This window comes from Hakea prostrata, chromosome 2, assembly GCF_041222555.1.
Source record: "Hakea prostrata isolate BN-2017 chromosome 2, UWA_Hpros_2, whole genome shotgun sequence".
Taxonomy (NCBI): domain Eukaryota; kingdom Viridiplantae; phylum Streptophyta; class Magnoliopsida; order Proteales; family Proteaceae; genus Hakea; species Hakea prostrata.
The window spans coordinates 40648479-40720567 of record NC_142601.1 but is presented as its reverse complement, the minus strand read 5'-3'; the positions used below and the strand labels follow the sequence as shown (position 1 = coordinate 40720567).

At 39.3% G+C, this 72089-nt stretch overlaps 1 protein-coding gene across 1 annotated transcript; it reads left to right on the top strand.

Annotated features, from left to right (window-relative positions):
• Positions 1 to 36009: 36009 nt before the first annotated feature.
• Positions 36010 to 53439, top strand: LOC149024361 (uncharacterized). The gene is made up of 3 exons (XM_089144636.1): positions 36010 to 36338; positions 52319 to 52580; positions 52929 to 53439. Exons 1-3 carry the CDS (start codon positions 36189 to 36191, stop codon positions 52994 to 52996), a joined length of 480 nt encoding a protein of 159 aa, XP_089000762.1. The 5' UTR covers positions 36010 to 36188; the 3' UTR covers positions 52997 to 53439.
• Positions 53440 to 72089: the final 18650 nt, after the last annotated feature.

Genomic DNA, 72089 nt, shown 5'->3' with positions numbered 1-72089 from the left:
ATATCTACATGAAGTCCGGATACATCCCCTATGGCACCAACTAACTAGGTTCAATATCCTTCGCAACCTAGGAGAGAGAATCCTCACGGACTGGCTACCGCTGTTGAACTCCGCTCCTTAACCCTATGGTCATTCACATATTATTGGGGCGGATGCTCTCATGATTCCTCACGACACCCGGTTCGATCCTTGGACATCCATGAGCCCAACCCTAACATATGCAACCCTACCATTTATATGACTAACAGTGGACCACAATGTCACATCACTGTCATCACTGTCATCATGGGTCACTCGGTTTCAATCCCCCTACCGAAAGGGTAGTAGCATGTGGGGTACCTAACCATGCAATTCTAGACTCTACCTAAATAATGCCATCAAATAGTAAAGATAGTGCTGGAGACATTCAGCAGGCATGTGTCCCATTCCACAACCTTCTGATATCCCTAGCTAAGATACCCCAAAATAGATACCTCATCCATCAGAACCATATACCACCTACCATCAACACATAACATTCATAATCTACACAATATGTATATAAGTAAGACAAACAGCAGTAAAGTAATATGATTTCTATATAAGACATATAAACAACAGCATATATAAAGAAATATGAATTCAAATATACACTAGATTAACATATTATACGTCTATTCAAGAGATAGGATGAATTGTCCTTACCTGCATATAAATAAGATTGTCCGTAAAATGAAATCCGATAATTATTATATGACTTTTCTTTCGAACAGTGATTACCTATACACAGGGTTACAGTAACATATAAGTTAAATGAATCAATTTGAATCAGAACCAAAAACCATTTGGTCTCTGTTTACCAGCCGGTCACTTGGGCCGGTCGCTTAGGTTGAGCGACCGCCACTAGTGACCGCCCCAAAAACAGTGAGTTTCAATCCAAAACTCAGGCCTCTGATTACTCGTTTTCAATCCGGATTTCGAGTAATCTTGACCTAAGTCTCGAATCTAATACTCCCTAAGCCAAAAGGGTGAGGGAAAAATAACCATTACCATCAATAGATTACCCAGAACTCTCCCCTTGACTGGATTAACCTTCTCACGAAAATAGGGTTTCGTTTACGGTTAATTCATCTCAAGTAGATTAAAAAAGAGAGTTAAAATGATCCAAGGGGGTAACCACAAAGATGAGGGGATGGGTTAACACTAATTTAACGGACAAAGAGAGTAAAGAACAAAGGATTAATTCATTACCTCACGCCAGAGAGTCAGAGAAGGAAAGGACTGATCTCCAAGTCACTGCCACAGCCTCCAGAGTCTCTTTCGGAACTTCCCCGCAGCCGTCTAACCTCCCAAATAAGCAACCACGAATAAAATATTCGTTACTTAGATGAAGGTTGCCTTTTATAGAAGTCAGGGGGCAAAATAGGGTAAAATTCCCAAAAACAGACCGGGCGGTCGCTCCAGGCAGTCGCTTGGTTTAATCAACCGCCACTAGCAACCGCCCCCATATAATTTGCCATACAAGGGTGTTTTTGCTAGGGGGTTGATACCCAAGACCAACCTAGCCCTAAAGAAGAGATGGGGGAGATCTTACCTTCATTCCGGACATCTCCGAACAACACTTGACTTCTAGAATTCCAAAATCCAAACATGGCAGGCTCTTCGGATAAAGGATCCAGATCCATGGGTTCAGGGTATGGATCATAGACTTCAATTTGGACACTCCACAAGTTCACCGACTAGACCTTTGGGTTCTCGAACTTGAAATACGGATCTCGGGTTAGAAATATGGGGGTTGTTACATTCCTCCCTCCTTAAAAGAAATTTCGTCCCCGAAATTACAACGTACCTGAAGGTCCAAAAAGGTGAGGATACTTGGACCGCATCTCATCTTCTTTCTCCCAAGATGCTTCCTCAAAAGAGTGATTCTTCCATCTGATCTTCACCAAAGGTATAGTCCGATTTCTCAACTGCTTGTCCTTCCGATCCAAAATCTCAGTCGGTTCTTCATCATACGTCAAATCCGCACTCAAACCTTCCGGTTCATGCTGGAGCAACTGCTCTGCACTTGTCATGCATTGCCTTAGCATAGATACATGGAATACATCATGCACACCAGCAAGAGACGGGGGCAGAGCCAACCGATAAGCTACTGGTCCAACCTTTTCAATAATGTCAAAGGGACCAATATACCTAGGGCTGAGCTTTCCTTTAACATTAAAACGCATGACTCCTTTCATCGGCAAAACTTTCAAAAACGCACGCTCACCAACTTGAAACTCAAGGTCAGACCTTCTTTTATCCGCATAAGACTTCTTGTCAAGACTGAGCAGTTTTGATCCTTTCTTTAATCATATCCACCATGGTGCCGGTGGTTTCGATTAGATCAGGGCCAAGAACACGCCTTTCCCCAACTTCATCCCAATACAAAGGAGTTCTACAAGTCTTTCTATACAGAGCTTTAAACGGGGCCATTTCAATAGTAGATTGATAACAATTATCATAAGCAAACTCCACCAAGGCTAGGTGGTCATCCCAGTTACCGCTCATATCTATGACACACGCTCTAAGCATATCTTCCAAAATTTGTATGGTCCTTTCCGATTGGCCATCGGTCTGAGGATGATGAGCAGTACTCAAATTTAGCTGAGTACCCAGAGCTTTCTGCAAACTATTCCAGAAACGCGAAGTAAACCTCGGGTCTCTATCTGACACAATGCTAACAGGAACACCATGCAGTCTCACCACATTATCAACATAGAGTCGGGCCAACTTATCCAAGAATAGGTGATCTTCATTGAAATGAAGTGTGCCGATTTGGTTAATCGGTCCACTACCACCCACATCGAGTCATTCCCTTTTCCAGATCGGGGTAGACCAGCGACAAAATCTATAGCAATGTCTTCCCACTCCCAACTAGGTACTGGAAGAGGTTGCAGAAGGCCAGACGAAGGCTTCCGGACAGCTTTCACACGTTGACAAGTTCCACACTTAGCAATGAAATCTTCCACATCATTCTTCATGCCAGACCACCAAAAATACCCTTTCATATCATGGTACATCTTCACACTTCCGGGATGAATAGTAAAGATGGACTGATGAGCATCAGTCAAGATTTCGCTTCTGAGGTCTTCAACAGTAGGAACACAGACTCTTTCTCTAAAAACAAGAGCACCATCAAAGGCTAGGGAGAAATCTTCCACGTCCTTAGTCTTTGAAGTGATCAGGTCAATCTTCTTCTTCAATTCCAGATCAGTCGACTGTAGAGCAACAATTCGGTCCCTCAAACTCGGTCAGACTGACACAGCTGCCAAAATAGCACCAGAACTTTCTGACAAAATCTCAAGTCCAAATCTAACAACGGAGAACAATAAGGGCTTACTGAGAGATGTCAAAACCACACTTCCTCGATTACTCTTTCTACTTAAGGCATCAGCAACCACATTAGCTTTTCCTGGATGATACTGAATATCACAATCATAGTCCTTCACCAGTTCTAGCCATCTTCTCTGTCTCATATTCAACTCCTTCTGAGTAAAGAAATACTTGAGACTCTTGTGGTCAGTGAAAATCAATATCTTTTTACCATAAAGATAGTGACGCCAAATCTTCAGAGCAAAAACTACAGCTGCCAATTCCAAGTCATGAGTAGGATAGTTATGCTCGAAGTTCTTTAACTGCGTAGAAGCATAAGCTACAACCTTCCCATGCTGCATCAAAACGCAACCCAAACCAACTTTAGAGGCATCGGTATACACTGTCAAACCTCCAGAGTCATCTGGTATCGTCAACACAGGAGCGTTAGTTAACCTTTTCTTGAGTTCTTGGAAACTCTCTTCACATGCTTCCTTCCACTCAAACTTGACTCCTTTTCTGGTAAGCTTCATCATAGGTGCTGAGATTCTAGAGAAATTCTCAATGACGTGCCTATAATATCCCACCATACCAAGAAAACTTCAAATCTCAGTGACTGACTTAGGTCGGTCCCAATCAGCAACAGCTTGAACCTTTGCAAGGTCAACCTTAATACCGTCAGCAGAAACAATGTGACCTAAGAACATAACTTTAGGTAACCAAAAGTCACATTTGTTGAACTTGGCAAACAACTTCTTCTCTCTCAAACGCTGTAGAGAAAAACTCAAATGCACAACATGTTCTTCTTCGCTCTTTGAATAAATCAAAATGTCATCAATAAATACAATGATAAACTTATCTAAGACATCTTGAAATACTCGGTTCATTAGATCCATGAATGCTGCCGGGGCATTAGTAAGACCAAATGGCATAACTCGGAATTCATAATGCCCATATCTAGTCCTAAATGCAGTCCTGCAGACATCACTGGACTTCACTCTTAACTGATGATACCCAGATCTCAAATCGATCTTTGAGAACACAGAGGCACCTTTCAACTGATCAAACAAATCGTCGATCCTAGGGAGAGGATATTTATTTTTAATCGTCAACTTGTTCAATTCCCGATAGTCTATGCACATTCACATACTACCGTCCTTCTTCTTCACGAACAACACCGGGGCTCCCCAAGGCGAAACACTGGGTTGGATAAACCCTTTGCTTGACAAATCATTTAGCTGAGTCTGAAGTTCCTTCAACTTAGTCGGAGCCATCCGATATGGAGCTTTCGACACAGGAGCTGCTCCAGGAATTAGATCAATTGAAAACTCTAACTCCCTCTCTGGAGGCAAACCAGACAAATCATCAGGGAAAACATCAGGAAAGTCCCTGACAACTTCAATATCAGACAACCGTTCCACACCTTCCGAGACATCCACAGAAGAGGAAAGAAGTCCAACATCCTTAGTGCACTGCCTGACTTTCACAGTCGCAGCCACTATCTTCTTGCTCAACTTCCCTTGACCACTTTGATACTCAAAAGGACTATCATCCTTAGGATGAAACAGTACCTTCCTTTCCGAACAAAGGATAACTGCGCCATACTTAGATAACCAATCCATTCCAAGTATCACATCAAAATCAGACATGTCCAACTTGATCAAACGGGCTTCAAGGATTCTACCAGCAATAACGACGGAACAAGATTCAACCACTTCATCTAATCTAACAACAGATCTGGTAGGAGTACTAATAACTAGTCCTCTTTCCAACTTCGCAAGTGTAATAGGAATATGACTCACAAAAGAAGATGCTATGAATGAATGCGATGCACCAGTGTCAAATAATACGAAAGCAGAGGTAGATGATACTGAAATAATACCTGTCACAACATCGTGATCTGTCTCAGATTCTGAATCAACAACACTGAACACTTTTCCAATGGGAACATTCGAAGCAGGCTTCAAAGCTGACACCTGAGAATTCGGCTTCTGAGTGCAGTTACGGGAATAATGACCCGGCTTTCCATAGTTAAAGCAGATCAAATCCCTACCACTCATAGGAGCTGCTGAAGAAGGATATGCAGGTCTCTGGTTATTAACCACTGGACGAGGGTTAGCATAGATCGGTCCAGTACCCTAACTACCTGCAACAGGAAGCACCAGTGCACCACTAGAACCATAGCTCGAAGTAGAGCTAAAACTGGAACTAGCTCCTCTAGGCTGAAACGAAGGGGCAGTATAAGGAGCAGGCCTAGAGAATCTCCGGTTACGGTCACCCAAGTGATTCCTGTTCGCAACAGAACACTAGAGCAGATAATTCTCTCTCTCATTATCTTCTACCTTCTTCGCATTCTGTACCATCTCAGCATAATCCACAATCGGATGAATTGCCAGGTAAGTCTTCAATGACGACCTCAAACCTTTGAAGAACTTCTTTGCCTTCTCACGATCACCTTTGAAAGCATCAGGGGCAAAGTAGAACAATTCTTCAAACTTCTTCTGGTACTTCAGAACAGTACTAGGTCCTTGCGTGAGTGCCATGAACTCAGCTTCTTTAGCATCTCTCACAGACTCAGGAAAGTAATTCTTGCAAAATGCTTCCTTGAAAATTTCCCAAGTAAGAACCAGGTGCGAAGCTTCCAAAATAGGTCTGGTAGCATTCCACCACGCATCAGCTTCATGCTGCAGTCTCTGTTTTGCATAAAGAATCTTCTGAGCTTCATTGCAATGGAGGTTGCGTAAAGCTTTTTCCATCTCTTGGATCCACTTGTTAGGGAACAATGTATCCGACGAAATACCAGTAAAAGCAGGGATCTGAAGCTTCAAGAAATGCTCCATCAACCTTGCATGCGGACCAGGGGAAAAACCGTGCACAAAAGTACCAGCTGCGAAGTACCAAGCGTCATTAGGATTAAGAGCTGACTGGGCATTTTGCTGAGTAGTCGCAAAACCTTGCATCAGAGTAGTAAACTGATTTTGTTGCTGATGCATAATGTTTCCCAGAATGTTCATCACATCCTGAATAGAGACTACTTGCAGTGCACGCGGAGGATTTTTGCCAGTAGAAGGAATTTCAACTCGGGGAGGCTCAGTTCCAGTGTTTACTATAGGTATCTCAACACGGTTCTGATTCTCACCACCTTCTTCTCCATCTTGACCATTAACAGCACGATTCCTTAATTGAACCATTCTGCATAAGAATTCCATAAATTAGTAACACTCAATGATCAAGTCCGGAAAAGATTTCACAAGTCAAAATAACTTCCACAAAATGGCCAACATTCACAAACAGAAGCAGCAACAAGCACAATTTCCAAAAATCAACAAAACAGAGCCAAAATCCCAAAAATCTGTGCAACAACAACTGGACCGGTCGCTCAAATCAATCGACCACCAGTAGCGACCACCCCAAAATACGCACAACATCAACGTTTCAAATACAGTTTTTGGGTCTCATTTCACTTCTACTTTGTTCCAAACACATTTTGGGCTCTGGGGATTTCGTGCTAAGGGAGGAAAGTATTTTGGAGACTCCGTTGGCTTCGAATCTACTTCCCACGCGACGCTTGCACACTACACAGGTAATCTTCTCACAAAACCCTTCATTTCTATGGTTTGCATGAAAGAACTATAATGTGCAACTATTTTTAGGTTTTCTTTTGTGCAAAAAATGTTTCATTTACTTCCCATAACATGTCTAGGCATAGATCTACTGTTCACTATGCATTTTTACACTAATAGGTAATTACTGGACATCTCATGGCTTCTCATTTTGCAACTTTTTCGCCTAAAAACAGATTTTCTCACTAGATGGCTGCCCGCGGAGGTAGGAGAGTACCCATTCGTGGCTGAGGTCGTGGTCGAGGTAGAGGTGACGTACATGACCCAGTCCATCCAGACTACTTTAGATCACTGGAGGCACAGGAGTTGCACTTTGGCCACTTTAGTCAGCGTCTGATTGAGCATGGTCGACCAGTAGTGACTTCAGAGGTAGCACAGTTTCAGATCGAGAGTAGATTTGCGGCTGTGGGCTGGCGAGGTACCTTGTTTTTGAACGAGGAGGCCTATCCGAAGCTAGTCAGGTTATTCTACAGCAACCTGACCTTCCACAGAGAGATGGATGGAGAGCACGACACTAGGCTAGTGATAGAGAGCCGGGTGAAGACTACAGACATACGCTTCACCACAGAGGAGCTGGCTCACATCCTAGACGTGTCATACATCCACAGCGACAGGAGATGGATGTCATTCACTGGGAGGAGAGAGCTCTCGTCTTCTCGAGCATTTGCCCACAGGAGTACAGCGGGGTAGAGTTAGTGACCGAGCTGCATCCCTCATGTAGGATCATCTCCCGGATCATAGCACGGAACTTGCTGCCTAAGGCAAGTCATCAGAGTGAGATTTCACTCATGCAGGCTATGATGATCTTCTCAGTGTACACCCACTACCAGATAGACTTGGCTTACATAATCCAAAATGCCATGATCTATCGAGTGACTCATCCAAGGGGAGCAAATCTTGGATACGGGCGACTTCTGATGCGGATCTTAGAGCATTTCGGGGTCGACCTAGAGGGAGAGGAGGCTGTCTCGGTTGGGCATGGCTGTACGATAGGTCACAGATTGGTCGCTCAGATGCACTTACTGGGCGGACCAAACTCGCTAGAGATGCCAGCCGAGCCGGAGGACATGGATGTAGAGGCTGATGATGAGGATCATGCAGACTCGCCACCACCTTCTCAATTCGAGACAGGAGGCACATCCGGGACTCAGGATACTTCGGAGGTCGCACCACCTTGGGCTAGAGGTCTATTCACTCGCATGGACCAGTTCGAGCAGGGGCAGGTAGAGATGAGGGGCCAGATAACAGAGTGCCTTGACATACTCCGCCAGATGAGACTAGCTCCACCACCACCACCACAGCAGTAGATAGGCTTAGGTTTTGATTCATTTTGATTCAGTACTGACTTTAGGGTTTAGATATGTTTATTGTAGTTTTTATTCAGCACATGTTCATTTCCTACCATTTTGTAAAGCGTAGAGTACACTCCAAATTATGTAAAGCTTTATCTTATTAATGAAATACAGTTATGTTTGTTGCACTTGTATTATTGTCTCTTATGCACTTTCTTGATAATTACAATATGAGAATGTATTCCACTTGACTTATAGTACATTATGCAAAAGATAATTCACTTACTTTCTCAGTTTGTTTCTAACGAAAGATGTTCTATTATTCACTCTAATTCTTTTGAGTCACTTCTGGATCTATGACTCAGATTGCTCATCTAACACTTGTATTAAATATTATTGACTTCGTAAAACCTGGCTCTGATACCACTCTGTCACACCCCACCCGCCGGTCTCGGTTACCCGCCCGACAACCCGTGGGTGCGATCCGTCACAAGATCCAAGGTTTTAGTCTATCAACAATATTTAAGACAAATAAAGATAATCAAGAGCAAAGACTATTCAATAACTGAATTAAATGAATTACAAGAGTCCAAATACTCCAATAATAATAATAAAGGAAAGAAATAATGAATAAAATGAATAAAGGTTTCAGCGGAAGTAAACAAAAAGTTATATCAATTTCTTCCCAGTTTCCTTTTCTAAATCTAAAAAGTGTTTTTCATGGATCTCCAGGTAAGGTGTTCTCCAATTCAACTCTATTCGCCGAGCAAACTTCCTGACCACCTTCCGCCTTTGATCATCAATAGGTGCGATAAGCGCACTCCATGCAGCTACAGGAGCTCCCGCACATGCTATTTCCATCTCCCACTGACGATGCCACATCTTCTTCATACAGGATGGTTCCTTCATAGGAAACCAGTCCATCCTCCTGTATAACTCCTTCGTGCCAGGCTAATAAACAATACAAAATAAAGATGTGAGTTCTAGAGAACTCAGTAAGAAACAATCACAATCCCATCAATTTTCCAACAATGCCAAGATACATAAATAATATGGATGAATGAAAAATATGAATGATACTATGATTTCTAACTATGCAGGTCTCTAATAGTTGACATGCTTTAGGTTATACATGCTTTAGGTTATACACCAGCCCTCCTCTAGGTAAGTCTCAACACTCTGATCCGGCAAGGACTGGCTACCTCTGTAGGGATCCTGGGAAAAGGGGAAAGTCCACACCTGGCTCTCAATTCCATGGCTGGGGGTTAAGTCAACACTCTCTTACCACGACCATTGGTAATGAGTACTGGCGCATGTCGGGGTTTCTAATCCAATGCAAGGTCATACTGGTTACATGTCTACATGAAGTCCAGACACATCCCCTATGGCACCAACCAACTCGGTCAGTATCCTTCGCAACCTAGGAGAGAGAATCCTCACGGACTGGCTACCGCTGTTGAACTCCACTCCTTAACCCTATGGTCATCCACATATTATTGGGGGGATGCTCTCATGATTCCTCACGACACCCGATCCGATCCTTGGACATCCATGAGCCCAACCATAACATATGCAACCCTACCATTTATATGACTAACAGTGGACCACAATGTCACATCACTGTCATCACTGTCATCACGGGTCACTCGGTTTCAATCCCCCTACCGAAAGGGTAGTAGCATGTGGGGTACCTAACCATGCAATTCTAGACTCTACCTAAATAATGCCATCAAATAGTAAAGACAGTTCTGGAGACATCAGCAGGCATGTGTCCCATTCCACAACCTTCTGATATCCCTAGCTAAGATATCCCAAAATAGATACCTCATCCATCAGAACCATATACCAACTACCATCAACACATAACATTCATAATCTACACAATATGTATATAAGTAAGACAAACAGCAGTAAAGTAATATGATTTCTATATAAGACATATAAACAGCAGCATATATAAACCCAGCCCTAACCTTGACCCGGAAACTTTGTTATTTGTAGGTTTAGTGACCCGAAGTAAAGTAAGAAGTCAGCTTTGGGACATCCCAGTGGAGGACTTGGTGTTTGGCTTTGAATCCATGAGTGTTGATGATGAGGTTCTATTTATGGAAACTGAATCTTGATGAAGATCGGATTAGTTGATGGACTTGGAGTGCTCTCTATCATGGTTTGAAGGCATTTCTACCTATTAGGTAAGTCACTTGATATGTGTGCAAAACCCCTTTAGGATTGGATTTGATCTGGGCCTTCAATTTCCTTTTCAGGAGTTGCTGAACTGATTGGTCGACTGGACCAGTCGACCAATCCACTTGACCAATGGGTTCTGTCTTTGGTAATTAGGTCTTGCTTGCTCTATTTAAGTCCAATCTCGAGTCTACTTCGTATTTTCTGCCTCCAAACTCTTTGGAACGAACCAAAGACCTCTGCAAGTCATCTCCCTTGCATCCTTGGTGTTTATCTTGACGGATCTTCGTCAAAACTCTTCCTCTTGCATCAAAGGTATGTCTACACTCTCTTCTTCTTCTCCATCTCTGTTTTTCTTTCCTTTTTGAGTTGAGACAGTAGAGGAGATGCTGCATTCTCTGTTGCAAACATCTCTGGACTTGTCTCTCATGATCTTCCAAAGGATTAATGGCTAATGCAATGATCTTAACCATGATCATTGCAAGCTTTTGAAGGAATCATGATCAAATCATGATCTTGTCTTTGTTCATCTTTTGATTTAAATTCTGATCTTCTTAGATCTATTATATTGATCATGTTAGTAGTCAATTGCTGTGTTTTCTTTACATGATCCAAGATCTATCAATCTCTAGTTGTTTCTCTTCTACCATACCATGCTTTCTTCATGAATCATGACAGTTACATCTATGGTAGGTTTTGTTTCCTTATTTAGATTTATGCTCTTAGGTCTATTTTCTTGAAGATCTAAGTATGCCTTCCATGATATCTTTATCTGAATCAATGATTCATTCTCCTATTATTCTTGTCTATGATTTCTATCTTGAATTCTTCAAGAACCATGATTGATCTAATTATGGTAACTTTTTGTTTCCTAATTTGTAACTTGAAGACTTGATTCGATTAGTGTTTTGAGGTCCTCTATATGTTAGGATACTACCAATGTAGTTTACCCCTTGTTTAGTACCCTTTTGAACCACCAAATTCGGTTCTTTATTCTTAAAACTCTGATTTTGTAGGCCACTGTCTCCATTGGTCGACTGATTGGTCGACTGGGACAGTAGACCAATCCAATCGACCAATGAGTACAGCAACTCCAGATTTGGTCTGTTTTGGATGTTTTGATATCTTTTCTGTTAGGGATATTTCCTAATATGTTGTATACACTTGTTTAGGACCTTCTTCTCAAGTTTGTCAAGATCTTACTTGATTTCTTAGGATTCCTTTGCAAGTTATAAAAGGTAAGGATGGTTACTTCTTTAACAACATAAATTGCATATCTTAGTTTCTATATTTGAATCTTGTTAATTTATTTCTTTAGTTAGATTCTTATAATGTTATACTACTGTGGTACTGTCTTGGTATCAGTAGCATTACTTGTTTATATTAAATTGACTCATGTATGATTTACTTACCAGTTATATACAAGTTGATTGTAATTATTGATTTCTTTCCATATATGAAGTTACCATATATGTGATGTTATGAATTGATGCTTGTGTATGCTTAAGTATGATTTGGAAAGGAGAGGTGTCCTTTTGACACTTCTGTCCTTGGACTACTACGGGAATATTATGGGATGTTTCCGGAGATGCCCTCTGGACACCTTCCTAAACTGTTGGATGACATATTTAGGACTGTCTAGTAGTGTTTGGCTAGGATGTCCTGTTATGTCAGACCCTAATCGGAGGGGTATTGAGACCGAAGGACCCGTGGTAGCAATGGGGATTCGTGGGCGCTCAAGACCGGTAACCAACCCGTGAGAGGACAGGAATCACATTGTGGGGGCCATTTATTGGTAGGGTTGCATATGGATAGACTTGGGCTCACGGGCGCTCAAGACCGGTAACCAACCCATGAGGGGACGTGAGAGCTTCCCGTTTACCATATGTGGATAACCAATAGGGTTGATGAGTCCGTAGTCAGGGACTATGAGGACTCTAGTGTGAAGGATACCGGAAAGGATCGTCAGGGACGAGGAATGGACGTATCTGGATCTCGACTTGATGTAACTAAGTAGAAGACTTGCATTTGGCTAGGCTTTACCCTGACATGCGCCGGTACTTAGACCAATGGTGATGTGAGAGAGTGGTGACCTATACCCCCAGCCATGGAATGTCCCGAGGGATGCCGGACCCATTACCAACTGATGATGAGTGAATGAGACTTTCCTAAAGAAGTACGGTGCTATGACTTAAAGCATGTCTGCCAATAGAGACCAGCATACATAGAGTTAGATTCATACATTCATTGTTTGTCTCATACCACATTGCATTTATGTTTGTTTTGTAATCCTGCCATTTATGTTATTATGGATTTAACTGCCTTACTGAGTTTCTTTGAAACTCATTCCTTTTTGTACAATGTTTGTTAGACTATTCTACAGGTTCGAGTATCATGACTGCTCGTATGAAGAAGCACAAGGAAAAGAGGCATATCTCCAGGAAAGTGATTGCGGTTACGACAATTACACTGAAGATCCCGCGAGTGGTTATGCTCCGTATGATGCTTAGTCTGACCATAGAGTGGAAGCGCCCTTGTGCCATTTATGAGATTTATACTTATAGGGATATTGTCTATAAGATTGAGAACAATTTAGTTACCTATTGTACCTGCTATTGGGATTAGATTCTATCCTGTTTCTTCTCTTTTAGAACTACTTTTCCGTTGGTTGTAGAGTGGGATTTCGCCTCACTTTACTTATCTGATTTAGACACTCTGATTTATATATATGATTCATTCTTTCCTTATTTGGATCTATGGTTTATCTTTCGCACATCGATTATTATTGTTCATGATTATGTTATTGTTTATGTGGGAGGTTGATTACTCGATACCTGATCTTCGGGCTGTGGATCACACTCTCGGGTATGCCAGATTGGGTACCGGCTGGGAGGATGTGACAAAAACAGGGTTTAGTTTACGGTTAATTCATCTCAAGTAGATTAAAAAAGAGAGTTAAAAAGATCCAAGGGGGTAACCACAAAGACGAGGGGATGGGTTAACACTAATTTAACGGACAAAGAGAGTAAAGAACAAAGGATTAATTCATTACCTCACACGCCAGAGAGTCAAAGAAGGAAAGGACTGATCTCCAAGTCACTGCCAGCACTCCAGAGTCTCTTTCGGAACTTCCCCACAGCCGTCTAACCTCCCAAATAAGCAACCACGAATAAAATATTCGTTACTTAGACGAGGGTTGCCTTTTAGAGAAGTCAGGGGGCAAAATAGGGTAAAATTCCCAAAAACAGACCGGGCGGTAGCTCCAGGCGGTCGCTTGGTTTAATCGACCGCCACTAGCAACCGCCCTCATGTAATTTTCCATGCAAGGGTGCTTTTGCTAGGGGGTTGATACCCAAGGCCAACCTAGCCCTAAAGAAGAGATTGGGGAGATCTTACCTTCATTCCGGACATCTCCGAACAACACTTGACTTCCAGAATTCCAAAATCCAAACAGGGCAGGCTCTTCGGATAAAGGATCCAGATCCATGGGTTCAGGGTATGGATCATGGACTTCAATCTGGACACTCCACAAGTTCACCCGACTAGACCTTTGAGTTCTCAGACCTGAAATACGGATCTCGGGTTAGAAATATGGGGGTTGTTACATATAGGGTTGATGAGTCCGTAGTCAGGGACTATGAGGACTCTAGTGTGAAGGATACCGGAAAGGATCGCCAGGGGCGAGGAATGGACGTCCTAGATCTGACTTGATGTAACTGAGTAGGAGACTTGCATTTGGTTAGGCTTTGACCCTGACATGCGCCAGTACTTAGACCAATGGTGATGTGAGAGAGTGGTGACTTAACCCCCAGCCATGGAATGTCCCGAGGGATGCCGGACCCACTACCAAAAGGCGTTGTGTGATGAGACCTTCCTAAAGAAGTACGGTGCTATGACTTAAAGCATGTCTGCCAATAGAGACCAGCATACATAGAGTTAGAATCATATTGCATCATGTGTTTCATATCATATAGCATTTTACTTTGCTTTGAAATCCTGCTATTTATGTTGTTATGGATTAACTGCCTTACTGAGTTTCTTTGAAACTCATTCCTTTTGTACAATGTATTGTTAGATTTCTCTACAGGTTCTGAGTATCATAATGCTCGTATGAAGAAGCGCAAGGAGAAGAGGCATATCTCCAGGAAGGTGATTGCGGTTACGACAATTACACTGAAGATTCCGTGGGTGGTTATGCTGCGTACGATGCTTAGTTCGACCATAGAGTGGAAGCGCCCTTGTGCCATTTTTGAGATTTATACTTATAGAGATGTTGTCTATAAGATTGAGAACAATTTAGTTACTTATTGTACCTGCTATTGGGATTAGTTTTCATTCCTTTTCCTTTTCTTTTAGTATTACTTTCCGCTGGTTAGAGTGGGATTCCGCCTCACTTTACTTATTGATTTAGACATTCTGATTGTTTTTCGTACTCTGATTATATATGATTTACTCTTTCCTTATTCGGATATTTTGTTTATCTTTTGCACATTGATTATTTATGTTCATGATTATGTTGTTGTCTATGTGAGAGGTTGATTACCTCGATACTTGGTCTTCGGGGTTGTGGATCACACACTCGGGTATGCCAGGTAGGGTACCGGCTGGGTGGATGTGACACATGTCCTCCTAGAAAATTAGGAATTGGGATGTAGGGTCAAGTGATGCTGTGAGGAGAGAGTTTAGCTAACTAAAAGGAGTCAAGGGGGGTAGGGATGTCCTGTGGAGGGGCCATTCGTAGGCATTTGCGACTTTGGGTGCGGCCATCCTCCAAATCCGACGAGAAACCAGTAGCAGCCCCTTCGTTAATAGCACCTCCTGAGAGTTTATCACCATTCAGATCTTTATCCATTTTTGAATCATTGTTCACGTTTATGGTATGAATATTGGAGATTTGGATGTTGTTATTCTCTCCACCTGTTTTGCAGTTTAGCAGCTGAAGAAATTTCTTCACAGATGGGTCAACGAGGATTTTTGCCTCCATCTTTTCTGAGTTTCCCTTCAATAGAGCCTTCTTTCACATGGAAAAGCAAAGGTTTTTGTGTTTCAGCTTCGGTGATGGTATTATTACATGGATGAGGTTTGTCTTCCAAACCACGAGCAACAGAGATGGTGTTGATACCTGAAAGCAGGACCGCAACCTTTTCACCATTCACGTAGTGGGTAAAAAGCACTTCATTTTCATAGTCATCAGCTTCAACAAGAAGTTTCCCTTTTCCTTTATTGCGGATCAGGTCAGAATTCAGACCCTGATCTGTCGGCATCCCATTACTTTTTTTTAGCAGGACTTTTTCAATGCTATCACTAAGATTAGAGGCATTTTCGGTGTTGAAAACAGAAGTAACAGGACCCACCTCTTTTTGTTGGAAATTTTGAAGAGATTCAGCCGAGAAAGAATCTCCAATTAAAGGAGACGTTCCACCAAAGGTGTCTACAAATTCTTCATCCAGAATCTAAAGTAGTCCCATCGGAGATTGCGAGAACCCAACATTGTTTGGAACCAAAGGTTGAACAAATTCAGGGAATCTTCTTCCTCCCAACGTCGGGGGGCACCCCTTCTAATAGGGTCAGTGATTACATTATTATAAACCTCAACAGAGGTAAGACCGAGGTTAAGAGTGTTACATTTTTCATACAAGTTACAGAAGTCAACTTCATGCGGGAGCTTGCTGTAGTTGGTACAGATAAACAGCAACTCATAAAGAATATTGAGGCTAAACCATTCGCCTTTCATATTCTTGATAGAGGTTGTAGCTCTAATAGGCTGATTAATGTCTATCAGCAACTTCATTCTTGCACAATTGATAGGTAATCCCAAGTCATGAAAATTCAATTGAACATCCAGCACGTTCCCAATCGGAGAAGTTGCGTTGAAACACTGTTTGAAAGCAAAGCAATCCGGTATGACATCTCGGAGTTGTACCCAATCGAGATCGGAGGCAACAGGGCATTTTTCCTATTCTCAGGAAAGGGTTCTACAGAAAGGTGTAAGAGGTGGTTCCCAACCCACCAGGGTGACAAAGACAACACCTTGCTCCTAAGTATATGTGAGGAGAAGGTGGCTCGTACAATATTGCAACCACCACAAACAATAGTAAGAACACCCATCTCTTTCAAGAACTCAGCAAGGGAACCACAGAGGAAGCCCATCATTATGGGAGGAAAGCCTAGAGCATATCCATACAGGATTCTTTTAGGAGGGCAGTCGGGTTTTTTTTTTTTTTTTTTTTTTTTTTTTCAGTCTCCAGGAAGATGCTGATGTCCCAAGCTGTGAGGGTCTCATTGATTTTTGTCGGGGTGAGGAGGATAGTTGTTGCCCCATCATGGTAACGCCTAAGAATGGAAATAGAAAATGGAGCAGGAGGCAAGAAGAGATAAAACAACGTATTGTGACAAAAATAGCAAAACAACATGTAAACTGCAAGGAAGTGAAAGTGACCAACAAGGTCAAAACATAAAGGAGCTTCGTTCAGAGCTCAAAAATTATGGTAATAGTAAAAAGAATAAGTAGCGTGTTGGGTGGGGGAGAAAGTAAATGCCATAACAGGCAAGATTTGAGGATCAAGAAGGTGGCTGGACATTAAAGAGGAGAGAAAGATTTTACCATACCCTAGCTGGAGAGGACCAAACTTACCATCTTCTTCAAACACACTGGGTACCTGTTTGCTCTGCCCTTTCAGCCCGACATATTGGTTGCTACATACCTGCCCCCAGGAGGGGCTAGTGGTGGACACGGATAGATTTGGAAGTGGTAGAGAAGGTAAGCAAGAGTACAAATGATAGAAGGAAAGAAAGAGCGTTTTCCATATGGTCAATGAAGATAAACTTATGCTTATGTTTATGAGAGAGATAACCAAAACATGTGTATTTGGGAGAGAAACAAACTTATTATCACTGCCAAGAATTGCAGAATTGTATGCAGTAGGAAAGAACAGAGGAAAAACTTGACGTTGGATGATGTTGCACACTAGTGGTTTGGGATGAGGATATGGTGAACCAACACGTTCACTATTTTACCATTTATAGAATAATCCAACAATATATAATACAATGAGCAAATTGCACCGACACCTCAAATGAAGGCCTTAAAACACTAACACCCCACTTTATATTTAAAAAACACAGAGACACCAAAATTGGATTTTCATTGGATATATTTGTCCAATTTGTCACTAAAAGCAGTTAAATTACTGTTTATTTTCTTTCAATTCCCTATAATAAACAGTGTCTGAACGGTTTTCAATGACAAATTGGACAAATATGTCTAACGAAAATCTAATTTTAGGGTCGCTGTGTTTTTTAAACATAAAGTGGGGTGTCGTGCCTTTAAGGCCTCCATTTTGGGGTGCCAGTGCAATTACTCTAATAGAATTGATACAAGTGTTATGCCCATTTCGTTCAGCATATTTCTAATATTTCTAGAAGCAAATTGTGTGTTCAATAGAAGATTGAAATCGATTGGAAACCTCCCTTCATTTGTAGTTGTCTGGATAGGAGCAAGATCGCAGTGCTTGTTAGAAACTTCCCCATTGATGGGAATACCGATGAATCTAGATATGAAGAAGTTTCAATTTTAGAACCAACTCTTGGAAAATCTATACTTGAAGGAGAAGAAATGTCCATCTTCATCTTTGAATCCACTCCCACTGAATTTGGATATGAAGAAGTTTCCATTTTAGCACCAAATCCTGACGAATCTGTATTTGAAGAAGAAGAAATGTCCATGGCCCCACGATGGTAGAAGAAGTTCCTGCACCAAATCCTGACGATCTGTATTTGAAGAAGAAGAAATGTCCATCTGTGATTCCACTCCTGATGGACTTGAACTTTCCAGCTTTGAACAAACTAATGAAACACCTTCAGTGATAACCTGATCATTGCCCAAGACTCTTCCCAAGAGTCTATGTTGGGTGTTTGTATCCGGTATGTCAACCATGCTCTAGTACCTGATCATATGAACTTCAATGGTGATAACCACCCGAAACAAAGCAACATCTTTCTGTGGGACAAATTTTGCCCAATGCATCACGTATGTTGAGATCTAGTTTTTCATTTCAGCGTGCAAAGCAACTCCCATTTCATTAGCATATTTCTAATGTCTTTAGAAGGAAATTGTGTGTTCCATAGAAGATTGAAATCAACTAGAAACATACCTTCAATCGAAGCTTTCTAGATAGGAGCAAGATCATAGTGGCTGCTAGACACTTCCTCATTAATGGGGTTTCAGATGACAGTGACTTGAAACACATGGCTTAGGAATGTGATATGAACCGCACCACATATTCCTGCAAAACGAACCTAGACTTTCCAGCTTTGAACTAACTGAAGAAACACCTTTGACATCATCACCCAAGACTCTTCCCAAGAGTTTGTGTTGGGTGTCTAATTTGGTATGTTGACCACTCTCATGTACCTGATGGTTTGAACTTCAATGGTGACAACCATCGGAAACAAAGCAACATCTGTCTATGAGATGGATTTCGCCTAGCTCATTGTCTATGTTGATATCTGGTTTTCATTTTCAGTGTGCGAAGAATTCCCATTTCATTCAGCATATTTCTAATGTCTCCAGAAGGAAACTGTGTTCAACAGAAAATTGAAATCAATTGAAACCTTCCTTCATTTGTAGTTGTTCGGATAGGAGCAAGATCGCAGTGGCTTCTACAAACTTCTCCATTAATGGGTTTTCGGATGATAATGGCTCAAAACACATGGTTTAGGAATGTGATATGATCTACAACACATATTCCTACGAGATGAACATGGACTTTCCAGTTTTGAGCCAACTAAAGAAACACCTTTGGCATCATCACCCAAAACTCTTCCCAAGAGTTTGTATTAAACTTAACCCTCTTCCCCTACATTTTGACATACTATTTGTAGTAGACTTCAATCCATTGACATCTTTATTATAGTTTTTACATTTCTAATATTATTGTTGCTCTTTGATAATGTTATTGCATGGATTGTTTGTGGATTGAGTGTAGACCTAATTTTTTGATTGTGGATCACATCCACATGTATTTGGGTGAGTCTAATACCGGCTGGGTGGGCTGTAACAATTAACAGGGTTACTAAAGATAGTGGCTCAAAACACATGGTTGAGAAGTGTGATATGAACCGCAACACATATTCCTATGAGATGAACCTAGACTTTCTAGCTCTGAACCAACTGAAGAAAAACCTTTGGCATTGTCACCCAACACTCTTCCTAACAATCCATGTTGGGTGTCTATATCTGGTATGTCGACAACACTAATGTACCTAATCGTTTGAACTTCAATAGTGACAACCACCCGAGACAAAACACCATCTATCTGTGGGACGGATTTTGCCCAGTCCGTCATGTATGTTGAGATATGGTTTTCGATTTAGTGTGCGAAGCAACTCCCATTTCATTCAGCATATTTCTAGTGTCTCCAGAAGGAATTGTGTGTTTAATAAAAGATTGAAATCGATTGAAAACCTCCCTTCATTCATAGTTGTTTGGATAGGAGCAAGATAGCAGTGGCTTCAAGAAACTTCCCCATTAATGGGATGCCAGATGATAGTGGCTCGAAACACATGGTTTAGGAGTGTGATGTGAACCACAACACCTATTCCTGCGGAACAAACCTGGACTTTCCAACTCTGAATCAACTGAAGAAACACCTTTGGCATCATCACCCAAGACTCTTCCCAAGAGTCTATGTTGGGTGTCTATATTTGGCATGTTGACCACTCATATGTACCTGATTGTTTGAACTTCAATGGTGACAACCACTAAAACAAACCAACATTTGTTTGCTAGATGGATTTCGCTCAGTGCATTGCATATGCTGAGATATGGTTTTTGGTTTTAGTGTGCAAAGCAACTCCCATTTCATTTAACATATTTCTATTGTCTCCAGAAGGATACTATGTGTTCAACAGGAGATTGAAATCGATTAAAAAACCTCCCTACATTTGTAGTTGTTTAGATAGGAGCAGGATCACTATGGCTGCTAGAAACTTCCCCATTAATGGGGTTTCGGATTATAGTGGCTTGAAACACATGGTTTAGGAATGTGATATAAACCACAACACATATTCCTATGAATGGATTAGTAAGTTCTTGCTTTATGATCGGGTGTTTGTAGCCTCTGATAATAGCTGGCTTCACCTTGAGGTGGTTGAGGACAAGTAACACGAACTAAGATCAACAGAAACCCTAACCTTGAAAGGAGAAACAGAATGAATGACGCAAAAAAGCATGGCAAATCTTCTTAGGGACTCAAAGGAAGTTGAGAAACCATAGTATCGAGCCAATCTTTAATTGTCATTGTTGGGCTTATTGGCATAGGTGTCATCGATGAGACACCAACATTTGCAGATGGGGATGCTATTGAACCAAACTTCCGCTGCGTAAATTACACACAGACATTTCTGGGGATGTTATGCATTGAGCGCGGTCCTCCCAAGAGAGAGATCCAACTTATTTTGAATTGGACGCAACCCTTGAAAGTTTTGTGGTGAAATATGAGAACGTTGTTCAAATTCCTGATGCACGTAGATACCTAGGCCAGATTGTTGGGCTTAAGCTCTGATCAAATGAATGTTTCATAGTGAGTTTCTTCAACATTGTTGGGCTCTGATTAGATTTATTCAAATTTTCGTTTCTTGTTTCTCTTTTCCTGAACATTGTTCTAATTCTTGTTTTCAATCTTTCTTCTTAATAGAAGTAATTGTTTTCAATCTATGTTTTTTCTCTGCTAAATGTAACTTTTGTTTTAGTTTAGTAGAAGAGTACAAAGACATGAACAAATCTGGGTTGGGGAAGATGAAAAAATGAATAAAAATGGTATAAATTTCTAGAAGCTCAGAAGAAACATTAATTAACCTCATGAACTCTCGAAATTCTGTAATCATGGCTGGTACGCCCCTTCATGGCAGCGGAAATTAAAGAGGCAGTTTTTGGCATTTATAGCCTGAAATCTCCAAGTCCTGATGGTTACCCAAGACTGTTTTATCAGCATGCATGGGATTCCATTAAAGATGATGTGGAGGCGATGGTGTATCAATTCTTTCATACCTTCACCTTATCTCATAATACTACTTTTATTACTCTTTTACCAAAGTTAGACGCCCCTCAGGCAGTGGGAGACTTTAAGCCAATTAGCCTTTGTAATATGAGTTACAAGATCATCTCAAAGCTCTTAGTGAATTGGTTGAAACATGTTATCCCTCATCTAGTGTCTTTTCATAAAAAGTGGCTTCGTCAAAGGTCAGCATATTCAGGATAATATTCTGATAGCGCATGAGCTTCTTACTAAAATCCATCAGCACAAAAACAGAAAGGACTTATGGCAGTCAAGCTCGATATGAGCAAAGCCTATGACAGGCTGGAATGGGGATTTCTTAAACAAGTCCTCTGCTCTTATGGTTTTCCACCCAAATGTATTGAATAGATCATGTTATGTGTTCAAATGGTTAAATATTCCCTTTTGACTAATGGATCCATTTTCCCTTGCTTTTGCTGATGATTTAATCTTATTTGGTCAAGCCACGAAGCCTGAAGCTCGTACTTTCAGCCGGATAATTCAGGATTATTGTTCTCAGTCTGGAGGAACTAAATCTACAAAAAACAAGGGCACACTAAAGTCCAAGCACGTCAGCATGTAGCGGGCTCTATCCACTCATTTTCATATCTCCCCAACATCGGAAATGGATATATACTTAGGCATTCCTCTCTCTTCAAGGAAGTTGAAGAAGAAGCATTGTGCTACTCTGTTAGCTCAAGTAACTAGACAGTTGCAAGGATGGAAGACTAAGCTCTTATCTTCTCCAGGTAAGGCGGTTCTCATCCAATCTACTCTTGCTGTAACAACCCCCGTATTTCTAACCCGAGATCCGTATTTCAAGTCCGAGAACCCGAAGGTCTAGTCGGGTAAGTTTGTGGAGTGTCCTGATAGAAGTCCATGATCCATACCCTGAACCCATGGATCTGGATCCTTTGTCTAAAGAGCCTGCCTTGCTTGGTAGTTGGACTTCTGGAAGTCAAGTGTTGTTCGGAGATGTTCGGAATGAAGGTAAGATCTCCCTCATCTCTTCTTTAGGGCTAGGTTGTACTTGGATATCAACCCCCTAGAAAAAGCACCCTTGTATGGCAAATTACATGGGGGCGGTTGCTAGTGGCGGTCGATCAAACCAAGCGACCGCCCGGTCTGTTTTCGGAGTTTTTGCCCTATTTTGCCCCCTGACTTCTATAAAAGGTAACCCTCATCCAAGTAACGAATATTTTATTCGTGGTTGCTAATTTTGGAGGTTAGACGGCTGCGGGGAAGTTTCGAAAGTGGATCTGAAGTGCTGGCAGTGACCTGGAGATCAGTCCTTCCCTTTTTCTGGCTTTCTGAAGTGAGGTAATGAATTCACCCTTTATTCTTTAGCCTCTTTGTCTGTTAATTTAGTGTTAACCCATCCCCTCATCATGGTGGTTACCCTCTTTGATCTTTGTGACTCTCTTTCAAATCTACTTGAGGTGAATTATCCGTAAACGAAACCCTGCTTTCGTTAGAAGGATAATCCAGTCAAGGGGAGAGTTCTGGGTAACCCAATGATGGTAATTGCTAGGATTTCCTTCACCCTTTGGCTTTGGGAGTATTAAATTTGAGACTTAGGTCATGCTTACTCGAAATCCTGATTGAAAACGAGTGATCAGAAGCCTGAGTTTCGGATTGAAACTCTCTGTTTTTGGGGCGGTCACTAGTGGCAGTCGCTCAACTTAAGCGACCGGCTCGAGCGACCGGCTGGTAAACAGTGACCAAATGACTTTTGGTTCTGATTCTCTTTGATTCATTTAACTCATATAATATTGTAACACTGTGTTTAGGTATACTCTGTTTGAAAAGAAAGACTTGTAATAGTTAACGGATCTCTTTTTACGGACAGTTTACTTATATGCAGGTAAGGACAACTCATCCTATCTTTTGAATAGACTTGAAATATGCTAATCCAGTGTCTATTAGAATTTGTATTTCTTTATATATGCTGTTGTATTCATGTCTTATATATTAATCTTGTTATTTTACTGCTGTTTGTCTTGTTTACATATGTACTATGTTGATTATGAATGTTATGTATTGATGATGGTTAGTATATGGTTCTGATGGAAGAGGTATCTCTTTTGGGATATCTTAGCTTGGGATATCAGAAGGCTGTGGAATGGGACACATGTCTACTGATGTCTCTAGCATTGTCATGACTGTTTGATGACATTATTAGGTAGAGTCTAGAATTGCATGGCTAGGTACCCCACATGCTACTACCCTTTCGATAGGGGGATTGAAACCGAGTGACCCGTGATGACAGTGATGTGACGTTGGTCCACTATTAGTCATATAAATGGTAAGGTTGCATATGTTAGGGTTGGGCTCATGGACGTCCAAGGAGCGGACCGGGTGTTGTGAGGAGTCATGAGAGCATCCACCCCAATGCTATGTGGATGACCATAGGGTTAAGGAGTGGAGTCCAACAGCGGTAGCCAGTCCGTGAGGATTCTCTCTCCTAGGTTGCGAAGGATACTGAACCGAGTTGGTTGGTGCCATAGGGGATGTATCTGGACTTCATGTAGACATGTAACCAGTATGACCTTGCATTGGATTAGAAACCCCGACATGCGCCAATACTCATTACCAATGGTCATGGTAAGAGAGTGTTGACTTAACCCCAGCCATGAAAATGAGAGCCAGGTGTGGACTTTCCCTTTTTCCCAGGATCCCTGCAGAGGTAACCAGTCCTTGCCAGATCAGAGTGATGAGACTTACCCAGAGGAGGGCTGGTGTATATCTTAAAGCATGTCAACTATTAGAGACCTGCATAGTTAGAAATCAAAGTATCATTCATACTTTGCATTCATTCATATTATTTGTGCATTTTGGCATTGTTGGATAATTGATGGGATTCGTGATTGTTTCTTACTGAGTTCTTTAGAACTCACGCCTTTATTTTGTATATGTTTATTAGCTTGCACAGAAGAAGGAATTGTACAGGAAGATGGACTGGTTTCCTATGAAGGAACCATCCCGTATGAAGAGGATGTGGCACCGTCAGTGGGAAATGGAGATAGCATGTGCGGGAGCTCCTGCGGGTGCATGGAGTGCGCTTATCGCACCTATTGATGGTCAGAGGCGGAAGGTAGTTAGAAAGTTTGCTCAGCGAATGGAGAAGAACTGGAGGACGCCTTATCTTGAGATTCATGAAAAACATTATTTAAACTTAGAAAAGGAAACTGGAAAGAAATTGATATAATTCTTTTGTTTACTTCCGCTGAACTCTTATTCATTTTTATTCATTATTTCTTTCCTTTATTATTGTTATTGGAGTATTTGGACTCCTGTAATTCTTTTAATTCATTTATTGAACATTTGTTGCTCTTGATTATCTTTATTTGTATTTAATATTTCTGATAGACTAAAACCGTGGATCCTATGGCGGATCACTCCCACGGGTTGTCGGGCGGGTAACCGAGACCGGCGGGTGGGGTGTGACACTTGCCGCCTTGCCCTCCCATTTCATGTCTTGCTTTAAGTTGCATGTGGCCACATTGATGGAGATGGAGAAATATATGAGAACATTCTACTGGTCTAATGGAGAAAAACAATAGGTACACACAATGGATTAGCACACGATCTACACTCCAAAATCTGAAGGTGGTTTGAACTTCAGAAACCTTCATGCGTTCAACTTAGTGCTTCTGTCTCTAAAGGCATGGGAGTTACTTTAGTTCCCAAACTCTTTGTGGGGACGACTTATGCTGCACAAATATTGCAAACACAATATCTTCTTGGAAGTGCAACCTCAATCTATTGATTCATGGGGTTGGCACTCTATCTTGATGGGTCAAGATCTTATAAAACATGGTATGTTCATGCAGGTAGGAAATGGTGGTCTCATTAATCCCTGGACTTCTAGTTGGATTCCTGATGCTCTTATGAATGTGGGTTGTTATCCTTTTGCCACAAATGGTCTAGCTAAAGTCACTCAGTTGATCATACCTTGTGGCCTAGCCATATAGTTGAGAAAATTCTTGCCATTCGAATTCCTCATCTGGCTATGGAAGACCCGCATCGTCTGGTACTGGACTTCTTCGGGGACTTTCTCAGTTAGATCTACATACAGATTAGCCTTTTTCCATATGCATGGTCATGAAGATCAATCGATTGCCCTTCTTTATGGAGGCAACTTTGAAAACTACCAATTGCGGGCTATTCATTTTCTATGGAAATTATTGCATCAGAAACTCCGTACTACCTCTCTCCTAGATACTCGAGGTTGTTCTTGTTCTTCAGTGTGTTTGTTTTGTGGGAATCCGGAGACATCTCCAAATCACATTTTCATACACTGTCAGTTTGCAAAGCAAATCTGGAGTGACATGCAATACCTTGAATTGCTAACGGCTAGATCGATCATCGACACAGTCAAATAGCTTGTATCTCATGCACATGACATAGATGCTAATGCCAACGTCATCAACAGCCTCCTCACCTTATGGCTTCTTTGGAAATCCTATATGGCAAATATTGCCACCATCTCCAATAATCAAGTATCACGTCTTAGCTTCCAGGTATGAAAGGGTCTTCAGTTTTATCATTCTTCTACACATATGAAGATCGTGCCTCCCACCTCTCTCGGAGTGATAAAATGGGTGCTCCCAACAACATATTACCAAAATTAATGTTGATGGCCCGTTGTTTAAGGAGAAGCGTCTAGCTGGTTATGGTGGAATTGCACATAATTATATGGACAAGGTGTTGTTTGGTTTTGGGTGTGGTACATCATCTTAAGATGTTCTCACTCTAGAGGCTTTGGCCATACTCTGTGTCACATCCACCCAGCCGGTACCCTACATGGCATACCCGAGTGTGTGATCCACAGCCCCGAAGAACAAGTATCGAGGAATCATCCTCCCACATGCGCAATAACATAATCATGAACAAGATATGATCAATGTGTAATATCATAAACAAAAGATCAAGATAAGAAAAGAGATTGACAATATAATCAGAGCGTGGAAAAATGATACCAATATATATGTATATAATCAAAATGGGTAGAGTGAGGCGGAATCTCACTCCACGACCTCAGAAATCAAGCACGGCCGCTTCCACTCCACGGTTGGGCTAATCATGTTACGTAACATGATCACACGAGGGATCATCACCGAGATCTTCGTAACTGCCAACACCTTGCGTGAAGTATGCTTCTTCAGCTTGCGCTTCCTCATATTGGCCGTCATAGTAATCAACACCTGTAGAATAATCTAACAAAAGATATTTGCACAAAAAGGAGTGAGCTCAAAAGAACTCTGCAAGGCAAGTTATTCCACAACAACATAAATTACATGATAGAAAAACATAGCATGATGCAATATGATATGAGATAGACAATGCATGAATGAAGCTAACTCTATGTATGTTGGTCTCTATAGGCAGACATGCTTTAAGTCATAGCACCATACTTCCTTGGGTAGGTCTCAAATCACTCATCCTCGATTGGAAAAGGGTCTTTCATCCCTCGGGACATTCCATGGCTGGGGTTTAGGTCACCGCTCTCTCACATCACCATTGGTCTAAGTATTGGCGCATGTCAAGGTAAAGCCTAGCCAAATGCAAGTCTTCTACTTAGTTATATCAACTCAGGTCCAGATACGTCTATTCCTCGCCCCGGGCAATCCTTTCCAGTATCCTTTTCACTAAAGTCATCATAGTCCTGGACTACGGACTCATCAACAAATAATAGACGGGAAGCTGTCATGTCCTCTCAAGGGTTGTGTCACACCCCACCCGTCGGTCTTGGTACCCGCCCCGACAACTGTGGGAGCGATCCGTCACAGGATCCACGGTTCTAGTCTATCAGTAATAATAAATGCAAGTAAAGACAATCATGAGCAAGAAAAGGTTCAATAATTAAATGAAAGAATTATAGGAGTCCAAATACTCCAATAAAATAATCAAGGAAAGAATAAATAATCAAAATGTAAATGAGTTCAGCGGAAGCAATTCAAAAGGTTTAAATAAGTTTCTTTCCGGTTTCTTTTTCTAAAGCTAAAAACTTAGACTCAAGTTTATCAAGATGAGGGGTTCTCCAATTCTCCTCCATACGGTGAGCAAACTGCCTGGCAACATGTCTCCTCCGCCCATCAATGGGTGCTACAAGCGCATTCCATGCACTCATAGGAGCTCCCGCACAGGCTATGTAATATCCAGCCCTATTCTAACCTTGACCCTGACCCGGATCCACTGTTGTATTCAGGTCCGAGGACCCGAAGCGGTAGAAGAAGAGATTTATGGACCATCCTGATTGATGATCATGATTCGGAGACCGAGCCCATGGACATTGACAATGATACCCCTTGCTTAAATGCATTGTCAGTGTTTAAGGAAAGTCTGCGCATCGGAGAAGATTAATATGGTTGATGTACCAAATGACCTCCTGTGCACAATCCGAAGGTATTCCCCGAAACTAGACTTCTTGATTGAATTGTGGAAGAAAACCTCACTCAATTTGACCTTGTATAGCCTTTCAAATCCCTACTTGAAGTTGATGTTCTAAACCTGAGTTTTCTGCTGAAAACATTTTGGTCGATCATTTTGGTCGATACCATCAACCAAAAGCATCGCAAACCAAAAACCATGTCCCCGCCCAAGTTAATGATTCCATGGAATATTCCTTTTCTATTTAATATGACCTCGAGCCTTGAGCCTTTTGCAATCATTTTTCTCACCTGGAAACGTGGGGAGAGCTTCCCAAAGCAGCTCCTCGGTTAGTGTGAAGGGTATCTCATCAAAGACACTTAGTTTATCATTGATTCTTGCCTTCATCTTCTACACTAAGGTATGACTCTTTATTCCACTCTCTACCCTACCATTTTCTACTCTTTTCTATTGTCATCTTGCTGATGGGACATTTGGAATGGTGCTGCAACCTTGCAACCACCACTCCAAGTGCCTACTCATGCTCAATCCATGATATCCTTAGCCATTCATTGATGCTAATGCTTATACCTCATGCCTAGCATATGTATTCCATGATTTACCTATTAACATCATACCATTTGAAATCAAACTGAGCTATAAAGTGTATTATGTTCATGTTTAACATTGCCATATGATTCCAATCGAATTTCTATTAGTTCCTCTAGCTATTGCATGCTATTCCTCATCAATGCAATCAATTCCAACTCATGCCATGATGTTTATCACTTGAACTTGATAGCTCAAATTGGGGCTTTTTAATTAGACCATTGGATTGGGTTAATTCCTTGATTTATAGTGTCCTACTACTGTTGTTAAGTATGCCTCCAAGTTTCAGATTGATCCGAACACCGGAAGACTCATTTCGGACCAAAATCCCCAAAATCCACTATTCTGCCCGAGGACTATTTTGGTCGATCATTTTGGTCGATACCATCGACCAAAACCATCGACCAAAACCATCGACCAAAGTTGTTGCTGACAGCAACCTTGGTCAGTTTTGACTCAAACAGTTTTGACTCAAATGACATCCGATCTTCCTGACTTCTTTTCTAACTTATTATTGATGTTTGTTTAGGGCCTTAACACTTCTATTGGACTATTCTTGGTATTTTCAATTCATCATCAACTCATCCAAGGTAAGGATGGTTATATCCATAAACATATAAGTCATCAAATATTGAACTATGCTTTATTCAAAGAATGAAGTCCCTAAATTTCTTTCAATCATTATGATACTGATACATATGTGTTAGAACAGTAATATTTAAATCTTTATACATTTGTTGTGTTACTCTATCATTTTGATTTGCTTATGTTTATAATGATTCGTTTCAATATCATGATTTGAGTACTATTATGAATATGCATTGGATGCATGAGAAATGATGAGATTTGGTGTGTGATTGCTTACGTATGACTTGGGATTGGAGGGTGTCCCTCGACACTTCGTCCTTGGGCATCGGAGGGAATAGTATGGGATGTTCTCCGATGGTGCCTATCGACACTTTCCCGAGTTATTGGATGACATACATAGGAGTGTCTAGTTGTGTGGTTAGGTTCATCCTTGTCGTGTCAGGCCCGAATCGGAAGGGCATTGAGACCGAACAACCCGTGGTAGTGTATGGTTGGATGGGCGCTCTAGGCCGGTAGCCAATCCGGTAGGGGACATAAACCATGCTACGGATACCTGAAAGGGGCCATTTATTGGTAGAGTTGCATATGGATAGACTTGGGCTCACGGGCGCTCAAGACCGGTAACCAATCCGTGAGAGGACGTGAGAGCTTCCCGTTTACTATATGTGGATGACCAATAGGGTTGATGAGTCCGAAATCCGGGATTTCGCTGACTCTAGTGTGAAGGATACCGGAAAGGATCGCCGGGGCGAGGAATGGACGTATCTGAATCGACTTGACCGATCGAGTAGATGACTTGCATTGGGCTAGGCTTTACTGTGACATGCGGCAGTACTTGACCAAATGGTGATGTGAGAGAGCGGTGACCGATTCCCCTTACCATGGTTTTGATGACTTTACCGATCTTCCCCGGGCATTCCCAAGATATGGAAATGGGAGAGTGACTGACGACCCAAAGAAGTACGGTGCTATGACTTAAAGCATGTCTACCTTAGAGACCAGCATTCATAGAGTTAGGCTCATATCTGCATCATATGTTCCATATCACATTGCATTATTATATGTTCTGAATGTGTATGATTTCTAATTATGGAATAACTTCCTTGCTAAGTTCTTCGAACTCATTTTCCTTTTGTGCAAATGTTTTAGATTATATTCCAGGTACCGAAGATTACGATGGCACCTCCTATGAGGCGGACTATGATTCCACATACTACCCTCCGGGTAGTGGCATCGGTGAGGATTCGTATATTGGAGCCGAGGAGGATTATTATTCGCACCAGGGTTAGCCCCACAGTCGTGCGGGAGCGGCAGCGCTGGGTTTACTTCATCCGTACTGTTGAGGAGACTACCATTAGTATAGAAGAAACCCTAGCATAGTGCCCCATTCCCCTGGTGTATTTGTGGAACCATTGGTCTTGTAACTAACTTATCTTTGAGATTATCTTTTGACACTTAGACATGTATTTGACGTTATCACACTTCTTTCCCGCTGTTCTGAGATAGTGGTTATCATACCTTCTCTCACCCTTATGATTATGCTTTAATGTTATTGCCTTCCGCACTCTGATTTATTTAGTCTTATCTTATTCATGATATTTAGTATTAACTGTTTTTACCATTGATTATTACTGTTCATGATTGTGTTACCGTGTATGTGGGAGGCATGGACCTCAGATCATTGATCCTTGGACTGTGGATCACATCCCAGGTATTCCAAATGGGGTACCGGCTGGGTGGATGTGACAGGCTATCTCCATTTCCCATTGCCGGTGCCACATCTTTTGCATACGGGAAGGTTCCTTCATAGGAAACCAATCCATCTTCTTGCGCATTTCCTCCATCAGTACAAGCTAATAAAACATAGACAAATAAAGGAATGATATGTATATATGATAAACAAACAATGATTCCCATCCATATGTCAAACTAATCAAAAATGCATATATGATATGTATGAATGCAAAGTATGAATACCGCTAAGATCAAACCATACAAGTCTCTAACAGTTGACAGGCTTTAAGATATACACCAACCCTCTGATCCGGCAAGGAGTGGTTACCTCTGTAGGGATCTTGGGTGAAATGGAAAGTCCACACCTAGCTCTCAAACCATGGCTGGGGTTAAGTCAACACTCTCTCACCATGACCATTGGCATGAGTACTGGCGCATGTCGGGGTTTCTAATCTAATGCAAGTCATAAAGGTAACATACTACATGAAGTCCAGATACATCCCCTATGGCACCAATCAACTCGATTCAGTATCCTTCGCAACCTAGGAATGAGAACCCTCACAGACTGGCTACCGCTATTGGACTCCATTCCATAACCCTATGGTCATCCACATATTGTTGGGGCAGAAAGCTCTCATGACTCCTCACAACACCCGGTCTGTTCCTTGGAATGAGCCCAACACTAACATATGCAACCCTCTCATTTATATGAGAACAGTGGACCATCATCACGGATCATCCGGCTTCAATTCCCCTACCGAAAGGGTAGTAGCATGTGGGGTACCTAGCCATGCAACTCTAGACTCTACCTAGGTATGTCATCTAGTAGTTATGATAGACCTAGAGACATCAGCGAGCATGTGTCCCATACCACAGCCCTCTGATATCCCAAGCTAGGATATCCCAATGGAATACCCCTTCCATCAGAACCACAAACCAACCAACATCAGTAAAACACATTCATGATCAACAAAGTATAAGTAAAGACAGTACAAACATCAAGCATATAACAAGATCAGTATGCTAAACAAGGTTACAACAATATATGAAATGAAAGAACAATAATAACAGACACTAGACTAGCATGTTTAAGTCATTTCATAAAGATAGGATTGTATGTCCTTACTTGTAATTATGTAGATTCCTCTAGCTTGCAATCCAGAAACTATTATAAGACTTTTATTTGAAACAGAGAACACCTATAGACAAGGTTACAATAAGGTATAAGTCGAATGAATCAAATCGGATCAAAACCAAAAGTCATTTGGTCACTAGAAACCAGCCGGTCGCTTGGGCCGGTCGCTTAAGTTGAGCGACCACCACTAGTGATCGTGCCAAAAACAGAGAGTTTCAATCCGAAACTCAGGCTTCCGATCATCCATTTTCAATCCGAATTTTGAATGATCATAGTCCGAATCTCAAATCTATCACTCCCATAACCACGGGTGATACTAAACCTAACCAATGACATCAAATTGGTCATCCAGAATCCTCCCTCTTGATTAGATCAGCCCTTTTCACTAAATCGGGGTTTTTTTTCGGATCTGATCTCACCAAGATCATCAAAAAGGTAGACAATGCAATAAAAGGATCAAGAACAACCAAAGGGAAACACTAATCTACTTTTATCATAGCTAAAAGTGAAGTAAGAGTGATCAGGGAATCACTTACCTCAACCAAATCAACTATGAATGACAATAGAACCTTCTGGGACTCTAACAGCACTTCAAATCTGCTTCCAGCACGTCTCCACAACCGTCTAACCTCCAAAAATAGTAATCCCGAATATAATATTCGCAAAATGGGTGAGGGTTACTATTTATAGGAGTCTGGGGGCAAAATAGGGCAAAGGACCAGGCGGTCGCTCAAGGCGGTCGCTTGGTTTAATCAACCACCACTAGCAACCGCCCCCAAGTATATTACTATACAAGGGTGCATTGCTCAGGGGGTTGATGTCCAAGTACAACCTAACCCTAATGAAGACATGGGGGAGGTCTTACCTTCATTCCGGACATCTCCAGACATCACTTGCCTTCCAAAAGTCCAACTACCAAGCAAGGCAGGCTCTTCACCAAAAGAATCCAGATCCATGGGTTCAGGGTATGGATCATGGACTTCTATTCGGACACTCCAGAAATTTACCGGGCTAGACCTTTGGGTTCTTGGACCTGCAATACGGATCCCGGGTTAGAAATACTGGGGTTGTTACAGGTTGGTTACCAATCTTGAACGCCTATGAGCCCAATTCCAAATCATACCTATTCAATAACATTCTCAATTCAATTCAATCATATCATACACAACCGATATCTCATCATGTAGAAATATTCACATAAACATGATCAATCGCATATGTAAATGACAAAAATAAGTATTCATAAACAAAAGAATACATGAACATGATACTACTGTACTTGAAGTACTTACATCAGTAATATAATAAAAAAAATACAATTATGGTAGTGAAGCTAAGAAAATCCCAAAATATAAACTAAGATTCATGAAATCTATGTAGTTATGGAAACAACTGTCCTTATCTTAAATAGCTTTGATGAATATCCAAAGGTCAAAGAGAATGGTTCCAAACTTAGCAAATAAACCCTAAACAAACATAGATACATCATTAGGAAAGAGGCCTAAAAGATCGGAGATCAAACAAAGAACACAGTTACTGTCTTGCTTGGTCGATTGGGTGGTAGATTGGCCCAGTCGACCAAGCAATCGACCACCTGTCGCAGGTAGAAATCTGATTTTTGATCCGAAACTCATTCTACAAGATCCGAAATACTACGAAACTTGGAGGAAACCTCTCTAAAACATTAATCTAACACTAAAATAGCATAGATTAGACACAAAAAAAAAAAAAAAAAAAAAAAAAAACACTACTTACTAATTTGGAAACATGACTTTCTAATCTGGTAAAATTCATAGTTTTTTATGAAAACACGCTATGAACTCAAAAGAAAAACTAGAGATGATAGGATCTCATTCTAGTAGAACATAAACAGTAGATCATACATGAAGTTAACATGTAAAACATATCTAACATGCTAGAGAAATCAAATCGAAAGAATGATCATGGCTTCATGAAGAAATCACAAGGATCATGATTAAGATCAATATAAAGATCATAGAACCTTAAGAATGAATGGAGATTGTAGAAGAGAATAGTTGCAAGGATACAGCATCTTCTTCTTCATAATCTCAACAAAGAGAATAAATTAAGTAAGAGTAGATCAATTCCATACAAAAGAGATTACTAACCTTTGATTGAAGAACAAGAGTTGAAGAACTTGAAATCTTGCAAAAGTTCTTCACAAACACCAAGGAGAGGCTTTGAGAGAGTTTTCCCACGTTCTTTGAGGGTTTTAGAAACAAAGGAGGCTAAGAAACACGTACTTCTATTATATAGAGCACCAACAAACCTAACTGATGATCTTTGGCAGATTCTGTCCTTGTTGGTCGATTGGCCCAATCGACCAAGCAAGACAGCAAGGCCAAAATAGGGAATTGAAGGTCTAAATCAAGTCCAAACCCAATGAGCTTCTCCCCAACGCCCCGGGGCCGCCAACCCAGCCCACACACCACAGGAACGACGCCCGGGCAACGGGCCGCAGCCGGGGCCGGCCCCCGGCGGCCACAGGCGGGGGTGGGGGCCGGGCCAAGCAGCGGCGGGCCCCGCCGCCCCCAAACCCGGGGCCCGGGTCCCCGTCGGCGGGGTGCTGCGTCTCCCTGCTCAAGAAGGCAAATATAGTTGCAGATGCTTTGGCCAAGGAAGGAGCCTTAACTCAGGAAGCCTTGTTATACTTGCACACACCCCCCACTCATGTAGTCGTTAATGTTACTTGATGTTTTTATCTTTAGGTTGTAATTGCGGGTTCTCTTTTTTTTTTTTTTTTTTGGTTTGCCAACCTCGGTTTATAAACCGGTGTTTGACTCGCGTCGCACACCTGGCTGTGGTGGGTGAGTCTTCCAGCAAAGATTTTTTGCATCCACACACAAGGATTCGATACCGGAACCTTGCTTAAACGAACCAAGCAACTTACCACTTGGACCACTTTATTAGTATTAGGGTTCTCTTTCTAATAAAGATCTTTCTTACTTAAATAAAATAAATAATTAATAAATAAATAATTAATAAATAAAAACATTTTACCCACGAAAGTATTATAAAACGACGGAAGGATGAAGACTCTTTGAAACTGTGGCACCTAGGGGTGTCAACGGTGCGGTGCGGTTTGGAGCAGTTTCGGGGTGGGCCTAACGGTTTCGGGCTGAAAAACCCCCAACCCAAACCAGCCCATTTAAAAGATAAAGGTTTCGGTGCGGTTTCGGTTTGGTGCGGTTTGGGTTCGGGTTGACTAACGGTTTGGCCTAATGGTTTGGATTCGGTTTGACTAATGGTTTGGACTAAATTAAAAATCAATATTGAAATTTAATTTAATTTTTTCCTCAACTCCAAATCCTAGTTTCTCACACACAAAACTACAAAAGATAGAGGATGAAGACTCCAAGTAGATCCAACGACAAGTGATGGCATTAGCTTGATCCAAACCACTTAAGAGTTTTTTTTTTTTTGTAAAGACTTAAGAGTTAAGAGTTGTCAATTAAGACTTTTACAGTTTTAAAATAATAAAACTAAATGAAATTTGAAAATTAAAAGTTAACAATTAAGAGTTAAGAGTTAAGAGTTATCAATTAAGACTTTTATATTTTAAAATAATAAAACTAAATGAAATTTGAAAATTCAAAAGTTAACAATTAAGATTAAGACTTAAGAGTCAAGAGTTATCAATTAAGACTTTTAAATTTTAAAATAATAAAACTAAATGAAATTTGAAAATTAAAAAGTTAAAACTTAAACCGTTAAATGTATTAACAACTCTCAACTACTCAAACTTGATTCTCAACGTCTCAAACACCTAAATTCATGGATCATTAATTACATTTAAACAATACAAAAAAAAAAATTACATTTAATATTTTAATTTTATTTATGTAAAAGACTAACGGGCTGACAGGCTGCACACGGGCTGGGCCCGGCCCAGCCCGAAACCGTTCGGGCTGAGGACCCTCAGCCCAATTACGGCCCATTAAGGATCGGTTCGGGCCGGTTCGGGCTATAACAGGCTGGTTCGGTCCGGTTTTAACGGTTTGGGTTGAAAATTGACACCCCTAGTGGCACCCATGAAGTATCGGATAAATAATGTAACGGTGTTCGGTGGATATCGGTGGTTATCATCCGCGACATTTTCGAGGTTGAAACTTTGAAGCTCGTCTCATGGGTCAAAGAAAGCAGGTATTTTCATCAGTTCTGTAGAACTGATATAAGGGTCGACGAATGTGATTTTTGAACCAATTGAAGATTGTTTGTGTGTGCACATGTTTCATTATTAATGGAGTTCACTCTTAGAATCTCCTCGGTTTCATCGTCCACTCCTTTCAGTTCCCCTTTCAATGCAGATTCAAGGTTTCAGCCCAGAGGACGAAAATCCACCATTAAGCTTTGTGCCATCTCCTCTGGCAACGGCTCTTGTTTTAATGGGGTTAGTGAATATCAGAACTTTCTTTCACATGGGAATTTTGTATTTTGTTTGTATTTTTCTTGGTTAATTCGTATGACTATGCTTTTTCCTCAAGTAATAACTGTTGGAGAAGTTGTGCTTTTAATTGATTGTTCCACTTGTTGCTTGCTTGTGACTTTCGTATTCAGCTTCTCTTCGTCTTCTAGGGTTCATGCTTCGCTGCCCCTTCGGTTAAGTGATTAGAGTTTTGTGTAAAGTAGTTGGGTTTCACGCTCTTCTGGTGAAGTTGGCTTTGAATTTAATGTTCGTTTTAGCTCTCCCTGCGATGCTGGAGTTTTGGTTTCTAGATTCTCCTCGTAAAGAAAAGTGGGGAGAACACCAAAGTGCAACACATACCAGCATTTGTTTTTCATCAAACAGGGGAATTTTTTATTGTTTTATTATTTAAGCTTTTATCCATCAGATCGAATCACCAGAAATGTGTAAGATGGCAATTTCTTTTAAGGGGAGATGTTCTTTGAGCCGGCTGTAGAGGGTATACCTGCACCTTCTCTCTCTTCCTCTCCTTTATAATTTGAAATGACAGCTCTGCGTCGTATTTGGGTAACTGTTTTGTTGCTCCTCATTGATACACTTTCTATGCCTCAGAGAACCCTCCCCCTATAAGATCAGTATATGATATCCATGTATGAATGTGCATAATGGGTGGCTGCTGTTTGCAGTATAAACTATTGCGCCCTCCACCCCTCTTCCCTTTCTCTTTTCCCTAGCAGTTGTAGATCTGCTGGTTCTCGTTGAATTTCCTTGTACAGGAGAAATTGCAATGTAAAGATTAAGACTCCACCCCACACCCCTGCTGGGGGGTTTACAGTTTGGAAACATCATTCATATTGAAAGAGCACTTCTACGAGCTCTTCCATTCATAAGGACTCCTCTGTGCCTAGTTTGTATGTAAAAATAGGATCACTGAAGTTAAAGGAGCTTTTTTAGGTAAAAAAGAACAAGTAGCATCAAGAAGGATTAAAGTATGCAAAGTTCCAGGCCCAGATGAGATCCCAATTGAGGTGTGGAGAAACGTAGTTCTTTGCTGCATATCCTGGCCATCCAAATTGTTTAACAAGATTATGACTGCTAGGAATTGCAAGACAAACGAAAGTGAAGCTTTGTGGTCCCAACCATTGAAACCAGAGAGACTTCCAAATTGTGATTACTAGACAGGCTTAAAGTTAATGAGCCATACCATGAAGTTACTGGAGAGGGTTATTGAGACATACTTGAGAAAGTAGACTTCTATTCTGGAAAACCAATTCAGATTTATTCCAGGAAGATACTCAATGTAGGCATTTTTTATTTTTAAGAGTCTATGAAAGATACAGGGAGGGCAAGAAAGATCCTATGGTGTTTGTAGATCTTGAAAATATGGAGCCAATTTGGAATATTTTAGGCAAGAGAAGATTGTCATCTTAATACATAGATATAATTAATGATATGTATTATGATGTGGTGATATGCATGGATCAGCTTAATGCCCTTATCTGATTTGCGCTTGTTGTGAACAATTTAACTAGAGGCATACAAGATGATGTCTCACACTGTGTGATATTTTCAGGTGATGTTATGTTGGTGAAAGGGACAAAAGCAGGGATTAATGCCAAAGTGAAACCATTGAGGTGTCAACCTGGTAAATGAAAAGGTCTGTAGATAAGCAGAACTAAGACTGAATACATGGTGTGTAACTTCAGCTGCTTTGGGAATTGGGACAGATAATGTAGTAGTGTATATGTATGAGGAAAGTCCTGCAAATGAACTACTTTTAATATCTGTAATTAATTGTTAAAAAATAAGGCGAAATAGGTGAAGATGTTGCCTATAGAATTAAAATAAAGTGGATGAAATGGAGAGACACAGCTGGAACTTTTTGTGATTATTGTAGGAAAGTCTTATAGATCTGTCATTAGACCTATCTTGTATGGGGGAGAATGCTGGGTTGAAGAAGTACCATACAAATCAGCCTAGTGTTGTAGAGATAAGGGTGCAAAGATGGATATATGGGAAAACTAGGAAGGATGAAGAGAGGACTGATCATTTTAGAGTTGGGTTTGGAGTAGCTTTGATACATGATAACTTAGAGAGAGTCATTTAAGGTGGTTATGCCATGTGCAATGGATGTCTTTAGGAGCCCCCAATTTGGATTTCAGAGGAGCGATGTGATTCTAATTAAGAGTGCTAAAAGGACGAGGGTGATGTAGGTCATGTGAAGATTATTAGAAACATTAATTTGTCTATGTAGGGCCCCACATTACAAATGATTTGAAAGCATTAAACAAAGCTTTTTTTGAGCCATCCTAACTGATGTGAACCAAATTCTAGGGTTTAGAATACTAGGATTTTGCCCTAGAATTGGGCTCACTCCAGGATCCTCTCTCTGCAAACCAGCAGTCTTCAGGGCTGTAATGGCCCTTAATTGATGATTTCTTGAAGAAACTAGGGTTTGCAACAGTTAGGGCTACGCCTAGAAGGTTCGGCCAGGCTTAGGATTGAAGGAATTTGAGTTTAAGGGTTAATACTATGCTGTAGTTGCAGTTTCGAATCTGGGTTGAACTTAGGTTTAGGTTTCAGAGGTTTTAGAGGTTAGGATAAAGAATATTAGGGTTTGGCTACTGCTGTTGGTTAAATTCAGGTTAGGTTTTATAAGTTGTGGGCTTGGAGATTAGGTAATAGGAATTCGGTTGGGCTGGGATGGGCTGTTGTGTGATGTTTTGTAATTTTAGATCAGTCCTAATCGGTTTGGGTTAGGACTCTTAAAAGTGAACTAGGATTAAGGGAAAGGTAGAATGGGAGTGAGAGATGGTAATCCTAAAGGGTTTGGGGTTTTGTTGGGTAATTTTGAAGTCATTGGGTTTCTAGTAAAGCTAGGTTTTAGGGTTTCTAGAGGTTGAAGATGAATTGCTGAAAATTCTAACACCTAATGGAAGAAGGTTGCTGCTGCTGCAAGGTTTAGGAGGGAATGGGGAAGCTTGTGTGAGCTTGGGAGAAAGTGAAAGGGGCTTGAAAGGGTAGGGGAGGTGCTGTACTTACTTGGAGATGGAAGAAGGCTGTTTTAAGGGATAAGTTTTAGGAAATTTTAGTCAAAGGGCTGCCTTTACAGCCCAAAATACCCCTGGATCCAAATAGGGGCCACAGGGACCTGGAAACAATTTACATCACCAACACTCTTTATGGCATCAGACTATTATTAAATGTAAGAAACCTTATCCCTTAAAACAGTTTCAACTAGATGCACTTGTCTCGTTATATGTTGATAAGAATCCTCTAATTCATTAACAAAATTAATACAAAAACACCAGAAATTTACAAGATAGAACTGATTTTGGTAGAAAACAAGCTTTAAATAATCAAAACAACAATTGAACTTGAACAGAGAAAAGAGAGAAGAAGAAGAGGAGAAGAGAGATGAAGAACCAGTAGAAGAGGCCTGTGATTCTAGCTAAAGAGTCTAGAATCACAGAGCCTTTTATTTATAGCTTCTAATGAATCTAATATAACTTAAGAGACAAGTAATTGTCCTCTAGAAAAAAGGAAACAAAAAATTACAGTTTTGGTAACTTCCTAGCTTCTAAAATAGAAAGTTATGAAAATAGAAACTACCACCAAAATAGAAACTATGCTTTCTAAAAGCTCCTAAAACTTATGTAGCAAGACTCCTACATTAGAAATAGAAAGTAGAATAACATCAATAGCATAATATTGTTCACGTGAACAGGAACGTGAACAGTAAAATATCCCAAATTTACGTATACTTCAACACTCCCCCTCAAGCTGGAGCATACAAATCTCCCATGCCCAGCTTGCAACAGATAGATTGAAAACTTGATCTGAACAGAGCTTTGGTGAACAAATCAGCTAGTTGGTCAGTAGAGCTCACAAAAGGAGTCGCTATAAGCTTCTTCTTGACTGCATCACGCACAAAGTGACAATCTACTCTATATGCTTCGTTCTCTCATGGAACATTGGATTACTAGCAATGTAAGTGGCTGCTTGATTATCACAAAACATTTTCATAGGGGCAGAAACTGGAAATCCCATTTCCTCTAACAATGAACGAAGCCACATCAATTTAGCAGCGGTGTGGGCCATAGCCCTATTCTCAGCTTCAGCACTAGATCGGGCAATGGTGGACTGTTTCTTACTCTTCCAAGTCACAAGATTTCCACCAAGAAAAGTACAATAACTTGTGGTTGGCCGGGGATCAATGACGGATCCAGCCCAATTTGCATCAGAAAAGGCAACCATGTCCATACTCCGATTTGGTCGATAGATGAGCCCTTTTTCGGGCGCACTCTTGAGGTACCGAAGTACACTGCATTTCAATGGGCCTTCCTAGGAGACTGCATAAACTGACTCAACACTCCAACAGAATAAGAAATATCAGGACGAGTAACAGTAAAATAAATAAGTTTTCCAATAAGACTCCTGTAACAAAGGACATCATTTAACAAGTCACCATCATCACGTCCTAACTTCAACTGAGGATCCATGGGAATGTCGCTAGGTTTAGAAGCAAGCATGCCAGTCTCAGTCAAAAGATCTAACACATACTTCATTTGTGACAAAATTACTCCTTGTTTACTGCGGATCACTTCAATCCCCAAGAAATATTGTAGATCACCTAAATCTTTGGTTTGGAAAGATTTCTGTCAGTGTGCCTTGACTGTATGGATTGCATCAACATCTCTGCCTGAAAGGACGATATCATTAACATAAACTGCTATAATGACAACACAATCACCCTGCTGTCTAACAAACATAAGATCAGAATAACACTGTACAAAACCTAAAGACTCCACAATCTTACTAAATTTCTCAAACCAAGCCCATGGAGACTGCTTGAGTCCATAAATCGCTTAATGAAGCCTGCAAATACGAACATTGTCCTCCCCCTGAGCAACATACCCTGGAGGTTGCTCCATATAAACTTCTTCATGAAGATCACCATATAATAAGAATGCATTTTTTATGTCAAGCTGAAAAGAGGCCAATCATAATTCACAGCCAAAGATATCAAAACACAGACAGAATTAAGTCTTGCCACAGGAGAAAAAGTCTTAAAATAATCCACACCATATGGTTGTGTATAGCCTTTAGCCACCAAGTGGGCCTTGAGCCTTTCAACCGTACCATCAGAATGGTACTTAACAGTATACACTCACCAACAGCAGACCACATCTTTCCCAATAGGTAAGTCTACTAAAGACCATGCATGACGTGAATGTAAAGCATCCATTTCCACATCCATGGCAACTTTCCAGCCAGGAATTTTAAGAGCTTCGGTATGATGGGTTGGAATATGAATGGCAAACATTGACAAAGCAAGGCAACGAAAGCTAGGAGGGAGATGAGAGGTACAAACAAAATTGAAAACAGGATAAACAATGTTAGAGTGTAAAGTACAAGTACGAGTACCTTTCCTTAAAGCAATTGGTAAGTCATCTGAAGGCGGAGGGGTATCTCCACTAGAAGAATCCACCGGTGGAGAGGATGAAGAAGGAACATCCGTAGGGCCAGCTTCGGGCTCCACTAAAGGAGAGCCGCTAATATTGTTAGGAGGAACTCTACTATTTATAATATCATGGTTATCAAAGCGTCCGCCTAGGCGGCAAAGCGGTTTTTGAACCGCCTAAATTGTGACCGCTTAACTAACGGTCTGATTTCTTGCCGCTTTTTTTGCTTAGGCACTACCGCCTTACTGCTTTTTGCACCATATTGTCGCCTAGATGCTAAAGCAGCCGCTTTTTTTACATTTTTTAATTTGTGCATATATATTTATTATTATTTTTTTGAACCATAATTTATTCTACAATGCCGTATATAAATTTAAATATGTGAGCCATTTGGGAATCGAGGCCCAATTTGCAAATGAACTCCAAGGCCCAAAGTGCCTGTCGGCAATAGAATGTGAAGCATGAGCCATATTCAACATTGATAATCAATGAATCATTAAATAAATAATGACTTGGAAATCGGAATAAAAAGATCTATTAATTTATCATGTCGGCACCGTTTGGTTAAAAAAGGAAAAAAAAAATGGATACATCAATTCTGATTCCAATTCGAATATTATTCATGTATATTTAACAAAAAAATCATGTTAAAAATAATTTGTGAAATAATTTCACTAAACTATGTATGAATAATATTGTTATTCATAATTGTGATTCTTGAATGTTTTTTATTTTTATGAATGTGATTGTTGAATGTTTGTTTAGTACTTTAGTTTATTATAAAAAGTATTTGTATTAAAAAGTAGTTATATTAAAAATATTGACTAAAGAGTCACTTTATTGCCGCCTAAGCGCCACTTAGTCGCCTAATCGCCAAGACGGTGCCCCAATCGCTTTGGTCGCTTTGCCGCTTTAATAACCATGCACAATATGTGCTACCAACTTGTGTCTCCGCTGACAAACCTGTAGAGGAACATTGCTAATGGAAGGAACTAAAGATGGAATAGGAGGAATATCATCCAAAACACAGTTTTCAACTGACACAGATTGACTAGGATAATAAGGAGTGTCCTCAAAAAAGGTCACATCCGCACTTTTAAATTGTTTGCGAAGAACCGAATCATAACAACGAAAACCTTTTTGAGTATGTGAGTACCCAAGAAAAATACACTTAACAGAACAGGGGAAAGTTTATCCAAAGGATGTGGTATGTGAACAAAACACACAACCAAAAAATTTGGGTGGAACTAAAAATGGTTCTCTATTGGGAAAAACAATTGAAAAAGGAGATTTTTCAGAAATCAAAGTCATAGGCATTCGGTTAATTAAATGACCAGTAGTCAAAACCGCATCACACCAGTAACTCTTAGGAACATTCATCTGAATCAAAATAGCTCGTGCAACTTCCAAAAGGTGACGATTTTTACGTTCAACCACTCCATTTTGTTGGGGAGTGAATGAACAACTGGTTTGATGTATCATTCCAAGAGAATCACATAGGTTAGATATATCACGTTGCACATATTCTAAAGCATTATCAGACCGAAAAATTTTAATAGAAGAGAAAATTGAGTCCGAATTTCATGAATAAAACTTTTAAATGTAGTTAAGAACTTTGTCCGATCCTTTAAAAGATACAACCATGTAAGAGTAAGACGGGAGAAATCATCCACAAAAGTAACAAAATATCGAAAACTATGCATATTACTAATTCTACAAGGGCCCCAAATATCGGAATGAACAAAAGAAAATAAGGACTCACTACGAGAGATAGAGCGTGGAGGATAGGTGGCACGATGATGCTTCCCTAATTCACACGCTTCACAATTTAATCTAGACACTAATTTAAAAGAAGCAAATAAAATTTTTAATCTAGGTAAAGACAGATGGCCTAAACGACAGTGCCACTGGAGAGCATCTACACAATCATTAGAGAGAGCCGCAATAGGGGTAGCATAGTCCAGATAGTAGAGTCCGTTCCTTTCACACCCTCCACCAATCGTCTTCCTCGTGTGAAGGTCATGGAAAACACAATAAGTGGGAGTAAAAATCATAGAGCAGCTTAAAGGAAAGTTAACAACATGAAGTACGGATGATAAAGTAAAAGGTGTAGGAGAAACACTTCCAGAGCCTAGAATAGGTGTGGAAGTCCCATTAGCTATGACAACAGAATTTTTAGTGGTAGATTTTAAAAAAGTGCTAAAAAGTGATGACTTACTAGTCATGTGGGAAGAGGCTCCTGAAACGATGATCCAAGCGGTGGGAGTAGAAGTGAGAAGTGCTGTGTTACTTGCATGAGAAAGTGTGGTAGCAGAAGTACCAGTGGACGTGGAAGCGCCAGTCTCAATATTTTGCAATCGGCGAAGGATTTGGCTTACATCATCTTTTAGAGTCTTAGACAAGTCCCCTGAAGAAGATCCAAAACCACTATTGTTGTTTGCTATAGTGTCAGTACCACCATCAGAAACAGTATGATTGGCAAGGTGCTTGGCCCACTCTGGTTTTCCATGTTTGGCCCAACAGGCTTCCACTAATTGCCCTGTTTTTCCGCAATGAGTACAAAGTCGAGATGTCTTATCAGACAGTTAAACACCACAACCTCCAGAAGACTTGTTAACTCCCCCTGAACCACGACCACGTCCCCTTCCACGAGAGGTAGTGAAGGCTGAATTTTTTCCTTTAGAACTTTTTTTTGGAGAACTCCCTTCAGGCAAGGCAATATGTTGAAGTCTAGAATATGCTTCACTAAGGTTAGGAACATGCTCACCAGCAAGAAGATGTCCTTTGACAGATTTCAGTTCAGGGTTCAATCCTGCAAGAAACTTAGACACAAAAATTTCATTCTGTTGGGCCTTAAGCTTCTCTATATCAGTGGTGAGAGGTTGAAAGACATTCAACTCCTCCATCATGCCTTTAAAGGAGTTGTAATAATCCTGCAGAGACTTATCAGCTTGTTGAAATTGAAATAGCTTTTCATAAATACTAAAAATCCGAGTCATATTTTTAGCTTGGGAATAGGTCTCTTGCAAGTCATCCCATATTCCCTTTGCAGTCTTATGGAACATAACATTCGCTACAATATCAGGTTCCATACTATTCCACATCCAAATTTTGATGATTGCATCATCTTAGATCCAACTAAAATAGGATTTAGTCTCAGCAGGAGGTTCACCCTCAATGAACTTAAGCTTACCTTTTGCAAGTATGTACACATGAACCGCTTGTGACCACAACAAGTAATTAGAACTACCTTTGAGCTTGATAGATGTAATTTGAACATTTACATGATCTCCTTGAGATCCTTTAGATTCAGCCGTACCCATGGTTGAGTCACGTGTAAGTGAAGACATTAAATTGAGGTAGATATCACCCAAATCAGTTTTCCAAAACTTGAAGTAGAATGAGCACAAAAAAAAAATGATGCAACCTTAGGACTGAATAGGAGAAAAAAAAAGGTTTGCAGCAAAAAAGAGGTAACAAAGTTAGGTAGAAAACAATATTTAATCCAAGTTTTGGAATGTGTAAGCGTAAGGTAATAGGTAGAGAAGATCAGTTCACATGAATATCTAATCTAACAGTCCATAATATACAGTTTAGGCGGCAGTACACCAAGGAAAACAGGGAAAAAAAGAACTTCAGAAGAGGTTATTGAGAACAACACTATATTGATTCAAAAAAGCTCTGATGCCATGTTAGAAAACAAGCTTTAAATAATCAAAACAATAGTTGAACGTGAACAGAGAAAAGAGAGAAGAAGAAGAAGAGAAGAGAGATGAAGAACCAATAGAAGAGGCCTGTGATTCTAGCTAAAGAGTCTAGAATCACAAAGCCTTTTTATTTATAGCTTCTATTGAATTTAATACAACTTGAGAGACAAGTAATTGTCCTCTAGAAAAAGGAAACAAAAATTACAACTTTAGTATCTTCCTAGCTCCTAAAATAGAAAGTTTTGAAAATAGAAACTATGCTTTCTAAAAACTCCTAAAACTTATGTAGCAAGACTCCTACATTAGAATAGAAAGTAGAATAACATCAATAGCATAATACTGTTTACGTGAATAGTAACGTGAACATTAAAATATCCCAAATTTACGTATACTTCAATAGGTTTTAATGGTGCTAGTCACCCCCAACACCTCACGGTGCCAGTCACCCCCAACACCTCACGGTTTCCCTCAGCCTACGGCTGCCCAAAACTCACACACATCACATTTGGTCCCCTCTCCACTCAATTTTCCCTCTATTTATTATCCCTCAACTAACCCTAATACTCTCTCTCCTCCACATGGCATCATCCTAGGGCCCTAACACTACTGGCCCCTCGAAAATCACCTTGTCCTCAAGGTGATGGAAATTTTGAAGTTTAGTCGTCTTATGGGTGCCGCATAACCATATTAATTCAGCATCATCCTCCCAGGCTGAATAACACACCCATTGCCCAAGGAACAACTGTCGTCCAATACCCCCCTCGCAATGTCACCTTGCAGCATGGCCACCGGAAGTATTAGCACGGTGCGAGTTTGTATGTGAGCACCACCACCAAAATATACCCCTACTGATAACCCCATGTTCAGCATCAAAACATTTTTGGTTCAGAATGCTAGAGTCTGAAAGGAGTGAGGCAATGGAATTGTAGATAGTCCGAAAATCATTCCTCTTTTCAAGGATATCTGCTGTGAAACTCATGCGATTTGCTGCATGAAGCATCCAATCTGTCCAACCCAAATACAGTGCTGCAATACAGTGGGGAGTAATCGAAGGATACTGCTGCGGAACAAATGGACTTTCACATTTGTAGCGCCAGGGTATACGCCGTTCTTGGCAGGGATGTGAACAACAAAGGCAAAAGGTGACTAGGAGAGAGGAGGATCGACTACTAAAGCCTCAAGATTGCCAATGACAACTCAATTAGACTGGAAGTGGGAGAGGAACTCCAAAATTTTTGGTTCAAAAGCGCCTTCTGTGAATCTCAGAGCAGGAGCTCGAGAACAGTCGACAAGCATCGCAGTCCTGGCATTTTGCCCCTTTGCAAACGAAAACAACCCTGTGAGGAACCTCGGGTCCTTGTGCTTCCTCCTCACGAGCAGCCTCCTCGGTAATAGCGCCCCAAACTGGCCATCATTATTTGTGCGACAGCCCCAAGGCAAAGCTGCGAAAAGACTGGGGAAATAGCACGAAGACTTGGAGTGAAGCACTTGGTCTGGAAATTTCTATCGCCGGCAACGAAACCCACCCCCATCGCACCGCTACAACTCCATTCATGCCGCCTGCTTTTCGTCTCGATTCTGCGAGGTTGAAGACGATGATATCCCCATTTTGTGGCTTGGGCAAGCCCTGGTTCGAATTAGTTTTAGGTGTGGGTCATGGTCCAACTGAGTTATTTGGGTCCAATTTATAAATGAGATATATTGGGTTTTGTTGTGATGAAATGGGCCAGGCCCATAGTGGGTCTTTTGAATCGGTGGGGTTCAGACACTTAAACCCATGAGTAGAAAAGGATAGGTTGGGTATTGGGTTAACGGAATGGGCTGGGCCTAGGTTAATAGAATGGGTTGGGCCCTAGGGGGTTTCTTAGGGCACCTAATGGCCTGGTCTTTGAATTTGGTTCGCTTGGCCCTGACTTTGCGGTCATGAGTTGGGCCCAAATAAAGAAATCGTTGGTCCGTAGAGTATGAACCAAACCCATTAACTGGCTTAGTGTAAGCCAAACAACCCCCTAACTTCCTCCTCATCGTCTTCTCCATCTTTGGCGAGTAGCAACCCTAGACGCCGCCTAGAATTTTCGGCCTTTCTCCCTCGCTTTCGCCTTCATCCAAGGGGGTTTCTCTATTGCTCGCATCGCCCAATTGATTCTCCATCTTAAGTGATGTTGCTTCCTTCTTTGTTTAGTGTCAGAGTCCTTTGCACCTTCGTTGATTTTTGCTTTTCGATCGCACCCTGCCCCATCACCGACAATAACCGCATAACATGGCTTCTGGTCTCTTAGATGTGTATTGAGCCTTGTGATGAACTTTGGGGTGTTGGTTCGAGCAAGCAAACCTCTCTTGTGCCTTTTATTGCAAGTGTGGCATGAGACCCCCGTTACATTCCATTGATCTCTTTTGGTGATTCCACTTGGCTCTTTTCCTATCGGTTTGGCCGGGTCTTCCATTTCTCTTACTCCATTAGCGTCTATAATTTCTTCTTGGTTGTTGTCCAAAATCGAGTTCACGTTTGCCGCCTGGCTCTTACCGAAATCAGTTTGCAGGGCTTCTTTGAAACCCTTCCAATGAAACACCGGCCAATTTCTCTAGTAAACCCACTTTGATGCTTCTCCATCCAAATGCTCGAGAGCTATTCCGAGCCAATATTCATGTTCAATTTGGTGTTGCCGACAAAATTTCTCGACTTCTGTCAACCATTCTTGCGCTTGTTCTTGACTGGAAAACAACGATAGTATCATCTCACCTCCCAAGGATCGTTAATGCTCTGATACCAATTGATAAGAACCCTCTAATTCATTAAAAAAATTAATGCGAAAACACCAGAAATTTACAAGATAGAATTGGTTTTAATGGTGCCAGTCACCCCCAACACCTCACGGTGACCCTCAGCCTACGGCTGCCCAAAACTCACACACATCACATTCGGTCCCCTCTCCACTCAATTTTCCCTCTATTTATTACCCATCAACTAACCCTAATACTCTCTCTCCTCCACATGGCATCATCCTAGGGACCTAACATATGCTATTCTTGATTTTAATAGTTATTGATGACATGTTATAAATTACTTATTTATAGTGTTCTTTTGGCTCCAAAAATGCATTTCCATACGTATCTTGATCATTTCCATGTGCATCTCTAGTGTAACTTCAGTGTGATACATCTCGTAAAAAATGAAAAAAATAAAACAAAGGAATAACGAAAAAAAAAGGGAAAAAAATAGGAAGGCCTACCCACTGCACAAGGCTTCTGCTTTTAGCATGGTCTGGGAAGATCAAGTGGACTAGGCCTTACCCCTATTTTCAGTGAGGCTGTGTCTAGCACTTTAACTCATGGCTAACTGTTCAACAAGTGAGCACTACACCAATGTGCCTAGTACACCCTGATATTATACCACACCTTGTACTGAACTACTGATACTTCAAACCATGACCAAGAGAAGATTCTTCATGAGCCATTCAGTGGGATTATACCAATTGCGGATCATTTTCCTTGAGATCGATTCATAGAAAGCCTAACGGTGGGAAGTTCTGATGGTTAGATGTGGGTCAGACCTAATTTCAAATATAACAGTAAAAACACATTACAAATAGATTTAAGGCTAAATGAAATTTCCATCTCCTGGACTATCCAAATTGAGACATCCCTCCCCCACTTATTCAGTAATGATGTTGGCCTCCCCTAATTTGGAAAGATTCTGCCAACCAAACCTATTCCGTGATATAAACACTGTTAAGTGATGATATCGGCCTTAATAATATCATTCAAAGCCAAAAATATTGTTATTCCTAAAGACTAGAAATTTCAATATATAGATAAAAAGCAAAGCATATTGATAGTGTAGAAAATCACAGAGAAGAGAAACTATAGTGCTTTATAGTGAATATCCATCCATAAGAGGTGTAATGTGATGGGTGGCAGGGAAAGAATGTTATGAGAGAAAAGGAAGGAATGGAGTAGACATAGTGCAATAGAAGGAAGGGAGAGAATCTTGGGATGAAAAAGAAGTACCTCCCTCCTAAAAGAGATCAGAGACTAAATAATGGATGAAGGAGACATTTCTTGCCAACCGAGAGGATAGAGAGAAGAGGGAGGGGCGATAAACACCGTTGGCAGCCAACAGTATTCCAGATCATAAATTGTTGATTTATACATCATGATGCCCTTTCCTTATGGTTTGAACTTTTAGGAGAAATGGTAGCAAACAAAATTTAATTCATTCCTGTCAGCATGATTCATGTGGAGTTTATACATATTTGTAGGCCAAAAAGAGAGAAATGCAAATGTTGAATCACTTCATTAACAAAGGAAATGTTAGCAAACAAAATTTAATTTGTTCTAGTCAGCATGATTCGTGTGGAGTTTATACATATTTGTAGGCCCAAAAGAGAGAAATGGATATGTCGAATGACTTCTTTTGAAAAAGGAAAATTTTGGCACCCTTCCTAATGTACTTTGTAATTTCACTTCCACTCATCAAGTTTCACTATTTACATGTAACACTGCTGATTCCCAAACTAATTGATTATTAAACCCAGTGTGTTATTTGTTACCATTAGTTCCAAAAGACGAGTACTTTTGTCTTTTTATGACCAATATACCTCCTTCAGTCATTCTTCTTCTAGATGAAGAACTCGTCCACCGCCACCACCTCCATGGACTGTTATTCGTCCTGCTCACCACCAGCACTTGTGTACTCTTCGTGCTCCTGATCATTCTGACAAACAACTTAATGGAACTTAATGAACAGCCCAGATTTTTTTTTTTTTTTGAATACAGAAATGATTTTGTATATTGTTTAGCAAGTAATGTAAGAAATGAAGCTAGAGAAGGGAGACACTCAAAATGAGCAATAGAGAGGAACATAAACTTAATTCTCATAATTTCTATCCTCTAGTAATTGATTGAAACAAGTGGATTTGTTAGAGGTGTGTTCTAGTTTTTTATTTTAAGTAGAAAAGAGAAGAGTACTAAATGATTCTCTTATGTTAACCCTTAATATATGGAGCAAGAGATCCAGGGGCAGGCTTTGAAGCTGCTCCGTGGTTGAACCCAAAGAAGAAATTGTCAGTTTCTCTTCTCTGGTAGTGGAAAGTGTTCATGATTGTTTGTAGAAGTCAGACGGGTTACAAGAGGAAATCAATGCCCATTGCCTGTAAAACCAAGTTTATTGCGGAAGAGAGAGGGAGAGAGAGATTGAAGGATTTTTTAACAACTTCCTGTCAAACCAAGTCTGTGAAGAAGGCAGGAACTGGACCAAGCAAGGCAAGTGGGAGTCGGTGCTGGAGCTTCAGCTTTGTAACCCTCTATGACTCGTCTTGAAAGAATGTTTCAGTTTCCCAAGGCTCTTCGAATAAATCTAACTACGGTAAATCCTACAATTTGGCTTTCTGGATTGAGATTATATTGATGATCAGAACATTTCAATGCAGGTTCCTTCTGAGTAGTGTTGTTTGCTGGTCCGGTGTTTAGATGGTGCCCTCTCCTCCTTCACCGATCTCCTTGTAAAAGTCATTCTCTTGAACTCCTTACTCTACTTCCAAAACCTAACAAAACCCCCTCTTAATCTCCCATCTACTTCTCTTCCATGCCCAGCCTCCATCACCACAACCTGCAACCTGTCTTCTTCCTCTGATCTGCCCCATACAAAGAGTTCGGTTTGGTAGGGTTGAAAGGTATTTTGGTGAACTGAATGTCAGTTCTAATATTTTCAGTGTACAGTTAATGGATTGGTTTTTTTTGTTTGGATGAATTTAATTTAATTTTTTTGGATGACTGATGGAGACGGTTTAGTAATCAATTAGATTTGGAAGTAGGGGAAGTATGTGTAAATAGTGAGACTTGTAAGCTTCCTTTTGATGGATTGATTTAAAAATTGGAAGCCACAGTATGACTATTAATAAATAACTAACTTGGCCCATGACGTACAAAGTAATAAAACCATCAAATACGTAAATCAACATCTATCATTGGCCCCCAAAATTAGGCTTATTCTTTTGTTGGATCAAATAAATAACCACGGTGCATAATAAAGTTCATATTTAAGATCTGGAAGGCCAAAAATATCTTAAAATGTTGAGGTCATACTCCTGCCTACCCTTTTTTTTCAGCTGTAAATATCTGCTGTCTTGATTAATAGAATTTTCAATATGCATACTAGTAGTGATGAGGTAATAACTGAACTGTTTGAGGAACTCTGGGTCCTTGCACTTTTCATGTGAAGCTGTGTAGACCAGCTCCTAAAGGCCCAACACTAAAGGGAGCTAATGTTGCAGCTTGCATGGTCCTGTCAGAAGACTCAGCATGTAAAGCTGAGGTTGTAATGGATAGTCCAAAATATCAAGAAGAAATCAAAGAAAGTTCAAAAAAATTCTGGAGGAGAGAGTAATGTACTTAATGTGGTTTCACTTTTTTTTTTAATTTTTTATTTTTTATAATAATAATTCCAGAAGATGGCTAGTTTTCAGATAATAAATGAACAGAACTGGAAACAGGGGTGGGTAACTGATCCAATTTCTTCATAGCTGTGCTGATATTTTATACATCATTTCTTCAATTTAGATATTGCTTTGTACCAGTTAAAACTATTCTTCCTGCTGTACTTTGTGATTGTTTGTCTATCATGTGAATAGGGAACAAACAATACAAGCATTAATAGTTTTGTCATCAGCTATGGGATCACATCTAAGAGAAATTCTGAACAATGTTTACTTCCCAGATTTTGTCCTTTTCTGAATGGTACTTTTTGGTAACACTTCTTGACCTCCCTTCCTTTGTTTTCCCTATGTTTGTTCAGGTTAGATCAAATTCAGTTGTAGATGTGAATAAAAAGAGAAGCAGCATCGAATCTCAGTTTTGCTATGATAAGCCTATTCCTGAGGAGATAATTGAAAAGCCAGTTGGTTTGCCTTTGGCTGAAAAGAGAATTGGGGAGAATTCCCGGTGCCTTGATTGCCAAGCTAAAGGTGCAGTTCTTTGCCCAACCTGCTCTGGTTCGGGTTTATATGTTGATGCTATATTGGAAAGCCAGGGAATCATTGTCAAAGTTCGATGCCTAGGTAAGTATTTCCTTTGCTAACCTTCAAAATTTTCAAATATAGAAGCTCTGTCTCTTTTCTGCGGTTTGTTAAAAATAACTAGGAATTCTTAAGTGGCTTTCATTTAATGTAGTTGACGATTAGTGTGTGCAGTGCTTCTAATTTATCAATACGTGAAATATTATACAGATTAACCTAAAAAAGATAGAAAGTTACTGACAGTTTAACCATTTTCTTTTCTCCTGTTGACTTTTTAATGGTAAGAAAAGAAAGTTACAATTTGGATTTCCAACTTTAATGAACTGTTAACTAATCATCCTTTCCGACTCCCCCCGACCCCCCTCTTCCAATCCCTTATGTGTTATATAGGTTGCGGTGGCACAGGGAACACAATGTGTTCAGGATGTGGGGGACGAGGTCATATTGGAGCTAAATGACTTTACAGGCTACGGTTATATTTTGAGCAGTTTTTTGTAGCAGATGCAAATCACTGATCCTGAGGTTTGCATGTATCTTGCTTTCTAATTTGTCTTCGATTCAAAGCTCTGGTGAGTATGTTTAAGGGCATTCATGAAATTGATTTGTCCATTTGTAATTCAGCATCAATATTTAACACCCAAAAGAAAAAGAGAGATTCTTGGTTGGATCAAATGAAAGAATTTTGCTGATACTTGGGTAGTTGGTAACTAATGAAACGGAATAATTCGCTTTCCCTTTGGGTTCATAAATAGTTTCCCAGGTTTCTGTATTTTCCAATTCACTTTTTAAAATGTCAGTTTCCTTGGCTGCCAACAGTAGTGGCAGGGAAATTTCTTCCGGATCAAACATCCACCCAATGTATCCTGGAAACAGGTTATTGGTAGGGGTGCTTCCCTTCTGATCAGATCCACTCTCTGTGCTGGGTCAACAACCTTTTCCGCATTTACCATGTATAACAGCACTGGGAGAAATTGAGCAAAGTATATTAGTGAATTATTGGTTTATCTTCTGGCTCTTACGTTCCTTTGTTGATGTTTTCTGTGGTTCTGTTTAATCCTCCAAAGAAGCCCTGATAGCTAGAGACTAACAAACATCATGGTAGAGGAGTTCCCATGAGTGACATAAGATAAATTAGGAAAAGTTGTAGCCACCCTTCATAACATAAGGACCAGATGAAGAGGCCAAGAAGTCTCAAATTCAGGTAGGAATTGTTCTAAAATGTGGAAGTTAGTTATAATCCACTGGGTCTGTGGTGGGTGAAAAAGTTCAACTTAGCAGCTTCAAAAAGGCCGAGCAACGTCGAAGGATCACCAAAAGGGGCACTTCCTAGCTTCTGTAAGTACAGGTGCCATGCTGCACACCAGAAAAACCTCACCTCCGCCGTTCGAACCAGTCGCTTCAATCCCTGCAATCCAACATTCCTGATGAGAAGTCGAAGACCAACAAGGAGAGTCGTTTATAGAAGCAAGAGGACATTTAGAGAGGAAATAGAAAAATCAGAAAGAAACATCTGCAAAGCGTTAAGCCAATAATGAACAGTATGTAGCATGGAGGAAGGGCTTACCTTTTGATTTTTGGAAAATAATTTTATTTCTAAAAACCCTAATATAGAGAAAAACCAGATGAAGTTCCTCCTTTTCGAGGCAAAAATGTTACAAAAATTCAAACATAAATGCATTAAAGAGGGAGCCTGTAAGTACTCAGATATCAAAATAAGAGGGCCTGCATCCCTGAGATGCCTAGCAACAGTAAATGAAAAGGTGCCAAGTAGATTTAAATCATCAAAACAGCAGCAGAAAAGGGCGCAAAATTGACTGCCCATAAGAGGACCTTCGAGCAATCACACCTTCTGGGGAGGTAATCCATTAAGAAGTCTCCCAAAAAAAAAACCTTATAGCTTGGAGGTAATCTTCTTTTGATTCTTTTGAAATTTCTCTCTTTCAATTTGATGCAAATTTCCCTCTTACCACTTATTCATGTGTGAAATATCAGTACTTCATCTCCCGGTTCAGATAAATTTTTGACGGTAAAGCCAATGGTAGAAGAGTCATTGTGTTCTGTGTGAAATATCAGTACTTTTTTCCCAATTAAATCCTGCCTCCACCCCTAGTTGCTTGTGCCTTAGGGTGGCCATTGCACCTTTTCAACAGATCAATGAGAATTGAGGGAATTGATTATAATGACTTTTTGTCAAGGACGCATCATCTATGGACTTAACAGTTGAGGTCGAGCATCTAGTAAAAAACTGGTCAACCAGGCAGGCTTGCTGATACTTTTCGCATTTGTTCTCAAATCAATTTTGCTGCCTAACATAAGACTATGGCCTATTGAGATTTTGTGTTCTGAAAACCAAACGAAATGTACAGAATTTAAAGGAATGGTCTGGTTTCAAAGAATCATATACGAAAAGGAATAATAATTTTCTTAAATTGTAGCTTTCTCTGCAGCCAAAAAGCTCTCTTATCCTATCAGTTTTGTTTTCTTTGTAGATGGTCCTCTGGAGTGACTTGTAGAAAGCAGAGAGACCTTCATCGGCAAAGAGCCATGGCTAAGAAGAACAGTTGGGTTTGATTAGATTGATGGGGGTATCGAATTCAATTAGGATTTACTACTAGTACATATAAAAGAACCTATAGGAGAGAAACGGGGGATCTAGAACGCATTACAAACGCATCAGAATTCTGTAGAAAACGTCAGGTTTGAGCTTCAAATTTGATTTGGTTATTGAAGCAATTGTGTTATGTATTGGTAAGAAAAGAATTATATATATAGAGCATTAGAAGGTTCCAGTGCCTCTCGATGGAATCGATGTGCTTTAGTCACGTGTGTATCTCCCTTTCTTTGAGATTTAATATGCAGGGGAGAATAAGGAAGATTTTTATGTACTAAAATTATGGATTTTCTAGAGCAAGAACGGATTTAGATCTTTTCAACGTACAGTGAAGGGAGGAAAAGGTGCAGTGGTCATATTAATGGCATTATTTATTTATTTATTTAATTTTTGGGTTGAGGAACTGACAATTTTATATACGTATTGGGGATAGGAGACTAATGGGGCGTTTGGTTCCGCAATTCTCTAGAATCAGATTCCAGGGAATCATGAGTCCAACAAAAAATCATGTTTGGTTAAAAATTGAGTCGGAATCCAGGTGATTCTAAAAATCACCTAAAATCTACGTTTTAGCCTAAAAATGAGAATCCATTGGAAACCACCTCTTGAGGTGGTAAGAGGTGGTTTCCAAACAGACTCACCCAAATCGAACCGTGGTATAAATTTGGGAGACTCAAACAGAATCACCATTATCGGGAAAATTTGTTTTTAGGGTTCTCTTTCTCGCATGTCTTCTTCCGTCCAAGCTCCATTATCACACGAACCTCATCCTTGACTCCATCGCGAGAGTGATTTGGCTTCCATTCTGGGATCTTATCTTCTTCTTCTTCCCATTTCTACAAAACGTTGCCTTTGTTTTGGTGAACTTTTGGTTCAGCTCCATCGTTGAGCTCTTGCTGCCATATCGCAAGTTGCAGGTTGAGAGAGAGAGACTCAAGAGGGAGGACGAAAAAAGAAGGGTTTCTCTTTCTCTGAAATTTTTTACCTATCTTACCGACTTCTGGAGTCGAAATCGTCTCATTGCTAGGGGTTTTACTATTCGGTGTTCAAGCAGATCGTAGATCCGTACTGATTTTCTACATTCAAAGCATAGTGTTGTGAAAAAGTACAACGCAAGTGTCTGTTGTCGTAACAAGTAATATAATGATAAAAGATCGATCTCTCGAAGACTATAGATTAAGTACCAAATTAATTATACCAATTTTATTTGAACAAATAATAAGGAAGATAATAATTTCTAGACTATATTGCAAATTGAAAGTTAAATTGAGATTATTAATTGCTAAAGACCTAGGGTTCAGATTTCACCATAACTAAGCATTCCCACCCTTTTCTCCCTCTTTATAATTTGAGAAATATTTTCCTGATTGATAGTCGAGATTCCCTTTCCTATCTATTAGTCTCTCTCGAGTACTAATAGAAATTCCCTCAATTGCTAACCCACTATATTTCTATGTGGGTTACAACAACTGAGAAATCATTAAATTCTGTGGATTCCCATGTAACAACTACACAAACCATGTAAGTATATCTCTATCCTACATATAATTCATGGCTTTTACTCCAATGAACTAGACACATAAATCCCCTCTCAGTTCATTATGATTAACAAATCAGTTGATTAGTGGCCAATTAATCAAAAGCATGAAGAATAGAAGTAAAAACTCAAGCAAATGAAACAATATTCAAAATTATATTGATGAAGTCAAGAGTGGGAATTCAAAGATAGGCTACATCTGATCCCTAGAAAAACTAAATTAGTTCATACTAGAAACTAAAAACATTACAGAAGAGTTCAAGAACATTGAAAGAAGGTGAAGAAAAACTTATTCCCAAGCTTCAGATCTCCAAAGCCATCCAACGTCTTCTGGTTCAACCTCCACTCCTCCAAAGCTCCAAAAACGTCCTCACCCTCTTCCTGGAGTTTGATCTCCTTTTATAGATTAATTAAACTCAGAGTTTGAATCAAACTCAGAGTTCTTATCTGACTTAACCAAGGAGTGTTTTGACGTATGAATAGGACTAACTTAGAGATCTCCAATGCATAATCCCACCGTTGGATTTGAAGACCAAGAAGTCGTGAAGCTCTCCTCCAAAAATCAGCTCGATCGGACACCATATGACCATCCGATGAAGATCTTGATCAAAACTAGACAGAGACACTCAAAATCGGGATTCTTCTATCCTTCTTATTTGAATTGGATTCTTCTTCCTCTTTTCCCTTCTTTGATCAAATCCTAAATAGGAAATAAAACGTAGAAGCATGCAAGGACTCATTCTCTTTATGTTTTTGACTTGAGGTAGGACTCTTGCAATAATACCCAGATTTGATTGATAATTTCCTACATGTAAAAGTAATAAATCTTTATTAGAATTTGTTAGGAAATATGTTGGGGTAATTGTATTACAAATTCTTCAAACATACAAAGATGAAATCGCAATACAATTGAGAGATGAAGATCGTCTTTAGCAAATTTGAAGAGCTCGAAGTTGCAACCGAACGAACCACTGATTGATGAGGTTGAGTCACACCTTGATGCTGTCTTTAAGGTAATTGATGCACCCTACTACCAAGGGTTCTTCGCACCACCACCTCCAAGATAAAGCAACCTCCAACTAGAAGATGAGGTAGTTCTTCTAGTCCCTTAAAGGAGTCAAAAGCTAGAGCACAACACTTAGACAACTCAAGAAAGAAATGAACTTTGTAAAACAAATAATGTGAGTGAGGAGAGTCACAATAGCACACAATATGCAAGGAAGAGTTGGGTTTATATAGGCCCAAACCACACCTCCCCACAAGGGGAGAATCAATTCTCCACTAATGGAGAATCAATGGTTTGTCCCTCCTCCACTAATGTGAATAAACCCCCTTGACTTAACCTCCCCACTACTTGGGGAAGTAACTCTCATATTCACTTCTTTGGAATGAATAGGCTTTAACCCATTCAAAGACCTTAACCCCCACTCATGGTAATGGCCATGAATGGTCATGAAGTTGAAATGAGAAATAAAGGTCAAGAGTTAGAATTTGAGTAATTCCACCATTCAAGTTAGCCCACCTCATCACCATGATCAAGACCTTTAAGACCCATGACCAATGTCATGAAGAGCCTCATAACCAAAGCCATGAAGGGCCTCCTTTAACCAAGGTCATGAAGGGCCTCCTTAACTCATGGTGCCTCATTACCACCCTTACCTCATGGTGCCTCATTACCACCCTTACCACAAGGGTCCCACACACAAACAAAACAATTAAATAAAAGAAAAGCAAAAACTAATTTTGAAACTTAATATATAGATAATATAGATTTTAATAAAAAAAACCTAACAATCCCCCACAAGTTTCAAAATAGCAAAAAAGGACTCGTGTTGTGACTTTATTAGACACTAAAGGACACATCGTTGTAGGTGTCTTTCGGACTTGAACCTACACCAGGTCTAATGAGTCGCGCTACAAAGTACGGGTAGAGTCAGACTCCTTGAACCTTTCCTCATTAGTGTAGCTGACCGCCCCATCATCCATGTCCTAAAGGTCGACTTTTGGAGCTACCTTTTACACTACACATTGGACTTTTGAACCGGCCATGTCCCTTATCTTGGATTCATGAATGTTTAGAGCACTCGCCTATAAGTTCTCAATAGTGGCGGCCAAACCACCTACATCCACTTAGGTTAGTCTTTGATGTGCACCACAACTAACACACCCCCACATTCCTTGGGATTAGACTAATTAAGAGCTTCGCTCAACCTTACCCTTGTGGTAGTACTATGACCTTCATCTACACCCTAGAATGGAATAATTGGTAGTACTGAACCGGTCTTCCCATGACTTCGTTTGTACCCCTTGAACCTAATTCAGGTATTTAGCCTCTTCACATAGGTAGGGTATCCATCATGTGACCCGAGGATAAGGCATTAACCCCATTCCTGTAGATGCAATACACAAGTTTTTGACAGACATAGCCTTTGTGAACATGTCAGCTTGATTCCTTTCTGACTTCACATAATCGATAGCTATCATTCCTTCATCTATGTACTGTCGCACAAGATTGTGTCTAAGGCGTATATGCCTCCTTTTACCATTGTACACCTTATTCTTGGCTAAGTGAATAGCCGCTTGGTTATCACAATGTAGTGATACCGATGGCGTCGGTTTTTCCCACAATGGTATATCCGCCATTAAACTTCTAAGCCATTCGGCTTCTGTTCCGGCCTTCTCTAAGGCTATGAACTCAGCTTCCATGGTAGAGCCTGTTCCACATGATTGCTTTGTGGACTTCCAAGATATTGCACCGCCTGCTAGTGTAAACACATACCCACTAGTGGCTAAGGATTCGTTTGTATCCGAAATCCAATTAGCATCGCAATACCCTTCTAAAATCTGTTGGTTTACCACTATAGTGTAAACTATAGTCTATAGTACCTTTTAAGTACCTTAGTAATCTATCAATTGCACTCCAATGCTCTTTACTTGGATTTTGAGTATGTTGACTCAACTTTCCTACCGCAAGAGCAATATCCGGACGTGTACAATTCATAAGATATGAACCTGAACCAATGATTTGTGCATACCTTTTTCGGTTCCTTTGGTTCACCCAAGTTCCTTTTCAAATGACATCCCACCTCAAAAGGTGTTTTGACGGCTGAAAGTTCATGGTAGCCATACTTTGTAAGTATGTTTTCCACATAACGAGCTTGAGATAGTGAAATACAATTCCCTTGCTTGATGATCTTGATCCCAAGAATCATATCAGCTTCCCCTAAGTCTTTTGTGTCAAAATTAGACATCAAAATATGCTTAGTTTGATTCACTATTGCCAAGCTCGTCCCCATTATCAACATATCATCTACGTATAGTAGAATAAATACGCCTTTACCACCGTGAAACTTGCTATATAAGCACCTTTCGGCATTGTTGATGATAAAACCATTTGAAATTAGAGCCTTGTCTAATTTTTCATGCCATTGCTTAGGCGCTTGCTTCAATCCATATAAGGATTTTCTAAGCTTGCAAACTTTTTGCTCTTGTCCTTTTACAATACAACCTTCTGGTTGTTTTATGTAAATTTCCTCTTCTAAATCACCATTTAGAAAAGCAGTTTTTACATCCATTTGATGGATGACCAAGTTATGTATTGACGCAATTGCCAACATAACTCTTATTGAGGCAATTCTTGACACAGGGGCAAATGTGTCAAAATAATCGATGTTTGGTTTTTGCCTAAATCCCTTGACAACAAGTCTAGCCTTGAAACGATCAAGGGACCCATCACTTTTTAACTTCTTTCGAAATATCCACTTGGTCTCCAAAGTTTTAGAGCCAATTGGTAAATCTACCAATTCCCAAGTATTATTCGCCAAGATTGAATCAAGTTCACTCTTGATTGCCTCCTTCCAAAAGATGGCATCTAGTGATGTGATAGCCTCTTTATAATTAAGAGGATCCTTATCTACCAAGTAAACAAGCCACTCATCATCCTTATATTTGGGTCTTTTGAGTCGTTTGCTTGTTCTTGATTGATTTCCATCACTAATACCCAATTGATTGATATTCTCTTCAATTGGATCCAACTCCCCATTGATCAATTGGCTTTCCTTACTTATAGGTAAGGCGGAGTTAAAGGGGAAAATTCTTTCAAAGAACTCAACGTCTCTTGATTCTATGATGCTATTTGGTTCAATAACATCATCCATGGATTTAATTACCATGAATCGGTATGCCGTGCTATTTATCGCATACCCCAAGAACACACAATCACATGTTTTGGGACCTAGTTTCCTTTTCTTGGAATCCGGTAATAACACCTTGGCCAAACAGCCCCAAACACGTAAATGTTTTATACTTGGTTTTCTACCAAACCATTTTTCAAATGGAACCATACCGGTCTTGTTATGTGGGATTCTATTTAATAGATAACATGAAGTCAACATGGCTTCCCCCCACATATCAAGTGGTACATTAGAACTCAACAACATGGAGTTCATCATCTCTTTAAGAGATCTATTTTTCCTTTCCGCTACCCCATTTGATTCCGGTTGGTAAGGAGCGGTCGTTTCATGGATAATTCCATTTTCCTCACAAAACTTATCAAGATTAAAATACTCAGTCCCTCTATCGGTTCTAAGTCTTTTAATCTTCTTGCCAAGTTGATTTTCAACTTCCATTTTGTAAGATATAAATGTCTTTCCGGCCTCATCCTTTGATTTGAGCAAATAAATCATGGTATATCTAGAATAATCATCTATGAAGGTGATAACATAATTGTTTCCTCCCCTTGACTCATATGACTTATAGTCACTTAAGTCACTATGGATCAATTCCAAGAGATCACTCTTTCTATCCATAGTCTTGTGAGGCATTTTGGTTAACTTAGCCTCCACACAAGTTTTACACTTGTCCTTGGGAGATTCCACCTTTTCGGTGATCATCCCTAACTTGCATAGTTTGGTGATATATTTTACACTACTATGACCTAACCTACCATGCCACAAATCAAAAGAATTAGACGAAACAACAAAGTAAGCAGAAGAGGTACTAGCCTTTTCAATTACAACATTGGAAATACTAAGTACAAACAATCCCTCACTAAGATATCCCTTTCCCACAAATACATTGTTTTTAGTGATAATTGCCTTATCACTTTCAAAAGCCAACTTCATTCCTACTTTATTAAGCAAAGGAATTGAAATTAAATTTCGCCTAATATCCGGCACATGGAGAACATTGGTGAGAACAATAGTTTTTCCCGAAGTAAGTTTCAAAGTCACCTTACCTTTTCCCATAACAGGGGCACTTTGGGAGTTTCCCATAAATACCTTTTCATCATTTGAGCCCATGGAATAGGAGGAAAACATCTTGAGATCATCACAGATATGTCTTGTAGCACCGCTATCCAACACCCAATCCTTTGGTTTTTCAACCAGATTGGCTTCTGTGATCATAGCTACAAACACATCATCTTCAACTAGGTTCACCTTTTCAACTTTTTTCTTCTTGAACCTACAATCTTTCTTAAAATGGCCAACCTTTCCACAAACAAAACAAGTCAGTTTCTTCTTCTTAGAAGACTCATCATATTCTTGATGACTTTTCCTCTTCTTGTTTTGCTTGTTGGTTTCCACCAAGTTCGCTTTTAGGCGACTTTCTCCAAGGTCTTTTTCACCTTTGTCTTTGAACCGGTTCCTTTCTTCAATCTTGATCCTTACAACCAATTGGTCTAAGGTCAATCCTGTTTTCTTATGTTTCATAGACATCTTGAAAGCATTCCATGAAGGTGGAAGTTTCTCAATCAAGGCACCGGTTACAAATTCTTCAGGTAAGACCATTTTCTCTTTTGCTAGCTTCCCAACCACAATTTGAAATAAATCAATTTGGGTTGATATTGTGTCACTATCTTTCATAGTAAAATTTAGAAAGCTAGCCACCAAGTATTTCTTTGAACCAGCGTCTTCAAGAGAATACTTTTTAACCAAAGCATCCCAAATCGAATAAGCATATTCTAATGAACTATACACATGGTATAAGTCATTAGATAATGCATTCAGAATTCGATTCTTGCATTGGTAGTCCGCTTGAATCCAAGCCACCCTTTTGCCCTCCTTAACAGGATCAATACTTTTTTCTGGCATGGGTTCAGTCAAGGCAAATGCCACCCCAATTTGGGCTAAGGCAAATAGCAACATTTGCCTCCACCTTTTGAAGTTTTGACCTCCAAACTGTTCGATTTTGTCGAACTCAGTGACAATCCTCATCTTACCCAAATCCGGGATAAGATGCATCCTTTGTTGGAATTACATTAGTGGGGATTGAATCATGAGTAGCAAGGAATGGATATCTCATACCATCTATGGCAACGAAAGTGTCGTCACCTTGTTTGTTGACATTACCTTCAACGGTATTGCTTGAAGGATCTCCTCCGGTGTTAATTCCATCAACAACCTCAGTGTTGTTGTCTCCGTCTTTGTTGAAGTCGCCATCTCCAAGACTTGCCATTGGATCTTCTAGATCAATTACCTTAAACTTGTTGGGGTAATTGTATTACAAATTCTTCAAACATACAAAGATGAAATCGCAATACAATTGAGAGATGAAGATCGTCTTTAGCAAATTTGAAGAGCTCGAAGTTGCAACCGAACGAACCACTGATTGATGAGGTTGAGTCACACCTTGATGCTGTCTTTAAGGTAATTGATGCACCCTACTACCAAGGGTTCTTCGCACCACCACCTCCAAGATAAAGCAACCTCCAACTAGAAGATGAGGTAGTTCTTCTAGTCCCTTAAAGGAGCCAAAAGCTAGAGCACAACACTTAGACAACTCAAGAAAGAAATGAACTTTGTAAAACAAATAATGTGAGTGAGGAGAGTCACAATAGCACACAATATGCAAGGAAGAGTTGGGTTTATATAGGCCCAAACCACACCTCCCCACAAGGGGAGAATCAATTCTCCACTAATGGAGAATCAATGGTTTGTCCCTCCTCCACTAATGTGAATAAACCCCCTTGACCTAACCTCCCCACTACTTGGGGAAGTAACTCTCATATTCACTTCTTTGGAATGAATAGGCTTTAACCCATTCAAAGACCTTAACCCCCACTCATGGTAATGGCCATGAATGGTCATGAAGTTGAAATGAGAAATAAAGGTCAAGAGTTAGAATTTGAGTAATTCCACCATTCAAGTTAGCCCACCTCATCACCATGATCAAGACCTTTAAGACCCATGACCAATGTCATGAAGAGCCTCATAACCAAAGCCATGAAGGGCCTCCTTTAACCAAGGTCATGAAGGGCCTCCTTAACTCATGGTGCCTCATTACCACCCTTACCTCATGGTGCCTCATTACCACCCTTACCACAAGGGTCCCACACACAAACAAAACAATTAAATAAAAGAAAAGCAAAAACTAATTTTGAAACTTAATATATAGATAATATAGATTTTAATAAAAAAACCAAAAAAAAAAAAAAAAAACCCAAAAAAAAAAAAAAAAAAAAAAAAGGGGCCAAAAAAAAAAATAAAAAAAAAAAAAAAGAAAAATAAAAAAAAAAAAATAAAAAAAAAAAAAAAAAAAAAAAAAAAAAAAAAAAAAAAAAATAAATAAAAAAAAAAAAACAAAAATCCTTTTTTTTTTTTTTTTTTTTTTTTTTTTTTTTTTTTTCCTTTTTTTTTATAAATAATTTTTTTTTTTTTTTTCTTTTTAACCCGAAAAAAAATTTCCCTTTTTTTTTCCCCCTTCCTCTGCTTTCTGGGGGGGGGGGGGGGGGGGCGGCGGAAAAAAGAGGAGGGGGGAGAAAAAAAAAAAAATATCCTTTATAATCAGCGCCGAAAACACAAATCCTTTCCCTCCACTAAAAGGAAGGAGGGCACCCACAAATTTTTTTAGGTATATGACTCTACAGAACCTAATTCCAAAGACTCATGATTCCCTAGAAACATGATTCTGATCCCGATTCAACAGAATTGCGGAACCAAACGCCCCCTAATATACTTTAGGGAGATGAATCTTGACTTCTTCACCAAGTCAACTCTTTGGTTGTCAAATCACAAGTTAAAAATTAGGAAAGCAAAAAAAGAAAGTCGGTCTAAACTTTTATCTATATAAACATCATAAATGATATTTTGATGTTATAAAATTTGTAAAATCCAATATGAAAAGGAAACCAGCATATTTTACAAAAATTATAAATCACAACTTAGGAAAATAAGTTTAATAAATTCACTCCAAACTTTTCCATTTTAAAATTTTTTTTGCGGATACCAAAGAAATTATAAATCATAACTTAAAAAAGGAAGATGAAGAAAATCATTCCAAACTTTATTTATTTAATTCGTGTTTGAAATCATTAGTCAAACATTTTGATTGTAAATACATTGCTTTACCATTTTATATCATTGGTAGTTTGATCATATCACACTTTAGGATTTCTTTTCTTGAGGTTTACCAATTATTATCATTATTATTTTTTTTTATCCATTTGTATAATAATTTTATTCTTATTAGTTTAGCATGATCTTTCATCTTGGCTTAATTTTCTGGTAGGTTAATGTTTGATTGAAAATTTAGAGCCTTTTATTAACTATTTGAAATATTGTGAAAAGTTTATGATCATGGGTTTATTTAAGTGAGTGTTCAATAACACATATCTTTCATTTTCCATCCATTCACCACCACCACCACCACGTGAGCCTCACTCTCACTTCTACCACGCTCTCAGATTTGAGAATAACAAGGTGAATAACTTTTTGGTGATGAGGTGGCTCACCTAAGATGTCTGTCATCAAAGAAAAAACTTTGCCTAGAACAAGACATTAGTAAGGAAATTCTTGTAGATTTCATTAGCTTTAAATCTTCACTAATTCATTATTTCTTTTGTATTGTCATCTTTTAGATTCTGAATGTTTACTTCAGTTTTCATTGCTTGGATCATTTTGCTTCAATGGAACAAACCAGTTAAGGTTCCAAATGTCTCTCTATATGCAAACCCAGTACCAATGTAAAGAAGATATAATACAACTAAAAGTTGATTTTCAAGATATTTTCTTTTTCCTCTACATGTGCAGTTCTCTCTCTCTCCTCTTTCATCACAAATCTTTCCCTTGACTATTGTACCCTTTACTTTGATTTTAATGTCAGATTTTCTATATTAGTTTTCTAATAATTTTTTCTTTGTTTCCTCACAAATTTTTGGTATCCTTTATATTTTTTTCTTTTTCTTAAATTTGTAAAATCAAATTAAATAGGAAATAAAATTCTTACTCACGACCATATTAATGGTAGAAGATATTTTCTCTAGAATTTTTTTTCACATGCTTTTCTCTCTTAAAATTGCTTTCCATGTTTGTTTTTTAAATTTTTATGTCAACCTTTTAAGAGAAAGTTTTCTTTAAATTTTATGCCTTCCACGATGTTGGTTTCCTATTTTTTTTAATGAAATTTCAATCCTATTTATTGTTTCCCAATTAAAAAAATAAAAAAATTCATTAGTTTTTTATTTCAATTTTCTTTAAAATAAATTTTATCCAACTCCCAGTGAATTTAATTTTCTTCCAAATCTAAAATTCATTCTTGCCATTATCAAATTCTTATTACTGAGATTATGAAGAAGGTCTTGCATCTTTGCAAGTATCTTTTTTACAATCTCCATTCATTCTAATGGTGCTATAATCTTCATACTTGATCTTAGTCATGATTCTTATGATTTCTTCATGAAGCCATGATCATTCCTTTGATTTGATTTCTCTAGCATGTTAGATTCATGTATGGTCTAGCATGTTAATCTTATCATCTCTAGTTCCTCTCTTGAGTTCATAGTTTGTTTTCATTGAAAACTATGATTTTTACCAAATTAGAAAGTCATGTTTCCAAATGAGTAAGTATTGTTTATGACCATTGTTAGTGTCTAATCTATGCTAGTTAGTCTTAGATTATTGTTCCTAATGTTCCTTTGAAATTTCGAAATGTTTTGAATCCTGGAAGATGAGTTTCTGATCAAAATTATGAATTATGTTGCGTACTGTTCATGTGGTCGATTGCTTGGTTGATTGGACCAAGCTACCAACCAATCAACCAAGGCTGATAGTAGTTGTGTTCCTCGTCCAATTTGATCCATTTGACTTCTAATCTTCTAGGTCTTTTTCCTAATGATGTATTTATGCATGTTTAGGGTTTATTTTCTAACTTTCGAACCATTCTCTTTGATCTTCGAATTTTCATCAAAGTTAATTAAGGTAAGGACAGTTGTTTCCATATTAACTTAGATTGTGTGAATCTTAGTTTCTAATTTGGGAAACTCATGGATTTGCTACTGTTATTACATTTTCTAATTATGATGTTACTGCTGTAAGTACAGTAGGACCTTACACATGTATTTCTTTTGTCACTTGATCATATACGGATACTTATTCATGAATGTTACTTATTCAATTGATCTTGTCTTTATGTATTCTTTCATATGATGAGATGTCGGTTGTGTATGATATTATTGAATTGGGAATGTGATTGATTAGGTATGATTTGAGATTGGGGAATGTCCTTTTGACGTTTCTGTCTTTGGACATCAATGGGAATGGTATGGTACATTTCTGATGGTGCCCTTTGACGCTTTTTCTGGATTATTGGTTGTCATATCTAGGGTTTGTCTAGCGGTATTTGGCTAGGATGTCCCTGTTATATCAGACCCGATTCGGAAGGGTATTGAGACCAAGTAACCCGTGGTAGCGATGTGGGTTTATGGGCGCTCAAGACCGGTAACCAACCCGTGAGAGGACATGGATCACATTGTGGGGGGCATTTGTTAGTATGGTCACATTTAGTAGACTTTGGCTCATGGGCGCTCAAGACCGGTATCCAACCCGTGAGGGGACATGAGAGCTTCCCGTCTATTATTTGTGGATTACCAATAGGGATGATGAGTCCGTAGTCTGAGTTGGTTGTAGCCATAGGATACACTGACTCTAGGGTGAAAGGTACCGGAAAGGATCACCCGGGGCGAGGAATGGAAGTATCCAATCCTAAGTTGATATAACAAAGTAAATGACTTGCATTTGGCTAGGCTTTATTTTGACATACGCCAATACTTAGACCAATGGTGATGTGAGAGAGTGGTGACCTAAACCCCAGCCAAGGAATGTCTTGAGGATGCAAGACTCAATTTCCAACGAAGAACCTAAGATACTGGAATGGTTGAGGGAGAGTGATTTGAGACCTACCTAAAGAAGTATGGTGCTATGACTTAAAGCATGTCTGCCAATAGAGACCAGCATACATAGAGTTAGATTCATATTTGCATTGTCTGTCTCATTTCATTTTGCATCATGCTATGTGGTGTTATCATGTTTTACTAAGTTGCTATGGATATAACTTGCCTTGCTGAGTTCTTTTGAACTCACTCATTTTTGCAAAATCCTTGTTAGATTGTTCTACAGGTATTGATGAATATGAAGACCAGTACTACAAAGCGCAAGCCAATGATACATATTACTCTCAAGGTGCTAGCAGTTACGAAGATTGCGGTGAAGATCCCTCGTGTGATCATGCTACGTACCAAATTTAGCCCTATTTTGGAATGGAATTGGTCGTGTTTAGTTTCTCTAGTTTATGTTTATGAAGACGTTTTTTAGAAGACGGAAGAAACCTTAGTTTAGTTTGATTATTTTTTTTCTTTCTTTTCTTTTGGGAATCAGTTGTAATCTTTTCCTTTTAGTTTCGAGCTACAATTCCATTATAGTTGTGGAGTGATTTTCCGCATACTCTACATTTTGATTATTATATTGGTATCATTTTTTTCGCACTCTAATTATATTGTCATTATCTTCTTCTTATTTTGATCTCTTTGTTTATATAATGTTACATTGATTTTATCTTGTTCATGATTATGTTATTGTGTATGTAGGAAGATGATTTCTTCGATACTTGATCTTGAGGGCTGTCGATTATACACTCGGGTGTGCCAAGTAGGGTATCGGCTGTGTGGATGTGACACATTGTCTACAAGGGTCGAACCCATGACCTCTCTACTGAGAAACATGGATCTCTTTTTTTTTTTTTGGTACAAAGGGGCTTTTATTAAGTCGGGGGATGGGGATATTAATATGCCTCAGCAAGAGTCGAACCTATGACCTCTTCACTAAGAGGTGTTGGTTTCACCACTAGAATAACTTTGCGTTGGCGAAACATGGATCTCTTGCCATTCCACCAAGGATCCACATCGTCTGTAATTCCTTTCCCTACAATTCCCTGTTATTCTCTCATAGGATTGTGCCATGTGGCATTTAAGTAATCCTATGAGAGAATTACAGGGAATTGTAGGGAAAGGAATTACAGACGATGTGGATCCACCAAGAAATTAAAAAAAAAAAAAAAAAAAAAAAAAAAACTTAACGCAACTTTGATTAACTTTCTTATTTTAATTTGTAAAATCAAATCAAATAGGAAAGAAAATCTTACTCACGACCATATTAATGGTAGAAATATTTCTCTAGAATTTTTTTCCACATGATTTTCCCTCTTAAAATTTTTTCTTAAAAAAAAGTTAAGGAAATAAAAAAATAAAAAAGTTAAATTACATTTTAAAAGAAAGTTATTCAATGTACCAAAAAATTATTCAAAGTTTTCGTTTGGATTTTTTTCATATAAAATTTTAGATTTGGAAGGAAATTAAATTCACTAGGAGTTGGATAAAATTTAGGAAATATTTTTTTTAAAAGAAAATTGAAATAAAACACTAATGAGGATTTTATTTATTTATTTGGGAAACAATAAATAGAATTGAAATTTCATTGAAAAAAAATAGAAAAGCAAAATCGTAGAAGGTATAAAATTTAAAGAAAACTTTTTCTTAAAAAGTTCACATTTTTACCTTGCTTGGGTTCCCTTTCGGGGTTCCCGAAAAGATTACAAGAAAATTAGAAAGAAAGGAGGGAGGCACTCACCATAAGAAAGGAAGTTCACATTTTTACCTCCACGTTGAAGTGCTCTTCCCTTCTTGCTTTCCTCTCTTGCTCCCCTAAAGTGATGATGCTCTCTTATACTAAGTGTTATCTTTGTAATCCTCTTTGAAGAAATAAAATAAGTTTTGATTTTATGGTGAGTGCTTCATTTGTTTCTTTCTAATTTTCTTTTAATCTTTTCGGTAACCCGAAAGGAAACCCAAGCAAGGTAAAAATGTGACATCAATGACCTGTTTTTCAATTTTTTCCCCTTAATTTCATAGAGGAAGGATTTGAGATGACATGCCTACAGTCATGCCTTTACTATCTCCTAGGCCCCTCTATAACTTTTTGCATCACATGCGTATAGTTTAGCATTTAATTAGCATGTGTTTATTCTTTAATCTTTTCTTAATCACTTTCTTGTAAATCTTTGTAAAAAATTTCCAAGCACGTTACTAGTCGCGCCAGTTTTAATTTTTTATGTCAACTTTTTAAGAGAATTTTTAAAAAAAAATTTTATACCTTCTACGATTTTGGTTTTCTATTTTTTTTTCAATGAAATTTCAATTCTATTTATTGTTTCCCAAATTAAAAAAAAAATCCTCATTAGTGTTTTATTTCAATTTTCTTCTAAAAAAAATATTTCCTAAATTTTATCCAACTCCTAGTGAATTTAATTTCCTTCCAAATCTAAAATTTTATATGAAAAAAATCCTGACAAAAACTTTGAATAATTTTTTGGTACATTGAATAACTTTCTTTAAAAATGTAATTTAACTTTTTTATTTTCCTATTTCCTTAACATTTTTTTAAGAAAAAATTTTCTTCAAAATTTTATACCATTTTCACAATTTTAGCTTCTTTTTTATTTTTATTTTTAAACTAAATTAAAAAAATCCTTATTGGTATTTTAGTTCAATTTTCTTTAAATAAGAATCCTTCCTAAATTTGTCCAACTCTTGTAAATTAAAATTTTTTTTTATGCTGTCAAAATCTAAATTTTTATATGAAAAAAAATCTCAAGGGAACTTTGATTAACTTTCTTTAAAAATGTATATTAATTACTTTTATTTCTTATTACCTTAATTTTTTTTTTTATCACAATCTTCATATTTTAGTTACTATTTTTTTCAAGATATTCTTGGTAATTTAGTTTTTAATATTTCTATCCCCGATCGATTTAACTTTTCTCCGCATTGCAAAGCTGGATTTCAGTGAAGATGGTACTCAACTGAAGTTGAAATCCTAGGTGAACTTATCCTATATTTAAGGGTTTCTGATAGTGGTGGTTCTTCATTTTGCAAATTGCTATCCAATTCATTATCTTCTGAGAAGCAATAGTTTGCTTGCCAGTCTTCTCCCAAGGCTGTAAAATCATATAAGCTACACAAGAATGGGCTTCTGGAAGTGTTTCTAGATCAGCATTGTTTGTCGAAATTCAAAGACAGAGTCTACTCCCAAAGATGAAACTGACTGAAATTTGAAACATTTCCAGCTTCCTTCCCCTCTCTTTTACTTTCTCTCTTGCCACGAGATGCTTGTTAGGATTGTAAAAAGTGCATGTTTGTTTGCCTTGCAAGTACATATATTCGATGAAAGGATGAAAGTGAGTAATTTTGATGGTTCTCACTTTGGATTTGATTACAATATTTTTATTTAACCATGAAATCCTATATTTGTTAGCCTTTTATTTATATTTATTTATTTAATATATTTTCTATTTCCTTTATATGAAATATTGATTTCTTCTTCTTTGTGCATTTGATGGTTAGACTCTTTACGAGGGGAGAAAGAAGAAACCATAAAGGTTAATAAGTTGAGGAGCAAGGTTCTTCAAGAAGTAAGGATTTTCTTTGTCCTCCTTGAATGCACTGCTGCATGATACTGTTTTGAGTTCTTAGTGAAGGGAAAAAGTTGCTAATTTAGTAAGCATTTGATTGTTTCACCGACTCCTCTATTCTCGCGTGCAATAATCTTCCCCTTCACTTGACCAACTCTTTCTCTCATAACGGCGAAACTGACTCTTCGATGGCAATCGTATATCTTGCCTAATTGTTCTCCCAGGTGGAATTTTGAGGTTCGATTCTATTCTTCATGTTTTACTTTGGATTCTCTCCTTAATTGCATGGGCTTCGCGGAACTCTTGTCAATCTGCCTCGCTCTTGCTTCAGAGTCTCTTCAATGGTTCACTAGGTAAGAATTATGTCTCTCAATTCAATAAATACAATTTCTATTTTCTCATCACCGCCTGGCTATACAATGTTAATGTTGCTCAGATCTACGTTGTTTGAGTTGGAATCTAAACAATTGCTTTGCAAGACTTCGGCTGCTGTTCTCCTAATTTATATTAGGAAGAGTATATTTTGATGGGGCTAAACAATATGCTAGTGTAAATTAAAAAAACAAACACAACTGTAATGGATCAAGCATTCAACACACAAGCTACAATAGACACACATGAATTTTTAACGTGGAAAAACCCTCAAGAGAAAAAACCACGGGAC

What these genes read in the sequence shown, in the direction of transcription:
- LOC149024361 (XM_089144636.1), top strand. Translation starts at nt 36,189, where the DNA reads ATGGAGTTCACTCTTAGAATCTCCTCGGTTTCATCGTCCACTCCTTTC. An exon ending in ACGGCTCTTGTTTTAATGGG is followed by an intron (nt 36,339 to 52,318) that starts GTTAGTGAATAT and finishes ATGTTTGTTCAG; the next exon opens with GTTAGATCAAATTCAGTTGT. An exon ending in TGTCAAAGTTCGATGCCTAG is followed by an intron (nt 52,581 to 52,928) that starts GTAAGTATTTCC and finishes TGTGTTATATAG; the next exon opens with GTTGCGGTGGCACAGGGAAC.